This window comes from Plectropomus leopardus, chromosome 5, assembly GCF_008729295.1.
Source record: "Plectropomus leopardus isolate mb chromosome 5, YSFRI_Pleo_2.0, whole genome shotgun sequence".
NCBI lineage: Eukaryota > Metazoa > Chordata > Actinopteri > Perciformes > Serranidae > Plectropomus > Plectropomus leopardus.
Window position 1 is genome coordinate 11,836,601 of NC_056467.1, and position 72,089 is coordinate 11,908,689.

General features: G+C 39.0%; 1 protein-coding gene across 1 annotated transcript; it reads right to left on the minus strand.

Annotated features, from left to right (window-relative positions):
- Positions 1 to 32,877: 32,877 nt before the first annotated feature.
- LOC121943269 (acetylcholinesterase-like) lies at positions 32,878 to 46,209 on the minus strand. The gene is made up of 10 exons (XM_042486762.1): positions 46,155 to 46,209; positions 44,727 to 45,026; positions 42,123 to 42,357; positions 40,945 to 41,077; positions 40,699 to 40,850; positions 40,130 to 40,313; positions 39,463 to 39,773; positions 39,155 to 39,364; positions 38,901 to 39,058; positions 32,878 to 35,017 (listed from the first exon to the last, which is right to left on the minus strand). The coding sequence occupies exons 2-10, from the start codon at positions 45,016 to 45,018 to the stop codon at positions 34,923 to 34,925; spliced, it is 1,770 nt and encodes a 589-aa protein (XP_042342696.1). The 5' UTR covers positions 45,019 to 45,026; positions 46,155 to 46,209; the 3' UTR covers positions 32,878 to 34,922.
- Positions 46,210 to 72,089: the final 25,880 nt, after the last annotated feature.

The window sequence follows — 72,089 nt, forward strand, 5'->3', positions numbered from 1 at the left end:
GGTTGAATTTTAATTGAAAGAGGATTAATTGGCACTAATTGGAACTAATACAAAGATACTCACTGTCAAAGCAACAGATACAGATACATATAACATTGTCAGTACTTTAAATAAAAATAACACCCAAAACAAGATCTCAGATGATTAATCAGGTAGCTGCCGTTGGACTACTAACAAGTCTAAATAAGGTAGAAAAATATAATTTATGCAATCATGCAAAACCTTCATACCAGGCCTTTCAGTATCAGCATGTTTTATTTTCTCTACAGTGCACAGGGTTTTAAATTGGTCTAAAAACTGTGTCTTTTAAGCTTTCATGCCCCTAATCGTTAGTGGGTGGATGCAAAGTACAGTGTGCATGTAAGCATTATGCATGAAGGCTCATGGGATATGCTTGAGTGGAGTCGTCATATGGGTGTCAGTGCTTACTCAGGAATATACATTTAGTATCTACGTTAGTTCCCTTATTTACCCAGAGAACTGCTGACAGTAGGAAGTGTGTGGCCCTGAATGAGTCACATGCAAGGACATTACATGTGCCAGAGAGAAAGGGAAGAGGAAAAGGAGTATGGAGAGCGGGAGAAGTTGATTGAGGTAAACAGAGTGAAGAAGATGAAGGAAAAGGGAGAAAATTATAGAAGAGGGGGGAGGATAGAGGTGTAAGGTTTTATGTGGCAAAATGTGATAACTCGACTTGATGTGAGAACTTGTAGAACAAAAATCTGAACTTATATGTTTAGATTTTCACACACGAGCTGAGTTCAAAGTCAGATAAAAATAAAACCCATGAGAGCTTGTAGAAAAAAAATGTGAATTTAAAAGATCTTCTCCTATAGAAAATATCTGTTCACCCGTGTTTTGAATGTGAAGTCAGAGAAAAAAAGTATCCAGAAGAGCGTTGAAGTGGTGAAAATCAACTGAATCAGGTGAGAGCAGCCAGGGGAATCCCAAAGACTGAAATCCAGACGGTGTGGAAACATTATTTCAAATGCAGTGTGCATACATGTGCATCTTTCTCCACATCACTGAGGGCCTGACCTGGAAGCTGCATATTAACTCACTTGAAAAAGGTGAGTCAGAGACTGTTTTACCTCAGACCCTTGAGAAAATTAGATATCCCCTCAAATACAGAGGAATTTCTACTTGTGCACCATGAGAGTAACTTGACAGGGAACATCACTGTCTGGTATGGAAACTGCACCAAACAGGACCATAAGGCCCTTTAAAGATCTGTTTGTGATGCTGAACATACAATAGATGCATTACCCTGCCGAAAGGGTGATTACACCAGGTGCTGCTAGAATAAGGCCAGGAAAATCAGCAAGGAGCCTTTGGTCCCTGTTAAAGTCAGGAGGAAGATACCGGATACAGCACAACAGACCTGAGAGGGGTGTGCCACACCATATTGTTAACAATAATACCAGTATAATATTTTATATGATTGAAAGTATTTCAACTTTTTGACATAATGAGTTTGATGGTCAGTGCTGAATGAACACACAGCAGCAGGAAAAGGAGAGTTTACAGAACCTGCAGGTCCAGGAAGACCTTAATAACTCAATCTTTAATGATTTTTCCAAAAGAGAATGAAATTGTCTTTTGATTAATTTTATATGTACGTATATTTGTTACAGATTCAAGAGTGCTTTTTTTCAGTTGGCAGCTGTTTAGATTTTTTTTCTGGACTATTTGCATATCATACAGAATCTTATTCTCACTCTGAGTTACTGTTGCTGTTTGAAAGAAATGAGAGATCATTTTTGTTCCGTTTTTACTGAACATTTGAAAGCAGTTTATGCTGACGTGTAAGACTATAACACTTATAACACAATATTTTTTCAGTATTTTGTCATATCATTAAAAATATCATTATTACAAATCTGCCTTGAAATATTGTGATAATATTTTAGAGTCATATTGTCCACCCATAGCAATGAGATTTATGTATCCAGTCAGGGAGGGTTCTGGCACTGATCATATTCTAATATGAGTGATTATGAGGGAGATTTTGACCTCTTGAACTGTTTCCAGACATGATCAACACCCACCTTACTTTTAACAGGAGGCTTCAGTTTTAAAGGTCAGTTGTAGTGAAAAGGCTGGTTGGAATGTGGCCTTGAACACTTTTTGACAATGCAAATAAAAGTTGGGCAGGATTTGGTTAGAGAGTTTGTGTGGACTTGTAAGGGAGAGGAAGAAAAAGAGAGGGTGCTGTTTGTCATTTTTGATGAAAAGATTTGTTGGAGCAGAAACAGTCAATTGTTGAATGATTTTATGCTGTCTTTCTCTCAGTCTCTTTTAGATTTTCTATTGATATAACCATTAATCTACCGTATGTGTCTGCCTGTTATCTCTTTACCTTTAGTTACCATCAGAAATGCTGCTCTGCCTGTACCCTGTAACACATTATACCCCCTCATCTTCAGCCCCCTTCTTCTGGGAAGAAGCAAAGTGGTGCTCACAACGCATACCATTACTTAACAATTACCCTTTCAGATGGAACTGCATGACTATTTATGGTCTTCCTCATTTATTTCAGCCAGGCAGCAAAATGCTGATCGCTTCTAAAAATTTCCATTTGTGCCTTGAAAGTGGATTTATTGGAAGTGCTGGACTGGAGTGTGACTCTGACTGCATCGCTGCGACTTTGGGTGTGGCTGATGTGCATCTCTGTGTTTGTGTGTGTGTGTGTGTGTGTTTGTGTGTGTGTGTGTGTGTGCTTGTTTATTTGTGTACACACACACAAGATAAAAGATAACACTCCTGAAACTTGTATATATTTAATGAATTCAGTACATGCACACAAGCAAATCCACCCCCCATGGAGTTCCTTGAGAACCTTATACAGCAGTGAGATTTGACCAGGGTGTGTCAGTGGACATAAAATGAAATATACTGTACATCAGTGTTACAATTAAAAGCAACTGCACCAGAGTTAGGAAGCAGCTAATTTGCATATGTTGTTTCTGGACAGGTAAACGAAAAACAAATACACAGAACAGGAAGTAGCCTATAGTGCCTAAAAGTCCATAAATAAGTACCTAAGTCCATAAATATAAACATTTCACTACATAAAGCAATACATAGAAGACCACTGATGTGAACATTACACATAAAACAACACAATATATAAAAGTCCAGAAGTATAAAATCAGTATAACAGACAATAAAACTTGAGCCTGGTTTTGAATACAGCAAAACTGTCATGATATAGTATAAAACGTCCAGTATAAAACTAAAATATAGTTGTTAGTTATGTTAGATACAGGTATAATTAATAACCCATGTTATTTTACCCCTGAAATTTTACAGAAAAAACAAAATAAAAAGAATGCTTTTCATTCAAAAAACTGATGAAGGTTGCGATTTAGTAATTTGGGAGCCCTCTAGACTACCTCCAAATTTCCACTGTTTTGTTTTGGTGCTCCAATGCTGCCTGAATTACTCTGTGACTAAAGTGTCTTAAAGTTAGGACCCATTAGGAGTTTGTTTAGTTTCGATTAGTATTGATTTGTTTAATTTTTTTCATAACTTGGTCATTTAGTAGCTACATTGAGCCTGTAGCCTAGTGAGGTAAACTTAAGCTTCTCTTCAAATGAAACAGTCTAGCTTCAGAGACACCAAAACTGATGATATGTTTGTGCGGTACAGTTCAATTTCCCCTGTATTTACCTCTGAGAAATTGGAAGTAAATATTTGATTCAATCAATAACAGAGACAACATAAAAGTGTGTTTCTCTGTGCCTTGGCACAATATGCATTCACACAGTATTTACTCAAACTATATGTTCAATTAAAGTTAGATACAGTATGTACATTCTTGCATACACTGCTCCAAAACAGAAACTCTCACGCACAGACACAGGTACAAGGACATAGCAGGAGGGAGAAACAGGGGTTGCTGTGTCACATGATAATCAGCATCTCTCATGTTCTTCAAAAGAACCATATGTTTCCCTCGGGGGGTTGAGGATGCACAGCAATACTTCAGAGGGTTCAAGGACGTACTGGCTTATTAGGGAAATCCTACTGTAGATTCTCTGTTTCAGTAACGCTCTCTGTCGCATTAGCCTGCATCTCTTGACGTAAGCAGCGATGGGAATCCTCGGCCTGACCTCGCACAGCAGCTTTGTTAGTTATACCATTGCCTGGGTGAATACTAATTAAGTGGAGGGGATCCATTATTTTTTGCTAACTTTGCACCTATAATCTTGTCGTGAAAAGATTAAAAGATTCAGGTCTACATAAATGATAATGATACATAATTATAAGCCAGTATTCAGATCTTTGATTAGGAAGTAATATTTGTTCACAATTCTTCTGTGAGAAGTCAGTCAAAAATGTTGATTTTAATTTCCTTTGTCCTTCCTTGAGGCTATAAACTAAACTTTTCAATGTGATCTATTTCCCAGTGAACATTTTTATGCTCCCATGCCAGTAATAGCCGTGGCCAGAGGCTTTATGTTTTCAGGTTGTCTGTTGATCTGTATATCTGTCCATAGGTACATACATCTGTCCTTCTGTCCCATTCCCGAGGTCACTGTGACCTCTTAAAAAAGGTATTTGGCCATAACTTATTAATTCATATGCTAAAATTTCACACAAATATCTAATGGGATGTAATAACCGAATGCTGACATTTTATACTCAAGAGGTCAAAGGTCAGCAGTGACATAATATTATGTGAAAACACTCCTCTTAGGCACTCACCTTGAATCTGTGCTTATTGTGTAGATCTTTTGTGCTGCCTGGGAGCGCTCTATTTTCAGTGTGTGAAGCATATACACAGACATGGATGCAAACTGTGGGTGCAGCTTGACTGGTGCACAGAGGCATACACCTGCGTTATCCATATTTCCTCATTTTTGTTGTACATGATGACTAGAGTTAGTGTGCAAACTATTTTAACTTTAGAAAGGTTCTCACAAAACAAAGCAGTAAAATGTCACTAAAAGATTAAAATTGTAAAAAAAAAAATGTTGTGGCTTTTGTGATCAGTTCACCAACTGCTAAACCTGTGCTGAGGTTTCTCAGTCTGATTGTTTCACGGCCCGTTTACTTGACTGTTATGTCATTTCATGACTGTCTGTGTAATTTTGCCCGATTACCTGAATGACCACGTTGTAGTGCCAGCAATTATCACTATTATTGAGCTCAATAATTGGCTTGTTGGGCAGAAAGTCAACAAGGCGAGGCGTTTCATTTCACAAAAATGATGTCCTCCCACTTTCCTACCACTTTCGTTTGACCAGACACCTCGTCTTGTATTAGCCTAAATATCTCATCATTTGGTTCAATTAGGCTTTCGGTTTGACAGAAAAAAAGAGTTGCATTTCCTGTGTCTTTCTGTCAGAGTATCTGCCTATTAAAAAGATCCAGGATAACTTTCCCGGCCACTTTATTTGGCTCCTGTAATCATTTCACCCATCAGCCTGCCTGCTTGTTGAGCAGGATATTGAGAATGACGGCAGATTTTCATTGTGAATTTAATCCATTTCAAACAGGGAAGTGAGATGCACACCTTGATCAAGCCATTATCAGGAGAGACGGGGATGCAATTAATAATGCAAAGATTGAAAAATTGAAGATAGTGTCTGAAAATGTGAAATGAACACACAAGTAGTACACATACCTAAACACTTACACAGCTGGGAATGCATATCATGCATGTTGTGTGACCATGTCATTAAACTCAAGTTCAATGGCAATATTTCCTCTTACAGGAAAAGAAAAAACAAACTTTTCACAGTGAAGTGCTCTTGCATTGAGACACAAGACTTTTTTTTCCCCAAAGCCCATTTAAATAATTCATTAAGTAAAACATATTTTGTTGTTTGGGTATTTTATACATCTCCACAAATAATAACTTCAAGTCCAAAACAGTGATGCAAGACTGCAGCTTCAGAGTGAAATACTACAAAGTTATTGATCCAGCCACCCTGTAACTTAAGGCCTCATATTTGAAGAAGTACTTTATAGTACTTTATACTTTCACTCTGCTATTTAAACTAAAGAAAATTAATGTTGAACTGTATGCACCACAATCTTTTAAGATTCAGAGCCTTGCACAGGGTCCTATACGCACAATTACCCGGTGGGTTACCTGCAAAATATGTCTATATAGATTCAGGGTTAAGGGCACATAACTAAATGCAGGCATGTAGTAGATGATGACAAAAATGCGTTTGTGTTTTGTTTTTTGTTTGTTTGTTTGTTTGTTTTTCTGGAGAAATCCAAAGCCAAATCAGCTGCCAGAATATTTTCATTACAAAAGACTACAACACAACCTGTGTTTGCCATCTTGGCATCAAGCGTAGTCACTGAAAGAGACTTTCTGAGCATAATGAGTAGCACACAGGGCGGAAAAAGTAGAAATAAAGCACTTTAAAGTGAGTGACCGTGTACCCTTTGTGTTAAATCATGGGTATTCACAGATCAGCAAAGGTCTGGATTTGACTTGGGTATAATTGGGAACAGGTTGGTTCCCGTATGGATCTTTGTTAGTGTGGGTTTGCAAAACTGGATACGTGCAGGAATCTGATAGAATTACATCACAAGGGTTTTATTGCAGCTCTCACTGATGTCTCTTGCACTCAACTATAGCTCAAAATCACGTCCCTCTGATGCCTAATAAGTGGATCTGATTGGCTGATTCAACCATGAAGCATTGAAAAAGACCACATGTGGTGCTAAATTGTTGTTTTTTTGTTTTGTTTTACAAAGAATTAGCGAAGTTGCTTGTATTAAAGTCAGAAAATGTTGGAATACTTTAAAGAGGTTGTGTCCTTTGAAGCTTAAAACAAGAGAAAGGGAAAGTGGGGGTGCGGGATGATGTGACATAGAGCCCATGGAAGAAAAAAAAGGTCTTATTTTCTTTAAATCCTCAATTAGAAGTTCTCATGCATGCATTTGTCTTGCTGGGTGTGTTTTCAGTCATGTTTTTAGAAATGATGTGTGCACACCTTGTGATAAAAAAACAAAACATAAAAAAACAGCTCCAACAATGTGTTATTATTGCATCCATGGAGAGGAGAACAGGAGAAAGCAAGTGAAGCTAAGAAAATTGATTTAGAAGAAAAAACAAAATCTCTTTTTGGCTTACTGGCTTAAGTAAATTATGCTCATTCTGTCCTGTGTGACAGCATCCGTGCATAGTGCCTACCCTCTACCCCCGCAAAAAAACTTCAACTCCAAATTGTGTATTTTATGTCATGTAGTGGAGTTTCGTCGTTTCTAGGGCTGTTGCTTGAACTACAGGCCGTCTTCCACATTTTTCGCCACCCGTGCTTGTTTCCAGGAACATATCATCACTGTCACATGCAAATCTCGTATCTCCACTATTTTCTTTTTTTTTTTCATAGATGAATTCTCTTCTAAGCATCACTGATCAAATGTAAACCAAGACTGTGTTACTGAGTTGCATATTTTTCACCTAAAATGTTTTCAGAAACATGTTTTAACTTACTGTTTAACTATAATTGGAGATCTCCGGCCGCCATTGTTTAACTTAGACCAGTCCACACATTATGTTATCCACCAGCAAGAGCATCTGGGAAGGCGCGATGCAATTCGGTAGTTGTACGTTTTCTACCTTCTAAGCAAAAGTGTTGTTTTCCTCTGTTTTCTCTGGTCATGTAGGAATATTTTCTAAAGTATTTGCGTCTTTCTGCTAATGACATGGCCTAGTTTTATGTTAGGACCCTCTTTATATCAGTGAAATACAATGCACAAAGCATTTCAAGTCAGCTAAGGTGTAGCAACAGGACACATATAGCCACAGTGAAACGAGGTCTGAGTGGTCACAGAACCAATGTGTTACTGAAAAAATAAAACAGTCATGTCCTCAGGTAAGGTAGTCGTGCCAAAGCTCTCCACCACCTCCACTGCTTCTTGATCCCATCTGTTCTTTTGTTGTTCTTACTTCTGTCTCTCTCTCTCTCTTTCTCACATACACACACACACACACACACATGGCTGAGGGAGCAGTGACCCATATTACCCTGGCAACCAATTGTGATGAATAGTTTTTATGCATCTTATGCGTCTTCATAGAGGCTGTTTCTTATGTCTGCATTGTAAAGGTGATGTGCTTTATGGAGCTAACCCACTAAAATGTTCCACTTCTCAAAGGAAACTTCTTCTATCACCACAAAAGTTGTTACTTAACAGTGATTGTGGCACGACGTTCCTCACATCTTTTGTAATATCATTTGTGCAGAATGTTTCATGTGCATGTTTGACAGGTGCGAGCATACACAACATAGGGCTGCATAATTCTTGCTAAAATGTGAATCATGACTTTTCTCATAAAGAACTGAAATCACAATTCTCTTGTGCAATTCTAATTTATATATATAGTCTAATGCTCTATGCAGAGCCTACACTGTTGTGACTTGTGCAGTGGTTTGTCTGTGACACCTCCAAAACAGTAGTTAGCAGTGGAGTTTCTGTGAAGTGCTGTAAAGTTTGAGTGATTCTAAACACTCCTAAAACACACATTTAACTTGGTTTAATGGCAACCAATGCCATCACAAGTACACAAATCAGCTTGATTATATCTCACAAGATTTAGAGATTTGTTTTATTTTTATTTTTATTTGTATTTATTTTCTGATTAATGGTACAGCCCTACTGCATATGTTTTTACCAGCATTCAAAAATGTGTGTTTGAGTGTATACTCCTATTTACAGTTGTGTATGTGAGGCAAGTTGCATCAGTAATGTGAAAAATGGGCTGCTACAAAGGTCAGCCTGACTGTGGCCATTTCATTAACAATCAAACTGACAGTCTGTATGCACATCTGCAAATGCACACTTTTTTTTGTCCTTTTTGCATAGGTCATGGTTACAGTCCCCTGGTGAGAGATCTTGGGGTTATGGGCTTGTACATGTTGTGTCCATAGGAATGTGTTAATGCACATTAATGGTCTTCACCCTCTCAGCTGCCACCTCTCTTCATCCTTTGCATCTCATTTTCTTCCTCCCACTCAGCCACGGTAATAAATCCCTTTATATTGTTTCTTTTTTTTATCCCCAACCCTTCACGTACAATTCCCTTGTCTCGCTCTTCATAGCTATTTTTGTGACTGTAAATAGCTGACAAAGATCAGATACATACGTTCTTTTCCCCAGTGGCTTCAGAACGATGGCACTTTAACAGCTTTTAAACAATTTGTATGATTAACCCTGACAACTGCAGATAGATGACGTTTTGAAGATTTGTATCCTCTAAAAAGCAAAGTCTTTTCCCAGCTTTCATCCTATAATGTTTTGCATTTGTGAGTGGCAGATTTACTTGGGTACACTGGAGAAAAAGCAGGAAACCATTAGCCTATGATAAGATCACATAAAATGATGCTGTATGTCTTCAACGATGTCCTAAAATGAATATTATCAGAGCAGAGAGTCGACGTGTGGTCAGGGCTCTCCTCAGCCTCTGCATTAGACTATGTACTTTCAGGGGATGATATGGACTTCATCACATCTGTCAACTGAGGTGTTGTTGTCTGGCTGAGGCTAGTCTGTGTCATCTCAAAGACAGCAGGATGTGAGGACGTACGGGTGTTCCATGTTAAATTCACCAAACTGCACATTCGTATTAGTAGAACTTTAAGACCCTACGGTAGTGTTAGAAATGTGAAAACTTCCCTTACAATGACTTAAATGTATAAGACTCTGTGCAAAAACTAAGAAGTTCATTGGACACACTGAACAAAATATGATGTGCTAGTTATCCTGCTGTGTTTTGGACGTCCAGTTACGGTGTGTCAGATTACACTTGTTCCAAAAAATGTGGGTTAGGTTAAGAAAAAAGCATCATGATTCGGTTTAAAATTTGTATGGTTGTTACTAATGTCATATCATGTGACATGATGTGGGTTACTACTGTAGCATGCTACACATATTCACACACTATGGTGTTATTAAAATAGCTGCGTTTACTTTTGGTGTCGAACGGGAAATGAACAGCAGGAACTCAGGTGACAGTTCAGAGTTAGTTTGACCAATCCACCATATATATTGCATATTGCATATACCATTGCAAAGGGTGCCTTTCTTCATCTTTGATGTACAAGAGAAATTGATAAAAAAAATTGACAATTTTTTATGAGTTGGGAGTGAGAACAGGCTGGGGAAACATCTTATGTACTTGGCAATCCATGATGATAATGGCTTTTTTTTACCGTGTGGGGAAAGAGAGACTGTCCTTACTTGACGGTCTCCCACAGGTCTGGATCATTTACTTTAGAAAAAATCTGAAGTACAAGAACATTGGTAAATGCCACAAATCATCTTAAATTACACACAGGAACAAATCTGTGTCATGCATGTGTTTCTTTCATGAGGACCAATTTCTCTCCCACTGCTTTTGTTCCTACTCTGTAGCAGCATGTGGACTTGTTTGTAGATGGAGGCAAATCAATGCCAGCAAATAGGCAGTGGCCATTGCAACAATTGAACAGACTGGTGATGTGGCCGCTATTACATATGGTTTTCTTAGTAGGCTGCAGAGACTGGACAGGGAACTGATGGCAGGGCAGGCAGAGTAACACAAGGATATCCTCTTGTGTTGTCAGACTGTTAGTCTTACACAGACTGAGGTGAAGTCTGTGTAGTCTGAAGTCTGAATCTGGGAAGGGCTAACCCACCATGTGTGGTTGGTAGTCAGCAGCCCCAGCCATGTGTCAGCGACAGCGCCCTGCCCACATCTTCACAGATGGAGGCACTGGAGCAGCAGGATCTTTCTTTCTTTCTTTTCAGACAGCTAAATTCCTCTGGTGCAGCCTCTCTGTCCGTGTCTTGTGCCAGAGCTGTATTCATTTTTGTTACCACGAAGGCAAAGTAAATGATGATCCTGTGTTTGAGAACGATGCATGATATGAATATGAGAATTTCTCTGGTGCATGGCAAAATCATCCAGATCACCATGTCTGATTACAGCCCTCATGAGTTATTCATGTTTGTTTCATTTGTCCCATGTTTGTCGGCCCACATGTGCATTGCAACATATTAATGGATGTTACTTTCATTCATCACCTAAAATAGCATCAGGCTGTCAAGCTAGGAGTTACTTTACCTGTCAAAAAGAAATCGCCAACTGTTAAGCCATACTAGCAGCATGGCTGTCCACCACTTTGGTACAGACTGTATCAACAATCACTTGATAGATTTCCAAGAATTTTGGTGCCCATATTGTCTCACTCAAGATTTTTTTTTTTTTTTTTAAACTGTGGTTAGCATTTAACTTTTCATTGAGTGCCATCATCAGATTTCAACTTTTCAATTCTTTGTTTCATCACAATACCTGCAAAACATATGACATTTCCATCAGCCTTAGCTATACTTTGTGTTTACTGTTAATTTGCTTGTTAGCACGCTAACATGATAAACATATCTGCTAATCATCAGTACATTAGCATTGTCCTTGTGAACTTCCAAGCATGATGGCATTTCAATAATGTGCCTTGATAAAGCCTTACGGGGCTACCATGACTGCAGACTCTTAGATTTGTTATTACTTGGTTCTGTTATGGCAGAGAGTGCTTTTGTTTTATAATAAAAAAACAAACGCCCCTCATGGATTTCCCAAGAAAATGTAGATATGAGAGCCCTGAAGAGACACCTGGACTTAGAAATGAGAGGCCCACATGAGATGAGTGCAGTTAGATCTTTCTCATTAAATCCGCTCCAAGGCTTCTCCAAACAGCCAAGTGGCGCTGGGTCTTGCTGTTGCCAGCTGTTACTGTTTGGCTGAAATGCATCAGTCTTACAAATCTCATATTTGTTTTACAATGTGATACCTGAATGAAGCATTTTAGTGGACAATTTATTATCTGTAATTCATTTCATTTATGCAGGGATTTGTCTTTAATCAAAAATAAACTATCAATGAGACTGACAAGACTGTAGAAAGCCTGTCAAAATTGTCCTTTTTTAACTATCATATTTCTTTGTGTGTTTGACTGTGTTATAAGCAGCAGTCTAAAGGGGAAAGGGCCAGGTTCAATGTCAGCTCATGCACTCCATCGGCATGGCCGTAAGGTCACGCTCAGCAGCAAAGCACATAAGACACTGCTGGTGCTTGTTGACTACGATTTGTCAACCATGGGTTCGAAGATTATGGCTTGATAGAGTCCTCTAACCAATCCATGTTTTCGTCTGTTGTCAGGCAGTGTAGCGCATATCATTTTTTCAACTCAGTTTAGAATAAACCAAACCAACTTCCACATGATGAAAGATACCACATGTCAAGACCTGATGAGGGATAGTAAGGGATTTTACAAGTGGGGCTGTATGAGATGTATAATCGGTGTATTACATACAGGAGCTGGCGGTCGGCGAGCCCCCAGTTTGCAGAAACAGACAGGGCCTGCACCCCAAAGGGGTTGATATCAAAATGTAAAAAAGGCCTACCTTAATAATCAATATCAATTTAAGTGGATGCTATATTTAGAGTATTTTTAGTGCTTTACTTTGTGGTCACACAGCCTATTCCTTCTGCACTACATTTCTCATCTGCCGCTGGTCAGCTTTTTGGGTTAGAAAGTGCTAATAGCAGCTGTTATTTGATCTGACTGAAACAAACTTCTCATTGAAAACACTCTCAAAATATTGTTCAGTTAAAAGGATACTGTATTTTTTATAGTGGCTAGAACACATTTGATATCAACCCCTCTATAGAGCACGGTAATACTGAGCTGTGGGGTGCGCTATGTTTATGTTTCTGGCTGTTTCTGCAAACCGGGAGTGCACCAACTGCCAGCTACAGTATTAGATACACTGACTATACCTAAGTATCTCATACAGCCCCACTTCAAAAATCTCAAACTATCCCTTTAAACAGTAGCCTTTCCAAAGAAACACGAAGGAGTCCTATGCCCTCCCCTCATTTCTGTCTTCAGAGGCAGGAAGTTGGGTTTTGATGCCCCAGTGTCTTCTTTAGATGTTTATTATTTTTGCTAACAGGCACTGAATTGGTGTTGCTTCAGCTGTTTAAGGAAAGGTTGAAGCTTCTGCCTCATTTCCTGGTGGACACCCGCCAGACTTTTTCCCTGCGTTCCAATGCCATACTACCATACTACTCAGTATGCCAGAGAAAGATTTAGTCTGTCCCAATACAAAGTATGTGAAACGCAGTATGCCAAAAATACCAGGATATCCTACTATATCCGGCCATATTTTGCAGTATGCAAGCCAGCATGCCTTTCTGGCTATTCTGATGATACACCACATACGTCAGAGTGTGTTAGTGTGCGTGATATAAACAAAGCCGAGAGAGCACAAACTTGTGATAGCTCACTGACAGATGACAGCTGGCTAGATGGAATAACAGACACCACAATGACAAATAACAGTGCATTCAAGTGTAAGTACTAATAGTGTTTTGCGACTTGTGTGTACAATTAATATCTTAATATACTATCGCTGCACAAAGCTAAATGGATAAATGTGTCAAAAAATGTCAACCAATATTTGAACGAATGTTACCTTAGAATGGCTTAGTATGTCCCAATTGTATGCATATTGGATGCAACAGTATGTACTTTGTAAGGGCAGCTGCAGTACGTACTAAAAGTAAAAAGAAAAAGTATGTGATTCGGAAGGCAGCACCTGTTTCCCTTTAGCATCCCATATTACTATTTTCCAAGCTACTGTAGCTATCATATTTTGTGTAGACTGACCTTAAGATGCTGGACCGCCCCCCTACTTCCTGCCAGATCAACAAACTTTTGGAAAGTTTCTTTTAATGGCATTTCACTGAGTCTTGATGTCTTGCAGTCTGCTTTTTTCATGCAGGAATGGGCATGGTTTTATCCAAAATGGGTTGGAAAAACAATAGATGCGGTAGGGTAGAGTTAATGTAGTAGCTCCTCCTTTGTAGCAGGGCATAAAGCCTTTGTGAAGTGGTTCAGGCAATGAAAACAGATACAAACACAGTGAAGTATGGCAACATTTGCTTGGTTCAAGAGAAAATATCGCTACAGTTGTTTCTCTTAAGTGGTCAACAAGGCTCAATAATGCCACAGCAGCCCAAACATTTCTGTTAGGAGAAACATGCTGCAGCTTCAAACAAGATGCCAAGTACAACAACAGTAATGTGCTGCTAATAAAAAATAAAAATAGACATGCTGCAGAAAGCCAGAACAAATAAATCAACACCAGGCTATAAATACAGAAATGATGCAAAGTCACAAACACACAAAAACCCCAGAAACAAATGTGTAGAAAAACTCAGTATACTGTGTCACCACAACTTAAGTTCTTCAGACCTCTGTGGGGAGCACGTAGTGGAACAGCATGATTCTCAACCTGAGAGAAAAAGACCAGTTAAGAGAATGTGTTTGTTTTTGAAGTGGGATTAAAAGAGTAGAAAGAGGAACATTTGACCTTAGTTTTTTTTTTTTTTTTTACAATTTTATAAAAGAGCAAGAGCTGTTGTTCTTTTCTTTATTTGGCAGTGTGTTTGTTGTTAATGTATTTGTTTTGACTTTCTGCAACATTTTTTTTTTTTTTCATTTGCATCACATTATTTTTGAAACTGCAGCACGTTTCTCCTAATGGAAATGTTTTGGGCTATTGTAGCACATCTGCCTTTGTGGCCACCGTAGTTTGTCCTTGTTGCATGCACATTGGGATTGAGTATGTTATCTTTTGTTATGGTAAAGGACCACTTCTTTTCTTGATGTTCCTTGTTATTCTGTGGCCAAGGAGTGAGAGCAGAAGCTCTGCAAGCTCTAATTTCACACCGTGTTGTTTAGAAAATAAGTTTTGTGCACTTGTGTATGTGTTTGCGTTGGTTTTTAAGCGTGTCTAAGCATGTGTAAAATGGAGAAAGTGTGTGTGTGTGTGTGTGTGTGTGTGTGTGTGTGTGTGTGTGTGTGCAGCACTTACTTAGTATGTGTGGGCAGGCTCATTTAGAACTTGTGTGGTGGTGGGTGTCTGTGAGAGAGATTATGTGTGTGAGTTTGTGTGATGTGAAGAAGAGAGTCACACAGGTTTCTGTGTGTGAGGCTGTGTGTGTGTGTGTGTGTGTGTGTGTGTGTGTGTGTGTGTGTGTGTGTGTGTGTGTGTGTGTGTGTGTGTGTGTGTGTTTAATTCCTGTTCTGTACGGATGGTTAATTCCCTCAGACTTTGCTGTGATAGTCTGATTAATGACCCAGAGCCCAATTTAAAACAGCAGGCGACAGGATGAGGGCACCGACACCTTCTCTTCCTCCGATCCTCTGTGTCTCTCCCTCTCTCTCTCTCTCTTGCTCTCTGTCTTAGGATTTGTTTTCACTTTGGGTTTTTTCTCATTTCTCCCTCTTTTACTACTCCATCTCTGAATCTCAAACCATTCTCTCCCCCTCTTTGGCGTACTGAATCAAATTTTCTCTCCGTATTTTGCTTTCTCCATCACCTTCCTCTCTCTCTTCTGACTTGCTTTCTCCATTCTTCTCCCTTTTCATTTGTCCCTGTCAAAATGACTACCTCTGTCTTTTTGCTCTTTGTCCTTGGTCTTTCTCTGTCCCCCTTTTGTTTGTTTTTGACTGTCAGTTTGTGGATTTATTTTCAGTCACCAGGTCATTCTATTTGTGTTTTTACCCTTTGTAGCAAGTGGCATCAGCTCCGTCAAAACACCTGAGTCATACACCAGATGTGGAGACATTTAATACGGCCTGAGGGAATTTAACAGTGGGACCTTAGACTTCTCCAGCAGTCTTAGCTGGTACCATCCCTGGCAAACAGTGCAACAGGCCAGGTGTTCGTTTCATGGCACACGAATACTCCATGGCATCCAGCGTTGAATTTGAGCCTGTCTTCCCTCTGTGGTCTAGCCAATCTAAAGTGCACCTGCTTGGTCTGCCATCTCAGTTTATAAAGCTAAATTGATTATTTTTTTGTTGTGTGAAGAGAAGGGGCTTTACCCACCTCCCTCTTTGATCAATTCAATGCTGTACCTCCACGATTTGCATTCAACCATAAAAGTGCATTAGACACAGTTATAAAATGAGAGACAATTTTGGCAGAAAGTGACAGATGCCAACTGCTTGCCCCTTTTATCATGCAACAGAAGCTCCTGGTCCTCGGGTCCTTCTCGGAGCAATTTTAGCCCTTTAAGAAAATTACCATCAATCTGGTGTCTGCTAAGACAGCTTTGTCGCTGGCAGTGAGTTTAATGGAACAGGTTCATGTGCTAGTCCACCCAAGCTGCTCAGTCATCCAAGGGGATCGCAGTGGTGCCACATCTCAACAGACCCCATCTATTATGCCGAAGAAAATCAGCTGTCCAGTTCAGACCTTCTTTTCTATCCTTCAGTCTTAAGGAGATGAAACTGCATTGATTTTGTGATTCATTGTGTGGGGAATGCACATTGCACAGCTGTTTATTAGTTAATTTCTACTTCTGAGATGTTTCTTGGTTTATTCTCTTCAGTGTGGATCCAGACCGGAGGTGGTGAGGTGCATATGCACTGAAACAGATGTATAACTGTTGAGTAATATTACAGAATACTTTTTTAGTCTAACACAGCACACTGCTATCTAGCCTAACTGTATGACGGACATGCACATATTGCAGTCAGGGCTTGACTGGCACTTTCCTGGTGGGCAGATGTGCCTTTTGGGCCAACACAAAAGGCATCTTGGCCTGAGCCACCCATAAAACGCGTAGATCGGCCCATTTGTTATTTTTTCAATTGACACCGGGCTGGCCCAACCAAGTCTTTGAACCCCTCCCCTTTTAGGTTAAATACCTTAAACAGCACATTAGCAAAATTAGATTCCCAAAATGAGTAAGTTAATACAGAGAAATTGTGGGCCAGAATTAGACTTTGACCTGCACTTTTCACACCCTTTTAGAAACAGTGCTCAGTAAATTAGTAAATAGTTGCGCATTTGCTCAAATGTTCTTGTGTTTTTTATGTCCTTTGTTTTATCTATCTGTCTCTTTGCCAGCAATACTTTGTTGCCCTGTCTTTTTCTGCTTTGTGTCTTTAAATCTTCAGTCTCTGTGCTCTGCCTTCTTTCTATCTCTCTGTTTCACCCAATGTCTTCCACTGATAATTGCAGATGTTCCACATGGGGCTCATCAGTGCTGAAAGTGAAACTAGTAGTGAAGTGGAATGCCTGAAGAGGGAAGGTAAATAATTTCACCCGACAGTAGTTTACCTGTCGATGTCACTGGCAGATTGAAAATAAATGGGCCTGCTTTTCCATGTTCTTCTTTCAATAAAGCCTAATGTTTGTAGCTGAGGACTGAGTACAGGACGTGTACTTGTGGATAACCAAGTGTGTCTGCATGTGTGTGTAAGTGTGGGTTGTATGTACATATATACTTGTGTGAGTATGTAATTCTGTTGAGATGGCCCATGGATAAGTGCCTGTGGCAGTTTGTGATCACTGCTTGCTTCTTTCACTCTATTCTCTTTACCTCTCTGCTCCCTGCACTCAGTCATATATGCATGCACTCTTTCTCTTAAGCTGTACAGAGCTTCCCTCCCATGTGTTTACATTAATATGTGTATCTCATACAGTGTGTTTTTCGCTGTAGACTGTATTCAGACTGGGTTTTGCATTTTACTGCAACTTGGATACACATTCAAATAAACTTTTTTTTTTTTTAACCTCAGTGTCCACTGAACGTAGCAACATATTTTCCTAATTTCTCAGGCGGAAGCAATGGAAAGTGAAGAGTGAGTGATTGCATCACCTTATCATTGTTGGCCACGTCAGTGTTCCACTCCCTACATGAGTGATAGTAATGGTTCCCATAAACTCTCGCAAAGCTAAATTCAGCAAAAAAGTGTTGTGAAAAAGTTAGTGTAATGCTGAAAGCAAAATGTGAGAAAGTGCAAATGAAATTTGGCAAGTGAAACATGGCAAATCAATCATGGCACACATGAAGCAGGTAACTAAAACTTCCACCAAAGCTTTCAAAGAGACGGTAAATGGCAGCAGATGAAAACATCAGATTTGTGTGGAGAAATGAGGAGTTTGTATATTTTCTGAAATGAATACATTAAACAAATGAATAGAAGTGCTACATTAACACCATGTTTCCCCCATTTTTTCCAACTGTTTTGGGGTTTAACGTGCACTCTTTTAACTATGTCATCTCGTTACGCCCTCTTCTCCTGCAATGGCATAATGGCACCTGATTGAAGATACAGTGCCACCATCTGCTGATCTCAGCTGCACCAACTGCAAATATTTGCACAACAGTAGTATAAACATTTGCATTTTCTGTTTGCCTTTTGACAATTTTCTGTGAATCTGGTTAAAATTTGCACTGAAGTTAGATGCAAACCAGGCTCATGTGAATATACCACAATAACTTCCTTCACTTGTGCAAGCTAACCCACTGAATATGGCTATTTTTATGAAAATTATTAGATTTAGCTGCAGAATTTTACACATTCATACTGCTGGGTGATCAAGCTCTTCTTTCTGATACACTCAACCCTTTGCACCATTTCCGAAGACTAAACTGATAACTTTGTCTTCCACACGCTCAGTGGACTCAGTGGATCACTCATACTCTGTCAATCTCCTTATCTATGCAGCTACACCAACTCTCACCCACAACAATTATTTATGTACCCCAAACCTCCCTCCTTTTTTAAATTTCGTATTTTGTTTTTATAAATATGTTTTAAGTGTTTCAAACAGCACCAAAGAAAGCCAATAAAAAATATCAGATAATTTTAGAAGCAAACATCAGAAATCTGAAAGAAGAAATGAGACGGTTGCAATGACACAAGTGATGTAGAGAAATATGGAGACAGCATTTGAGAACAAATGAGATTTAGTTTCCATTCTTCTGGTTTGTGTAGCATTGTAATCTCTTTATACATCTCAGTCTGTTTCTTTCTCTTACTGCCTGCTTTGTATAAAAAGGCTGAGCATTATTCATATGGATGAGTTCAGTGTGAAAGCCTGCCCACTGGATGAGGCTTAAATTGTTGACTCTTTCTGGGCACCTTGATATTGAAAAAAAATGTAGAATCAAACTTTTTTCAACCTTTTTTCCATATATTCATTAATTCAGTGAAGATATGGAAACTGTCTTTAATTTAGTCTTGTTAAGTTCAGTCACAATTTAATGTTTTGTCAACATATCATTGAATCCATTTTGTTTTGTAATTAAATATGTCTTAACATTTAAACACCTAGCAACATAATGCAATTGATGACAAAATATTACTAATATTATGTATATTAGTAATATTTTGTCATCAATTGCATTATGTTGCTAGGTGTTTAAATGTTAAGACATATTTAATTACAAATTTATTGTAGCTGTGTGCAGTTTATTTGTTTCCAGTGTGTTAAAAAAGTATTGATTGTATTGGTTGTCATGGAAATCAAATGATGTGGACTTTTTGTTGGAATCATCCCCAGTCTTTTACATTGTGTGAGCTGTCTTAACGTACTTTAAAAGAGCCTGTAAGAGTGATAATCCTGAGTCTATTTCTAAAAGTTACATTGCATGCAAAGTCCAGCTGTCACAGCTTCTGTAGTCCATATCCAAATCCCACACAATAAACACAGCTTAAAAACAAAAAGAGGCCATAAATCCAGTAATTCTTTGTGTATTCTGTGTGATAGACAACATTTCAGCTTTTGTTTTGTTTGTTTTTGTTTGTATGTCACAAGTCATTATTTTCCACGTTTTGATAATCTTCCCTGCTTTAGGCAGAATCCCCTATTTGCTTTCACCCACATTCTTTCTATGATTTGTGTTCTTGAAGAGAACAAGTTATTCATTATGTGGACAATGCGGCATTTGTGGACAAAATGAAGTGAAACAAGGCAGAAATGACAGAGTCTGTGATGTCATGCCAATGTATAGCCCCAAGAAACCGGACTGAATGGGAGGCTGACTTTGTCGGCATGCAGATGCATTTTATAACAACAGTATGAACGTCATTTTTGTTATTGCCCAGGGGTTGTCTGTAGTACCAAGTCAAATTCAGGAAACAAAGCCTATGACACATGTCTAAATCTCATGCTTGCGGCAGGGTAACAGCTGGGAATTTAAAAAAGTTTGAACCTTAATCTGCATCACACCAATCAGAATGGATTCTGTCTTGTTTCTGGCTGCTGGTAAAATAATCTGACTGGTATGTCCTGTGTTACAAAGCTCCGATACAAACTTTTAACAAAAATATCCCAATCTGCTACCACCTAAAAGGCGCATTTGTTTGTAAAAGAATGTTGTTCCATCCATCCAACTTGGAGGCAAAGATCTGTGCTGAAATGGGTCAGATTATTTCCCAAATCATTCTCCATCAGAGACATCTGTCCTCTGCAGAGTGGAGTGGGCATCAGGGTGCATGCAGCTTCAGGGCAGAGCTTACTGATGCTTACTGTTATAGACCTCTTTAGCCAGAGGGGCCAGAGGTGTGTGACAGATTGTGAACAAAGCATGACAGTCTTTTAAAAAAGAGCCTCAAAGGACGGTTGTTACAAAACCAGGAAAGCGGCAAGTGTATGATCTGGCTGATGCTACTGATGTGCCATTATTGGCCCACCAAGAGCTTTAAAGATTCAGATTTAGGCTACGCGGATAAAGGACGTGTCAAGCCAGATGACTCAGATGGATGAGAGAGCCCCTGAGAGGGAGAGGAATGGATATTTGAAAGTGATGGACGTCACAGGAAGAACAAAAGATGTGACCAATGTGAGTCATATCTATGGTCACTTATCCCAAAAAAGGGCTCCTCACGCAGGTTCCCCCTTAGCAAACTGCCACCGCACACACAACAACACAATCTCTGCCACCTCTCCCTTCCTGAGAGGTTTACTTCTTAAAATTACACACTCCATATTCAGTCAAAGCGATTCGCACAGATACAGAAGTGCATGCTCCTGCAGTCACACACACTTTCAAAAATTAGACTCCCAATGCAATCTAGTGGCTTTGACTCTGTGTGTTCTATTATTTCTCACTTCTTTCCCACTTCTCTCCGGCACTCTTTGGAAACCTTTGCTCAGGGAAACTAAATCTGTAATCAGCTTAGTCGTGTTGATGCATCAGACATTTTTAATCAGCGGTATTGAAAAGAGAGCAGCTCAACGCTAAGGCGCTTGGCAAAAGCAATGCACCGAGAGGAGAGGAGAGGATGGAGGGATGAAGAGAGGACAGCACATGTTTGTTTGTTGTTTTTTTTTTAAATGATATATCCCTCCATTTATTGACAGGATCAAATGAGTAAAGTCTTCAGAAGATTTGAGCATTGAATCGCTGCTCTTTGTAATGAATTAAGTACTCTTTCCTGGAGAGACCAATGTAAAAAAATTTTTAAAAAAGGACAAAAACGTTTGTTTTCAAAAAGGACAAGTGATGTTGAAAGACACTGCATTCAAGTACACCTTGAATTAGAGCTGTTGATGAATGATTCAAGTGCTATGCATGGAGCTGTAGCTTGTCTATAGATGGTAAAACAAAAAAGCCTTCAGACTTTGGCTCTTTATTGCCTGCTTGTTTCCTGATTCCCTCTCTTGTTCTTCAGGTGAAATAAATGAGAGCACCTCTGTTTTGAAGGCAAAAGTGAACATGTGCTTGGTTCAGAATATGCTATGGTTGCATTTTCATCCTCTTTGGTTTGATTTTAAGATGCACTCCTCACTTGCAGAGTGAAAAAAAAATTATAATCATCCACTAATCCTTAGCACTGATTTTAAATTTTATCGCATATCCAAAAAATACTCCTTTGAAGCAAAGAAAGTCAACAGCGAGTCAAGCAAACGCCTGTTTGCATTGTAAATGCAGAAGGAGGTTAGGACCATTGCAGCAAAACAGCTTCGCTCCAGCTTCAAACAGCATCTCTGGGATCCAATTTTAGTCTTAGAGAAAATTATTCAGCACTGACGCTATACCATAAACTCTTGTTGACATTTCAGACTTTAAACTTTTTCTTTAAGTACGGACACAAAAAGTTGATAAGATGGCTCAATTTCACTTGAGAAGTTGAAATACTTTTGGGCATTTGCTTTTCCATAAGAAAATCCAGCAAGACACACTGTGCATGCAAAGTAATTCAGTTTCCAACAGAGGATATTATGTTAGGGCAATCACAGAACCCATCAGCTTTTCATTTGATGATAATAAAGCCCATGAGGATGAAGGCCAATATTTTGGAAGACTTCCTCTTCCTTATGTGCCAGTAATTCTGGCTGATCAATTTGAACAGGTATCTGCATAGGAATGCTGATGCATAAAATAATGATGACAATAATAATAATAATAATAATTAAGGAATAGATGAATACATAAATAAATAAATGGGTTCTGAGATTGCAGTTCAGCCGATGTGTTCTACTTTTTCAATTGAACTATTTAACAACCATTCAATCCTGATTGGTCAAAACTACAGGGACTACAAAGGGACCAAATCTATTGCAAACAGACACCAGAACACTTCGGACACCAAAATCGTGTCCCTTCACCTACAGATTCTGCAAACATATGCAGGATCTGTTTATAGAGAATAATGTTAGGGTTGCAAAGTGAGCCACTCACACAGCAAGATGGTCCTGGGTTCAAACCTGGCCAGCTGGCGTTTTTCCGGGTGAAATATGTACCACTTGGTCACCTGACCAGCATGTCATTCATCACATTTCCATGCAAAGTAGGTGCAAATTTCAAAGCATCTACAGGAACTCAAAGAGAAAATGCATATTATGATTGTACCCATCTGCTACGTGAATATTAGGAGTTGACTGTCACTAAACTATTGAAAATTAAGAGGGCACAAAGAAATGTTAAGTAAGTAAAAGAGCACCAAACCTCAAATGATGGAAAATTTTGAAATTATGAAAATAAAGCATTTATGTTTGTTTCATATATTAATACATTTTTAATTTGTCATTAAGTGTTGTCCTTTTTATGGAGCAGAATCTTGGGCACTTAAGTCACATGCTTCATGTAAGTTATTTTCAGAGTCTGTTTTATTGCATTTTGCTTTTATTAATGCATCAAAAATTCTACCTCAGCCAAGCTTAAAAAACTTGGCAATTAAGTTATTCTTTCTGTGTGTTATTGTTTAATTTGGATGGAAGGGCATCCATTAAAACTTTTAAGAGCAGAATTGCTTGTTTGTAAATGAGAAATGATCTTGGGATAGACTGATGACTCGTTCATATTGTAAAGGCAGGAAAAATATGGACAAAGTAGTCAGAAAAAAGGCAATTACAGAGTGGATGGATTACAATAATATTTCCTAGCTTATCCTCATCCTTTCACGGTTGAGGAGGCCTTGAGCCAAAACCAGTAAACATTCAGAGTCAGGTGGGCTACAGCCAGGACAGGTCTTGCTAGTCTGTAACAGTGCACACAAACATCAGTGAATTAAAATGATATCATGAATCTCCAGCAGTTTATTTAATGAATCTCTTGTCTGTTCTTTTTAGTCTTGCTTTTGTCTCTTTAAAGCTCTTTGAGACTCGTGTGATAAAAGGACACATTAATAAATTAGCTATTGAGAAAATGAAAAGCAATAAAGAACTAAGCGCAGCTGCAATAACTTTGATCAAGGTTACAGTAGATACTGTAATTTTTCTAAAATATCACAGAGCCAATATGAAGGCTTTGATGAGAAATAAGAAATGTTTGAAAAAAAAATTAAAGGAAATTATCGAATAATGAGAATTATTTTAAGTGCGAAGCTAAAAGAGAATGATGAATTTTGCATACTGCATCATCACGATTAGTACAGCAATATAAAGATACATGTGATTTAAACAAACCACTACACGTATAAGCATGGTCCTAACATTTTTAGTATGTATGTGAGGGAGGCAGGGGAGGTGCATCATCCTTGTTACTGTACTTTATGCTGTGGTTTGGGGATTAATGGATTAAATATGACAGCACACCATGAAAAAATATCTTACTGTGATCCATAATTCACTGATGTTGCAGCCGAAAGGGAGGCAATATTAATCAGATCATGCATTAACCTAACTTGGCTTAAAACCTATAAGCTCAGCTTTCGGCCACTAGAGGCTGCAGTGTACCTAAAAGACACATTGATGCTGTAATTTTAGATAGAAAAGAGACTATTGCTCATTTAATTTTCTCCACCCGAATGTTCAGAAACAGAGAGGGGGGAGAGTATTATCTGAGGCTTCCACAATAGAGCTCACTGATTATAGGTTGTAAGTGTGCAAAGCTGACCTCAAACATTTATCGCACTGCCACTTAATCATTTATTTTATTCACCGCTCCTATGTGTATTCAATGATAAATTCTCTCCTGACCTTCACCTGTCATTTAGTGTCAATAGATGAGGGCAGTCCATCCTTGGGTGTTTTTTACCATTGTACTAATACCTCCATACCTCTCAGTGACACACACATTCATCTGTTCTCATTAAGCCAAAGCAGCAAAGAGGAGAATGCAGGGAAATTACTAATTTTTTCAAATAGAAGTAACACAAAGCAAACCAATTGCACATCCATAATATGACACATGACTCCTAAATTCCAGATCTAATTCAGCTTATGGTGTAATCTTGCATCCTCCCCCCCTCCTCTATCGAACAAGGTCAAGCCTGCAGTTTGTCTTTTTTGTGGTAACGCCTGGTTTTGCTGGCAGCCACATGTTTGTTATACCCCCGATTCTCCTCCATTTGAAACCCTTGAGTGGTCATTAAAAACAATCGGCTTCTGTTTCACTCATTAACGCACAGTTCACATGGGATGAACTTGCACAGCCATTTGCACAGCAAACTACTAGGCTAAAACATGGAGGAGCCTCTTATCATGCCAGTATCATATCATCCTTTGTCATCTGGTTTGATGTGAGTCCTCCATGTATGCTCTGCAGTTCATTTCACCACAGCACACCCACACAGGCAACAAATGTTTGTGACAACTTTCTGGCTACAAACTAGAGGTGGCCAAGTCAGTTACAGTGGGTAAGAATTGTAAATCTGAGTATATTATTTGGATATGCACAGATAATTTCTGCACTACTATTCTCTGCAAGTCTATTCCCGGGGAGTCCAAATCTGAAATGAATCCCACTAAATGTGGTACTGTTCCATTATTATCCTCATCATTATCACCATAGCTGCAGCTGCTGAATTAAAAGATTAAATTAATAAGACTAGTGTTAAGTCACAGTGAATAATCATGAGCCAAATCTTTCTTTAATCCAGAAGCTTAAATATAATAGTGATAATGGCTACACATCCTAGGTGATTTAAAAAAAAAAAAAAAAAAAAGAAGCGTTATGGTGATGATTCAATCAGGATAGTTCTTGTGACTCCACATGATTACAATAAAGGCTGAAGAGACTTAACCTGGACCCTCTCTATCATTTACAATATTTTCTACCACCAGTAAGCTCTGCTGTGGAGTACCTTTTGTCTTTTATCTCACCACAAACAAAATAAATTAAAAAATATAATAAAATAGATAAATATTTTAACAAGTCTGTGCAAACCAATTTGATCTTTATCATCTGAAGTTTTCGTATCCTGTGTTTGTTATAGGATGCCTGTATTGGAATTGGACTTCCCTGGAAGGCAGTTTTCATTGGTCTGCAAACCAATCCCTTGTGTCTTCTTTCATAATCTGTCAGTGATTGCTGCGGCTTGAAATGCCTGATTTTGCAGCCCCTTTTCTTTTGCAAAATTGCAATGCAAGTTAAATTTTTTTGGGGTTTTTTTTAAGTTACAATTACAGAGGATGCACATCAAGATTTGATGCATTTGCAGAAACCAAAATTGACATAAAATCAAACGAATTAACAAAAAAAGCTGATAGCTAATAGCTGAAAGTTTTTTTTGTCATGTAAGTCAGAGCCACCAGAAAAATGGAAACAGAGAGGTTGACGAGCATGAAACAGGCCTACCTGATTGTAAAGACAGTGACTGACAGGAGAAATAGGTCACATTACAAATGAGGCAGACACAAATAATAGAGAGAGAGAGACCACCATATGCTTCACAGCTTCACCGTCAGGTGAGAGAGAGTCCAGGTCTCCGGCCCCCGACAGCATCAGTGTCAGGTGAGAGACAGACACTATGCGCCCTGCAGCTCCATTGTCAAGTTAGGGAGAGTACTGTGTTCTGAAGTTCCAACAGTTATACAACACAATAATCTGTGCTCAGTCTCTTAAACTTTGTTGTGCACCTGAAATGATAAGTGTCCTCACTATGGAAATTGTTAAAATTCCCCTGCTCCGTGATGCAGTAATGGCTCTACTCGGGGTCAGCTGTGGGGGTATTTCACATGTTTGCTGTGAGCAGCTGCATGAGGAAATATGTAGAATATGCAGTAACGTTGCATTGATTGGACAAAATTGCAAGGCTGTACAGAATTCATGGGGAGTGGCTGAATTTTCATGAGTTGTTGCAACATCCCAAAATCCTGAAGGGCCTGATCTAGTACTCTGCTGTCAATCCAGCACACGGGATCTGTGCATTTATACTTGAATTTTTATTTAAATAACTACATGTCATGATCCATTTAAAATTCCTTTCACCTCTCATACAATGTCCCTGAATTACAACACACTGAAAATAAGCTGGAAATACATTATTAAAATGATGCTATAGAGAGGAAAAGAGACAGGAAGAGAAAGGAAATAAAGACTGCTTATATGGTCAATTGTTAGACGTCATCTAGACATGACGTATCCACCTTGGCCTAGCTGCTTCATCCTGCAGACTGCAAAACAGGTTTAATAGCGCTATTATACTGTGCGAGGATGCAACACAGCGCAGCACTACAGAATGGTTCTGATTTTTAAATTGTACATGTTTGTCCTTGAGGGTGAAAGGATGTTGGAAGACTGCATATAATTGTAGTAACAGGTAGAAGTGAGGTAAGGAAAAAGTTGAAATCAGGTCATTAAATGCTTGATGTTTGCATTCTGACAAGGTTGTGTTTATATTTGCTTCTCCATGCCTAAAAATTATCCCAATGCCCTTTAATAAACCATACAGTGTGCATAAAAATGGTTAAAAAAATAAATAAAATCCGGCGACCATTTTCAATTTCCATGGAATGATGCTATTATATTTCTCTGCTTCCACTCATCAATAGCCCGAATGAATGAAAGCTGGCTGCCTCTCCTTGTATCGTTCAGTGTCACCAAATCCCTTCCCATTTTGAAAGTCCCTCCCTTTGTGTTACTTTATCATATTTTCCCTCTTTCTCTCTCTTCACAGTGTTTTTCTGTGTTTATATTTTTGCTCTGCTCATGTATACCCAATTCTCTTCCACCTCCCGCCATCATTTTTTTTGCTGTCACACATCACCATATTGCCTATTTCTTCCTGTACCTCCCCTCTTTCTTTCTCTGTTTCTCTTTAGCTGTCTGGATTTGTCCTTCCCCTAATCGCCTGTCTCATTTGAATGATGGGTGTCTCTGTCTCAACTGACAGCCGAGGTCAGACTCATTTTCACTTTGCCATAGTGTCAAATATCGTTTTCTAGTTAACTCCGGGGGATGTATGAAATCCTTCTTCCGACAGTTTTAACCAGTTGAGCACATGTCCCTAACAAAGAAACCTAGGCGGTGACTCAGATTTTTGCCAAAATATGCAGGAGATTTAACTGAATTGCTAGTGAAATTAAAATGTATGTTTCCATAGGTTTCCATCATCCATTGAAGCAGTTTGGAAAGGGACTGAGGAGAAAGCGTTCAAGTGGTACTCATAAGTTCAGCTACATAATCAGAACTTTAAACTATATATGTCTATCTTAAATTTAAAACGTGCATGAGTTCAGTTGTTTGGCAACTCTTATTGTTTCACATTTTTTGTTGAAAAAGTGGGAAAATCCCAAGCCCCTGTCCCGTTTGCTTGTGTTCATTTTGCATTTGAGTTTCACAGTTAAAGACAACATTTTATCATAATCAAGTCATACTTTTTCCCTGATTATATTATTAGGTCTTTAAATCATTGTTTTGGTAAACACAATCATACAAGTGAATATATGAGTGTGTATAGACGTGCAATAAAAGTTTCCTTACATAGAAGAAATGTGCCTCTGAGCCTCCCAAATTAAAATTCATATATTTCCATTGACCTGTATTTGACCCCAGATATCTGCCATGTCCCTCTTAAATCTTTTTATTGTTTTTCCATCTTTCACATCTTCATACCTATCCTCTGCTCTCATTATTTCATTTTGTTGGAACAGAAATCAACTCCTTTATACATGTATCAGCCAAAATATGCAAGAACACCACCCAACCTCCACCACCACCCTGTCTCTCTCATATCACTAGATACGTGCAGAAGAAGCCAAAAACACTAAGAATGACCTGGGGAACATGGAAATGTCAGACAGAAGTAATAGGAGTTCGTCAAAATATTATCTAAAATAACATGACCATCATGATCATTGTTGTCATTTTAACAACGAAGTTTTTAAAGTAACACTTTCAGCATTGTTCAGATGTTATGATGTTAGAGGACACATCATAAAGTAGACGCATTTGATAGCATAATGAAAAGGTCATGAAGTATTTATCAGTTATATAAAAAGGTAATACTGATTTTGCCACTCATGGATCCAGCTAAGGGGCGGGAAAAGCAATTTCTTAGTGACAATCGATATAATGCAAATTTTAGGAAAAACCTTGTGGGCCTTGTCACATCACAGTAGGGGTGTAATGGTACACAGAAGTCACGGTTTAGTATGTACCTCAGTTTTGGGGTCACGGTTCGATACGAGTTTCGTACAATGAATTAAAGCAACAGATGCTAGGCTTCTTTTCCTTTATTTTGCAGTCAGTAGTGCAAATCCCAGTTTGTTCCACCTAGCAGCATTTAGTCCCCCCTGAGATAGTTGGTACAGTACAGCTTCCTGTAGTGTAGGGCAGCAACCACGGACTGGCTTTTGTGCACACAGGATGGGATAGTGTAACATGGCTCGAGCACTTTTAATAAATATTTGAAGCCGGGGCTCATCAATGACTGCATATGGGCGCATAGCCGATGAAATGTTAATGCCAATTGCTTCCTGTCTGCTCTCACATCTAAACAGCATTGCATTACTGCACACGCCCTCTTCTGGATTGGTGTGAGTTGCCTGTGACTGACTCAGACTGTGAAGTCAGTGCTGTGATGATTTGGGACGAATACATGTACCATTACACCTCTATATGGCAGGTCACAATCACCCCACTGACTGAAAAACATTAGGCCTTAGAAATTCTCAAAAAGTATAAATAAAGTCATAAGATCATTCCATAGACTTGGACCAAGAGAGGCAGGGACAGGCTCCATCTGATCATTTGATCAGTCTCTCAACTGTAATTGCATGTCACTCTTTATTGCTTGTGCCTTTTAGTGTAAGGACAAAATTGCACAAAGTCAGTAACTGGAGCTGCAATTACTTGATATTTTCATCGCTGACTCTTTCCTGGCTGTTGGACCAGCTTTTTACCCTTGCAGGGCTGCTGGCGGAGTCATGGGGATTGGCTGATCCCTTCATGTGTTTTGTGTACTTCAAAAAAGGTTCTCACTATCACCATGACTGTGCCTTGTCACTGTTTCTCTTTATGATTGTTCATCAATAGGATCTAAAGGTGTACAGAGTAGGAAGGAATCTCTGTTCTCTGCATCTCTGTTCGTGACAGATGAAGTGGTTTTGTCTGCATCACCAGACCATGAATTCCCAGAAAAGTATGTTGCCCCAAGTGAAGGGGTTCAAGTATCTTGGCGTTCTGTGCACTAGTTAGGGTAAAATGGAGTATGAGATGGTTTGATGCAGTGTCAGCAGTGATTTAGGCATTGCACCGGACTGTAATGGTGAAGAGAGAACAGAGCCAAAAGACAAAGCTCTCAATTTACTGGTCCACCTAAGTTCTGGCCCTCAACTATGGTCTTGAGCTTTGGGTAGTAACCAAACGCATTAGATTGCGGATACAATAGCAATCTCATGGTTTAAAATAAGTGTACCCCGCAGGGTGGCTGGTCTCAGTCTTAGGGATGGGTTGAGGAGCTTAGACATCTAGAGGGAGCTTGAAACAGAGTTGCTGCTTTTGCCTATTGAAAAAGGCCAGATGAGGTGGCTCAAGGCATCAGATCAGGAAGCCTCCTGTGCACTTGGTCATTCAGACACATCCAATCTTAAGAAGGCCCCAGGGTAGACCCAAAACATGCTTAAGGGATGGCCCAGCCCCAGATAAGTAGATGAAAATGGATGGATGGATTAATCTGTTGATTAGCATCTCATTTTGTCTGAAAATTTGTAGAAATTGTAGAAAACAGGTGGAGTTAGAGTTACCCAGTGGCATGCCAAAAACCCATATGTTAAGAAGTATTAAATTCACACTGAAAATTGACTGAAACAATTCATTAACAAAAGGTTGTTGTTTTTTTGGCAGCTTTATCAGTATTGGCCACTGTCACAAAAGTGGTTGTACCTCAGAGTCAAAAAATGAGGAGTTAATTGCGTGGGACAAGACATCTTGCAAGAATGCCAAGTGGGTGCCTCCTTTGGACAGTGAACTAACAGCTGACAGATTGAGACACGAGGACGGACAGGAAGCAGGGCATCTCTCTGTTGGCCTGGATATACGTCAGGAAGAGACATGAAGGAAGTTTGTCAGAAAGGACATATTGACTCCATTGCTTGAACTTGTGACCTGACCCAGATAGGCAACAGAGATATTGATGGATAGACACAGATGGTGCCTGTGAATCCTAAGGCCATGAAATAGTATCAGTGAGCATTCATTGTGTCAGCTGATAATCATCAGTTTTATCAATTTATCACACTTTTTCAAGGTTTAAATGCATTATCAAGTACATTTATGAAGAAGAAAATATTCTTAAACACGTAAAAGTTAGCAAATCTTAGAACTTAATAGAATTTGTATTTTATGCAATGCCACAAATATAATTTCAAATGGGTATCTTTTTTTAGGTTTCTGCCTCATGTAAAACAGAATTGCTCTCTCACGTAAAGCATCGTCATTTTGACAATGTCTGTTCTGCCTTGATATGCCTCGGGGTTGGTAATAGTAATTTCACATGACACGCAGTAGGAGGTGTTGCCCTCTTAATTAATGAAGCTGTCACTGTCATGCGCATTAATCACAGCTCACCCCTGATATCTGTCAAAGTGTCATGTCTGAGAACTAAACTGTGTCACTGACATGTGTCAAAACAACTAACCTCCTGTGAAGCAGCTGTTCGTCCTTCAAAAAAAATAATTTGTATCATCTGGTGTTGAAACTCTAGTTTTCTCAAGGGTAATGATACAGGGGCGATTGAGCTGGAAAAAACACCACTTACGTAAGTAAATACAGTTTGGGAGTTTTTACTGTTTTTTTTAAACCCATATTCACACAACATAAAATATTTTTTGGTGGTTTCAGAGAGATTTCAAAGACAAAACCCACTGACTGCCACTCCACCTGTTGCACCCTTCTGCCTATACTGCGGCACATGCAGTAACAGATAGACAAAAAGGACAAAAACCCTACTGTTCCACAATATCATTCCCACTTGAGCAGCAATGCAATAAGTTTTCTACTTTTCTGTTAATTTTTAGCTTTTCTTGATCCCTGTGGTGATGACAAGTGAGGGGCATCACCTTGACTTAACATAGTGAAGATGCTCAGCAGGGGCTGAAAGCACTTCTGTGCCGTACCTTAAAAGGCTTCCTTAGTCGTTTACAAAGTCCCCCGTTTGTCTTCTTTTCTTTGTAGTTCTCCTTCTCTCTCTCTTTCGCTCTCTCTCTCGCTCAGTCCCACACCCTCCCCCTTGCCCCACCTTACTGTCTTTGTCGTCATCCATTATGGATGAGGCACAATGAAGATGATGTGATTCTCTCTGGTGGTCATGTCTCAAAAGAACACCTCTGCCAAATAAACCCCCTCGCAACTTTCCTGCTCTCAGTGCGTAGCTTACTTTCCACCCTTGTCTTTAAGTGTGTCAAACACAGGCACATACACCGCATCATGTAAGCAGTGATCAGGAGTCCTCCCACATCAGTCGCTTTTAAAAAGGTCAAATAGAAAAGAGCAGTCTTAACTTATTGTGTAGGAGTTTGTAAACTTGTGTGTGTTTGTGTGTGTGTGTGTGTTTGTGCGTGTGCGTGTGTATACGTGTTCAGAAGGAAAGAGTAAGGATTCAACCAGATTATGACAACAATGAATTCCTTGGAATTCAACAACAACAGGTTCATTTTGGCAGAAAAATCCAAATTGTTACTTATACAACATCAGATCCACAATAATGTGTTAGCTATATAAAAAGTCTTTGCATCTTAAAAAAAAGTTTAGAGAAAAAAAATCTCTGCTCACACAAACACTCAGACCATGTAATTTCTTTTGCACCAGAGTATTTTCAATCGCAAGGTCATTAAACCAAAGTGGTTCGTGTCTCTTCAACATCTCATTAGCTTTTTGTATCAACACTTTGACCTTTGCTTGGTGACACTGTTTATGATCACATTACTGTCTTCAGTGACAGAACGAGGAACAATAACACAGTGTGATACACTGAGAAACACTTGACAAGAATATCACTCAGCAAGTAGAAATGGCAGATACAAGATTGTTTGGCACTGAGATTACAAACAACCTGTGAATAATGTTTTCTGTTGTTTATTATATCATGTAAACTACAGTATTTCAGCTGGGATTGAGTTTTCTTTTGGACTTTGCTATGACTTTTATTTATTTTAGTTTCCACATTATTTGATACTCAGAATGAATACAGAAATATACATTTCTTTTGTCCTTCCTTCATAAAAAATTGGAATAATAAGATGAAGTATGCAACATAGAGGAAATAAGTGTGTGTTTTGCGTTTATGTGTTTGAGGAAGCGTGTGTGTGTGTCTATTAGAAAATGTAAAAGTAGTCAACATAAATTACATAAAAATAGTTTTGATTTTAAGAATTCCACACTGTTGATTAAATGATCATTATGATCTTTATTGATCAACACAATAGTCAATACACCAAGCAAATCCAGAGCATCCCTCATTGTCTTTATTAAGAAGTGTAAGTAGACACGAAAGTCGTGATAGTCATTTGGAAGTTCTCAGATTTCCTTTATATATGAAATAATGCATTTCAGTTTGAAGTCAAGCTTCAAAATCTGATTGTTTGGAGTCAACTGCATATATTCACAAACTGATCTCAGATTGTTTTAATGTGATTTCACTCAAACATTTCAGTCAGTCTGCATTTACTCCAAGCACCATTAATATGCACAATTATGAAAGAAAGACAAACAAATTAAAAAAAATGGTAGCTGAACATTAACTAGTTATCAGAAATAACATTTCCATGTCATAAAATAAGCCACTATTTGGTTGTGCATTGTGCAGTGCCTGCAAAAGAAAGTAGTGCTTGCTCCATCATGACAGTTTTAATTTTAGCATCTTAAAATATAGTCCCTGCAGACATAGGGCCTCATTACAGAAACTTCCTAAGTCTGAAATCTTTTCTCATTTTAGAATGACATTTAGGATTCTTGGAAATACAGTTGCATTAGTTGCATTCAGAAAAAGAAATCCTATTAGGAATTCTTTGTAAGGCATAGACCCTGTCCTAAATTCAAAATAGCTGACAAAGAAGACAGAGAACAACATAAACACCAAAACTGCACCTTGTGCACCTTTGTATATTTGGTTATGACTCATTGATCATGAAGCAAAGTACAACCTTCAACCTCTTTCCTTTTTTTTTTTTTTTTGTTGGTGTCATCAAAATACAATTGACAGGTTACTTAAATCTCATGGTAACTAACTACATTTCCCAGACCACGTTTAATAGGTATATGTCAAAATATTTTATCACTAATTTTTTAATTTCATTGAAATTTTCCACCACACAGTTACTATAGTGCCATCGACTTTTTGATAGCCAGAATTTAATGCCAGTTGCCAATTTTAAGCCAATGACTCATGAGATATTATGACTTGTCCTTTTCCAGTACCCTAAAGCCAAAACATTCTAATGGAAGACCCTGTTTAAACCCACTATTTACATATGTCTTGGGCGATCTGATCACAAGTGGACATCACTAAATACGAGCTCCCACCAAGATGTTTTGTAATTTGTATTGTAAACACTTATGCTTCCCTTGCAAGGATTACATCATCCATGCAGGGCTTAGTGGTTGTTTTGGTGACAGCGTGCTAACGCTTTGTAAAATGCCCATTTTATGACAAGTTAGGCAAAATCTTGCTTGACGTGCATAGTTTTGCCCTATGGAAGGAGATGTATTGAATTTTACTAACGATATCTTTATCGTTATCCACACAACCACTGACATGACTAGGAAGCATGCCAGCTAGCAGCAGAGATGTAATACCCATGTGTGGGGCCCTTTGACCTTCCAGTGTGAGAGACATAGGCAGAAACAAAATCTAAATTCAAGTGGTCACCTGGAGACACATGATGAACGCAAGTGTGAACAATGATGTGGCTGTGCACTTGTGTTCAGATTAATGAAACAATTGTTAATACAAAGTGTGAATGTCCGCCTTGTGTGAATTCTAAACATAGATACAGGCATGACAGAATGACGACTGATAGAAGAATCAAATTTACCATTATATTTAGGATTTCTTTAGTTAAAATAATATCTGAGGTCGGAGATGGGATAGGACATAGCTATGAGTTTGGGAATTGCTTCTGTAATAGGAGGATAGGATTTTTCCCATCTTTGAAACTAAATATAGGGCACGCATTTAGGATTTTTCTCTGTAATGAGGCCCCTGGTGAGCATGTGGCCACCATGACATATTGGCAACTGAATCTCTTATTGAAGCATTAGTGCGAATGTTGTTATTGCAGTAACAGTCTAAATCTTACACTCAGTTGCTTTGAAAATACAAATTCTCATTAATCTCATAATATGAAATAATTTTGTTTAGTCCGTTTGTCCACTATATTTTATGTTAACTGTTGTATGTTGCTTTGAAGAACACAGGTCTCCTCCCTCTTTTTTAATAGGTTAAAGTTATCACCAAAAGGAGAAGGAGGAGGGTGTAATTACAGTTGAGTATAATCCCGTTTGCTTGAACACAAGCCAGCAGATCATCTGTGAAGAAAGAGGCAGACATAGAGACTTAATTGCAATATTCTACATTAGAATTGTGTAATGCAAGTTGATTTCATGATTTTTCATCTTAAACAGTCATTTTCAGTTTGGCTAAAAACAAAAAGAGAAGCTGGTGCCACAGATAGAGACATCTTCTTGTATGCAGCAGAATCGTCAGAATCCCCTTATTATAATGAAAATTGTTTCTGCATTCTTGAAGACGAGATCAGTCACTACCAGGCCCAAGGAAACGTACTGACCTGTGGGGACCTTAATGCCACGACTGCTATAGAAGCAGATTCTTTTAACCCACAGGGAGACAAACATATAACTGACCAGATCAGCTTCCCTCTGCCTTTACATCCCCACAGGAACAACTTTGACAAAACTGTCAACAAAAGTGGGCACCAACTATTGCAGCCATGTCGAATGCTGGGTCTGTACATAGTTAACGGTCAGCTTTGAGGGGACTCTTTTGGTGATTATACACACAGCTCTACTCTTGGCAATAGCACAGTAGATTATAGCATTGCAGACCTAGACCCCTTCTATCTGAAAGCATTCACAGTCAGCCCCCTAACACCCCTGTCTGATCATAGTAAAATTACACTCTACATTACAAAAAGACAATAACAAACCCTTATGTAACAAAGCCGAGTAAACTGAACGACACAAAACAATGTTACAGACGGACAAATCACAGCGCGGACAACTACCAGAACGTAGTCACACATCAAACAATGCAATCGCAATTAGACTATTTTCTTTCCACATCATATCCCTAAAGTAACAACGGTCTGAATCAGGCTGTATGGGATATTATTAACAACATATTTGACAATGCTGCATATTTATCCCATCTGAAAAAGTCTCAGCATCACAAATCCAAAAAGTCAACCAGTGAAAAGTGGTTTGACACAGACTGCAGGCATCTGAGAAAAACACTCAGAAATGTCTCAAATGAAAAACACAGACAACTGGACAATTCTGAGCTCCACCTCCAATATTGGGAAACACTGAAATTATACAGAAGAACACTCAGAACTAAAAGGGAGCAACATCAACATCAACAAATAATTTCTGGAAAAAAATGCACTCTTTCAACAAACCACATGAAGGAGAATTGGCTATTCAAAATGGTGAAATATGGAAAAAACTTTTGAAAATCTGTATAGAACTATAACACTGGATTCGACCCAAAATAATCTCCTCAACAAATTACAAATTTTAGAATCAGATGTTAAAGACAACCAGAACCCTTTAGACTACCAAATTACTGAAGATGAGCTACTGTCTAAAATCCACGCACTACAGCCAAAGAAGGCCAGTGGTCCTGATGGTATCTTAAATGAAACGCTGAAATTTAGCAACCATAAACTCAAAACTGCCATATTAAAACTATTCAACCTTGTTCTGAGTATTGGACATTTTCCTGATGGGGAAAGGAATTATAACACCAATCATAAAAAATGGAAACAAATTTGACCCAAACAATTACTGAGGCATATGTGTGAGCAGCAACCTGGGGAAGTTATTCTGCAGCATCCTCAACAGCTGACTGCAATACTTCCTCGGAGATTATAAAGTCCTAAACAGGAGTCAAATTGGATTTACACCACAACATAGAACTACAGACCATATCTACATCCTCCACACCATTGTTAATAAACATGTCCACCAAAACAAGGAAAACCTTCTCTTGTTTTGTCCATTTCAAAAAAGCGTTTGACTCAATTTGGCATAATGGTCTATTCCTGAAATTAATTAAAAAAGGTGTAAGTAAATCTATGTTACAGTTAACATTATATACACATTGTATCAAATAATAGATGTGAAAATGTGAAAATCGGTAATACGGAAACAGATTTCTTTCCCCAAAGTAGAGGGGTCAAACAGGGCTACAGTCTCAGCCCCACCCTTGTTTAAAATTTATATTGGTGATCTGGCAAAATCACTAGAACAATCAGATATTCCCGGCCTCACCCTTTCTGACTCAGAGATTCTTTGCAGATGATCTCATATTGGTGGCTCCATCTAAAGAGGCCTTACAACAGCAACTGGATCATCCGCAAAACTTCTGTCAGTCCTGGGCCCTGACAGTTCATCTGGAAAAGACTAAGGTTATGGTCTTCCAGAAATGACCCAGATGTCAGGTAAACCCAAATAGATTTTTGCTGGGCTCAACCGACATTGAACACACAAATAACTACACATATGTTGGACTAAACATTACCTCTACAGAACATATCAATCTGGCCCTGAATGATCTCAGAGACAAGGGGAGAGGGGCCTTCTATGCTATAAAAGAGTCTTCAAACATTAATATACCCATCAGAATCTGTCTCAAAATATTCCAGTCCATAATCGAACCAATAATACTGTATGGTAGTGAAGTATGGGGTCCTCTTGTAAATCGAGGCTTTGAAAAATGGGACAAACACCCATTTGAAACCCTACACACTGAGTTCTCTTAGAGCATCCTCAAAGTCAACAGGAACACGGCCAACAATGGCTGCAGGGATGAACTAGGACAATTTCCCCTTTTAATTAAGATTCAAAAAAGAGCCATCAGATTCTACAAATGTCTAAAAGCAAGTGACCCCAATTCCTACCACTACAAAGCTCTTCATTGCCAAGAGGAGAACATAGAAAAGAGTCTCCTCAGCCAGCTGGTGCTGAGGCTCACCTCTTCTAATAGCACATGGCCTCAGGACAGCCCTCACACAATCTGGCCCAACCAAATTATAGCTAAAGAAAAAGAACATTACATTAACTATTGGACATCCATCACAAATACTCAAAGCAAACTTCAGTGCTATTTGGCTCTAAACAGACAATGCACGGTGGCTGACTATCTGAGTAGCGTGACTGATCAGATACTGGGAGAGACATTGACTAGTACAGACTCAGACATTGACTAGTACAGACTCAGTGGTCACAGCTTGGCTATAGAGAGCAGCAGACACAGGCAGACGTGGCTGCCTCGTGAAGACAGGCTGTGTCAGCTCTGTCCACAGAGAGAGGTGGAGACAGAGACACATTTCCTGCTACACTACATATGATGGTATTAGAACAAAGTTCTTCACATAAATTAAATGTAAACGCCAAGATTTTGATGCTCTCATTAACCAGACAAAAATACAGTATCCAGAAAAGTCTGGGTCATAGAAGCAGTGAGGTATATTGATGACGTTTATACTTCATTTCCCCTGCACGTCTCACTTTTTGTTTAATTTTTTTTTGTTACATCTATATACAGTAGATATACCACACAAACACACACATGCACACATGCACACACACACACACACACACACACACACATACACACACACACACAAAAGAAAATGTTCTTGTTCTTTTTTATCTATGCATCTATTTTTTATCCAATGCATTGCTGTTGATTTGAATATCATTTTTGTTTTGTTTTTTTCTTTCTTGTTTTTATTTATATCATCATTTAATTGTATCTGAGGCTTTGGCAATATTGTTTTTTAAAAACATGTGTGCCAATAAAGCAAATAAGCAAAAGAGAGAGAGAGAGAGAGAGAGAGAGAGAGAGAGAGAGAATAATGACCTCAGTGGAGAGGTGTATGAGTATTATTCACCCTGTGTGTGATCAGTGTTCAGTGAAGTGATGACTGAGCCATCTCTCCTCCCACTCAGACCTCCAGAGCTGTGGTGAAATGGAGGGGAGCAAGCCAGGATACAAATCTCCTCCACAGGCTAAACAAGGCAAAACACCTCCCTGGCAGAGCCTGACACAATGCCTCCTACTACAGATAACTATATAGAGTTCAGTGTGCATGCGTGAGTGTGTATGCGTGTCATGGATGGATGGATGGATAGATGGAGTGTGTAGTTGCATGTTTGTGTGTCTAACCTGAGACTTTCTGTACTTTTGGTGTCAGTGTGTTCCAGAAGTGGCACTCTTTAGCCTTCATCATCCTCTTTTGTTCTGGGTGGTTGTGGTTCAGAGTGACGTACTCCTGCCGTTCGGGTGTGAACAAGGGCCAGTTAACTCCATCAGTGCCTGGATTCCTGACAAAAAATGAAAAGCCATTTAAGACAAGTCCGCAGTGCCATGGGGGTCCAAACACAGCTTGAGTGAGTTTTTGTCTGTCTGATTATGCGTACCCTGTCCGAGCAAAATTGGCCCAGTGTTTCATAAACTTCTTGGACATGTTTACTTCGTTCTTTGTGTATTCCAGGGACACATTCAGAGGCATGCCAAAGACAAATTCTATTTCGTAGCCGTGCATAACGCCCATCCATTCTGGCCAAGGATTCACAGATGACCGATGGTCAAATAAAAAAAGGAAAGCCTTACCACCGCGTTGTGAGTACCTTGGGGAAAAAAATGACAAAGGTATGACAAAGGCATAAAACATTAACATTATAGATTGAACCATTTTAAATGTGTTTAAAAGATCAGAGATCTTTACCTGTGAGCAAACTCTAGCATAGGACAAGCTATCATATGGTCTCCGACCAGATTACCCAGCGAGTCACGATTTTTCATTGCGTTATCCTCATCTGCCCAATCAGTGTACTGGAAAATGGCTGCATCTCTTGTGACATCACTTGCATTTGCCAGTTGAATTGCTACTCCTTGCAGAAACTCATTCCTGGAGATGAGACTCTGACCTGTGACGCTAAATCCAGGAAATCCATACGGTAGGAAGTAGGTCCCTTCATCCTTGTTTATGCCAAACATCACCTCTTTCTGTAGGAGGGTACCAGTACTAAGCAATATCTGCAGGGAAAACAATAAAGGTGGTTGGCTTGATTTTTTGCCTAATCATATGCAGTAATCATCCCATTTACTTTTAGCCAAGTTACATCATGTAAATATTATGTCAACTGAATTTCAGTGTATACATCCATGTGTCAAATGTTTCAAAGAATGGCAAGATGAAAACATGTAATTAAAATAGTAAATCTTGAAACAACAGCTTTGGGTGACTGACATTTGCTACACCAGCTAATCAAATTAAATATGCTAAACTGTGTGTATAAAACACATTAACATCTATTGAAGTGTTCACATACATAGACGCACACACACACACACACACACACACACACACACACACACACACACACACCTACTTCAGCTTTATCTGGTAGGAAGTCTCCATCAACATGAGGGACAAAGATGGTGACTGAACTTGCAGAAGGGGCAGCTTCATACTGCTTCATTGCGATTTTAAGAGGATCAGCCCCCTGCAAACAAGCTTCCATATCAGCTGAAGGAGATGTGGGACACCCCAGTAACGTCACCAGCTTCATGGAACTGGATATTGATGTAGATAGAGATCAAGGCAATGAGTTACAGAAGGAATGAGGAGAAATGCAAGTGACACAGAGACACAATTTACAATAATTTTGAGAAAGAGAAACAATTTACTGAGAATCTTTGACCAAGTGCATATGTCCACAATCTTGGTCAATTTTTCCAGGACACAAATTTTATGTGACACTCCTCTTGCAAGGAAAGAAAGTGAACACTAATGGATCATGAGCATAAGCATGTATTCTATTCATTTGTTTTCACTTCAGTGTACAAGGTAGCGTTTCAAACAAATCATGTGACATGGTTAGTAACTGTCATAATACATTGCATGAGTGACGGAGGGAATTAAAATATGTAAGCGGGTTACTGAACTAATAAACCCTACCGATTCCAGTTCTCAGCCTTGCTGACTGAGGCCCATTGTGCGTTAGGAGAGCCACTCTGCATCACAGCCCTTTGAAAAAGCCTCTGGCTGCCTGGGGAGACCAGGTGGAAGCCCACAGATGCTGACCCTGCGCTCTCCCCAAACAGAGTCACCTGGAAACAAAAGTCAACCACTTATTTCACTGTTTGTTTAAATAATTTAAACAAAGCTTGTTATCCCACTCTAGAGTAGACAGATATATTTTACCTTCATGGGATCACCTCCAAAGGCAGCTATATTGTCGGCTACCCAGTTGAGGGCCAAGCGCTGGTCCAGCAGGCCTGCATTGCCCTTTATGTTCTTGTTGTCAGGAAGAGACAGGAAACCAAAAGCCCCGATTCTGTGTTAGATTAGATCAAAAATTGAGGAAAAGCATTAAACTGAACATAAATCCACCTACTTTAGAGAATCCACATTCCATCTAAATCCAGTACCACAACAGAAAGGAAAGGAGAAAACCTAATTGCCAAGGAGTTAACAGTTACATATCAGTGTTTTCCACAGAATAAGAATCTATGTGCAGCAGTAGCTTGTGTGTGTGTGTGTGTGTGAGAGAGAGAGTGAGAGCGAGAGAGAGGGAGAGAGATGGAGGAACAGCTGCTGCAGATGTGAGTAAAAGCAAAATTTAGACCCAGTGCAATAGTTAAGTTTCATTTTCACGGCACCTGATGTTCTACTGCTCCATCTGTGCCCATAGTACACTCTGCATTCCGAGAGTATAGTGGAATGAATAACCGAACCATAAACATAATTCAAAAGCGCTCCTAATTAGGCTGGGCGGTATCACGGTATAACATTATACCAGGGCATCCAGAAATCCAGAAGGTATGTTTTTTTTCCTACCATCATAAATATGGGCACTTCTTTTTCTACTAAACTCATTGCATGTACTGCATAACATGTACCACAGGATTTCAGTCTCCAGCCTCTACAGGTGGAACGAGCAGCTGAGCACTTAGTGGTGGAGGGATAAGTTAATAAGTTACATGAATTACATGAGTGTAAACAGCTGGCGGTGGACAGTGGAATTTCTCTGTTTAATAAGGAAAATAGGTGTGAGATAATATTACTTTTCTTAACATGTTGTGGGTTTCTATTGTGTATTTATTAGTTTGAAAAGCTGAAAGTAAGTAGCGCAATTAAATGGTCACATATTGTATACCCTGGTGAAATTTCAAAAAGGTATAAAGGTATAAAATTTTACATACCGCCCAAGCCTACTCCTAGTGAATGGTCCCGCTCCAAAAAAAGAAAATCAAAATGTGGCAGCTGATGTTTTCATAGGGGTAGGCCACCACAAAACATGAACATGTGAGAAACCTTGTATACAGTAACTATGCTATACTAAATGTTTCATATTTTTTTCAGTTTACTTTAATTCTTACCTGTAATTCATTGATACCACAACAACATCTTCAGATTTACACAGGAAGCGGCCATCATACATGTCCAGAGAGGATGTTCCTGACATGAACGCGCCGCCATAGATCCAGACAAGGACAGGAGCCAATGGCATGGGCTTAGGTTGGGTTTTGTTGGCACGTGGGGACCAGACATTTAGGTATAGACAGTCCTCACTCAAAGGAGTGTTTGGGTTCCACATCTCTGCACCTTTGAACCCTGGACAAAATGACAATATCTATCAGTGGTACTTAGGACTGATTGACAGTGTAGTCTAGCAATTGATAAACTCTTATCTTGACTTTGCATGTTTTAGAGATAAACATACTTGTGAGATAAGTCATGCAGTGGGTTAAAGGTTAACTCGATTATAACAATTTATTGCAAGCAGTATTATTGAGATTAGATAGAAGCTGATCTTCTGCTTCAGTATAATTCACTTTTTCAGTGTATATGACAAACAGCTCTCAAACCGTTACAGCGTCAGAAAATAAATAAATAGTTTCCTTGTTTGTTTTCCTCTTGATGAGCCAAAACAGAAACAGCAGTCCGACATCAATGCCTTCTGTCCATATCTGTCTGTGCTATCATATCTATATTTAGAGTATATTCGGGCATTTTCTCTGTATGTATGCCTGGCACTTGTAGCTGGCTTCTAAACAACCCCCGACAGGTGGCTGTGTCTATAAATAGCTATGTATCCGTGACCCAGCCTTAACCCTGCTCTTGGGTATAGGACTAGACCTCTATCAAATTCTATCAAATCTTTATGTGTTTGTGTATGTGTAGACACGTTCTTCTTAGCTAAAGTGGCTCCAAACTTCTTCTTACTCTTCACATTTAAGGTAAATAAATCACTCAATCACTCTGTGCGTGTGTGTGGGGTGTGTTTATATTTGTGGCATGGTGTTATATAACTGCCACCCACCGCTGACACACCTACCTTAGGTTAGTTCAATGGTCTTTTAAGGTCATCTTTCATTCAAACATGTACTTAGATGGACTCCTTTGGTGCCTTGTCACAATGTGGTCATCCAAGTGTGACAAAGCACCGCTAAATCAGATTAATCCTGCCTCAGTCTGATTTAATTATGCAAAGTTTCAACTTTAAGTGGCACTCCATTGACTTTGCACCTGCAAATTAATGTACTAGTAATGTTCAGCACTACTCAGCCAGATGAAGCTCTTCTTCTTCAGGTGTTTTTAAAGTAAATATGCAATACACCGTGTGTATTTCACTTACCTGTGTTACTATCAATCATGTACATACAGTATCTGTATATGTGAAAGGTGTATATAGTGTATATAGATTTGATATTATTTTTATTTTATTTTATCTAACTTCTATTTTTTGTCATTTTTTTCATCCTCTTTTAGCACTTAATCACTTGCCATAGTGATGTTACTAGGTTTATTTTGTGGTTGAGCTTCGAGATTTAAAAATTTAAACAAAAAACCCACGCTTCAAAATAGGGAATAAATAGTTTAAAAATGAGAGCATTTACTAAGCAGGCACAGCATAACAAAGATACACTATCGAGTTGCATTTTGGGGGAGTGTAGATTTCAGTGTTTATAGAGCTTGAAATATCCTTAAAAGGTCTAAAGGCCGGGATATTTTGGCCTCCCCAGTAGCAATTTTTATTTCTATTTTCTTTTTTGCTATTGTGAACAGCCCTATTTTATGTAAGAAAATCTGCCTAGAGGGACAAATTCATTTTTGTGATTATTGTGCTTACCTTGAGGGGCCATTAAAACTCCTTTACATACAAAAATAGATACATTTGTTTCAAATTTTTAAAAATTTCTGCTTTCAGAGTATTATTTTTTGAATACTGATTTGTGCCGTTCCACCATTTTTTGATTGTCTTTATCTCTTACAGTCTTATTTTACTTGTGCTACACTACACCCCCCCCCCCCCCCCCGTACCAAGTGTTATTGCTCCGTTTTGTCAGTTTCCCTAAGCTTTCAGAAAATGTGTGTAAATACAGGTGAAACAAATGCAGAGTACGGATGGACGTATCTATAGATGAGCTTAAATGAGACATAACACTCATCACATTTAATTAGCTTGTGCTGAGAGTTCAACACATGAAAAGAGTCCAGTAAAATCTCAGTGATCTGCTGCGTAGTGTATGGCTCAAACCTGAGCATTCGGACATTTTCTCACCAACCAATTGCATGCACTTTATGCCTTCACTAATAATTTTGTTTTGCAAGACATCCCGTCCAGCTGACACTAAATGTAAAACTTGATAGCCGGCATTCAGTGAATAAATTGTATAGAATGTTTTATATGGATTTTGTTTGCACATAATAATAACTGGTGTAGCTACACAAAATGAATTTGGTTCGCTCAACAAAAAAGCAAGAGAAAAAAAAACTATTCTGGGATGTCATGGGGTCTCTATAGTCCTGGTGATTCAACTAGTATTGGCTGACATTTCAGGCATGTGTTTTTAATGTTTGGACCTCTTTTGGAAGGGCTTTGACTCACACCACCCACTTGAATGATCCACAGTACACGTACACAGCACAGTATACATAACATGCATACCCTGTGTCATCCATGTAAACATGTATCCTACCTGGAAAGGTTGTATCTGGCAACTGGTAGCAGGTGTTTGGGTATTTGGTGGCATCCTTCACACCCTGCCATCTCTCTACAGGCTCTGGAGCTCTGAATCTCAGTTTCCCCTGAGGTGGTTTTCCATAAGGAATTCCCAAGAATGCTCTGACATCACCCCCAGGCACTGAAAGCAACTTCCCTTGAACTTTCCCATGCATAGTGTCGATTACAAGGTCATCTTGAGTTGCAAGTGTAGTCAGGAAATGAAGCAACAGAAGAAGCGCAAGGCGTGTGCAAGGAATTGTCGCCATAGAAAATCCTGTGCGGGGCAAAAGAACGCACACACAAACACAAAATTATTCATCTTTATATGTTAAAATGTAGCATATTAGAATGTTATAATAATATTACATAAGATATATCAATAAAACAACTGATTTCAGCAGCATACTATATTAGGCCTTAACTATATTTTATCACAGAAAAGTTGCACATTCATGCACCATTTTACAAATTTCAGGCTTGACTGATGCAGCAATGTGAGTCATGAAACTCTCAGTTTCCCTTAGCAACTGTAACTCGAGTAAATATTGTTGGTGCTCTCATTAAGTATTTTGACCCAAGTCAGTGTACAGTGTGAGGTGCTAAAAATAACATTTATGTTAGATTTCAGACAGGGATCTGGCCCTTTGTTTAGTTTTCATGGAGATGGGTTCAAGGATCAGGGACCAGGATTAGTTAGTTTGATTAATTACTTTCACTGTATAAGGCATAGTCCAAGTTTAGATGCTGTATAATTAGACTGTGGAGCATTCAGGCTGTTGTGGAAAATACCAGCATGCATCCGTCACTATATGTCTGAATGACAGGCACAGGCATCAGCAAATAATAACTACTGTAAAGCATGTTGAGCATGTTGAACATGCTGTGTAGCACTTCCACTAGGGGCATGCAGGTAAAGCAACTGGCAGATTTGTTAATTGCATTCAATCCACACAGGCTATGTGTAAATCAAAGATCCAGTTCCTCAAAGAACTGGCCTACAATGGAAGACAACAAAACGGCAGGTGTGGGCGCGCGCGCGCGTGTGTGTGTGTGTGTGTGTGTGTGTGTGTGTGAGAGAGAGAGAGAGAGAGAGAGATGAGGAGAGAAGGGGTCATTCCCGCAGCAAGTGTGTCACCCTAGAAGCGTCTTATTTTTATCCTCAAATATTTGGAAACAATGAGGCCATTAGCGAAAATAAAGATGCACGTGAGTGCGCGCTACTCGTGGAGCCGCTTTTTGAGCACACTGCAAGCTTACAGAGGAAAAGCCGCGCTCAGCTGGATTTACGCACGCACACATCGAGGAGAGACGCGCTCAGCGTTGCAGATTTCTACAAACTACTTTTTAAAAGAAAAAAAAAGCAATTTCCGGATTTTAGATTTATTAAAAGCCTTAGTCTTACCTTATCAGTTTGCAGTTTGTGTCTAGCTGGAGTGAGTGAGGACACACCATTGATGGGTTGAAGAAGGCGTGGACACAATCTTTCTGTCCAGTATTTGCTGGGCTGGCCCTGTGCGTCACCCAAAACTACAGTACAAATGCTACTACTACTAGTACTACTGCTGCTACTACTACTACTACTACTACAGTAATAATAATAGCAACAACAACAGCAACAATAATGAAGAGATACAAAACTAAAAGTAGAGAAATTACATTCATAAAACTATGGACAAAATTTTACACTTGCCCTAACTAATAAAAACCCTGTACAGCATAAAATGTTAAAATAATAATATATATCTATATATATATTCATATATAAATAAATATATAATAATAATAAAAGTAGTAGTAGTAATAATAGTAATAATAATAATGTCTTCAAACACAATATCTAAACTGTGTTTAACTATCCAACACTTATTGGAAAACACTTCAGACAGGTCACCTGTCAGATGCACTGTCTGTCTGGCTCAGTAAGAAGGACCTTTAGTTGGAAACCAGTGCACCAATGTCAAAATACTTCATTACAAATAAATTTCTATTCAGCAAAAGTACGTAAGCATCATCAGTAAAAATTGTGAAAAAATTTCAAAAAAGTAAAAGCTGTTGTAGTACTATTGCGTCTGTGTGTAAGCTGCAGGTTGCAGGTCCCCTCCAATGTGCGATGAGATACATTTTAGGGGTCATGAGATGGTAGAGGAAAGAAATAAACAAAACAAAGTATTACAAATATTTATTCATTTTATGGACTTTTTGTGATGCAAATGAAACATGAGTAGTGGACACAACTATACTGCTTTTTTTATTTTTTTTATTTTTTTTCCTAAACATCTGGTTTAATCTTGAATAGTGACTGTAATTGCATTCTGTGTTTTGTTTTCTTTTTTAAAATTTCATATGAAATCTAATTTGAAAAGTAACTAGTATCTGTATCTGTGACATTAATGTAGTGGAGTAAAGAACAACAACAACAAAAGAAAAAATATTTTCCTCGGAAACATAGTATAAGTAAATAATGAGTTTAAGTGTAAATATCTCAAAATGTTACCTAACTACAGAACTTAAGTTTATTCCACAAGTACCAGTACCCGCTTCCCTCCAGGTCACCTTAACAGGACACACAGATGACTGGCTCTCAGCCAAAGACACTCATTCTGATTATATTCTGCTCATCAGTTCAGCAACAATAAACAATGACAAGACTGTTTTGCAAGGCTGAAAACAGTTTGCATTAAGCACAGTGATGGGTTGATATAACAAAAAACTATACTTTAATTTGCATGTCCCACATTCTAGCTTTTGCCCCTAGAAATTCAGTTTATATACCAGAAAATATGGAAAGAAAACAAAATGTAAACTGTATTTTTATAATGAAGATATTTGCTAAGTTTCAAAATGTTCACGCAGAACAACATGATTTATTTATTTATTTTCCTGACATTATTTTATCTATCTTTCTCTTGGTTCTTGCTCTTGTTTGTGTTGTGCACTTGATGAAAAACTATTTCTGGCAGCAAGACTCATGTTTGGCAGTGATTTACAAATGTTATCTAGATTGCTATACAGCTCATTCTGGTTTCACTGAATAGAACTTACTGATAACAAACTAAAATAACTTTACATCATGATTGAATTCCATCGCTTTTTGACTATGCAAATATATCTGTGATAGTTAACCTGAGCTATGTGTTGTACTAAACATTCAGGTTTAGCCATGGGTGAGCTGTCAGGGCCCTCTCTGCTGGCCCTGTCAAAATCAAAATCCTAATTTGTTTTACAGAATTAAATAGAAATGCGCCTGAAATGTGTCTGTATGTAATTACTTTTTCAGTGTGCTACCTATCCAAAAACAAATTTGTTTTTTTTTCTCTCTTATGGGCGTGTGCTAGGATTTCCTATGTCACTTAAATGCATCACAACTCCCGAGACCTTGAGGTAGTGCTGACCTTCTGCTGGAGCCCAGACCTGCAAATTGATTACAACTTTGAGCGACAGTATTATCAACCAATCAGATTTGGATATGTAGTGACAGAATGTCCCGGGGCAACGTATCTCCGCGCTAGCCTTTGGCGTTCCCAACAGTTTTGAGCTTGACTTGGCGGCTTTTGACGTTAGCAAACAAGCTACGTACTTATTGATGGGGACATACAATGGCCGCTGCATTAACAGCTATGGCCGCTATGAGTGGCTAACAGCTAGCACTGAGCGGAACAAGCTATTTTGCTGGCCATGTTTACAGTTTAACACCAACGAGGGGACGCGAATAGCTCTGGCTTTAGCAGCCTGAGCAGCTTCACTAAGGCAGCTATCAAACACCAAGCCTCTGAGCTTTATCTCATGGCTGTGGTACATCTGAAGACTTTAGGTGAGTCCAGAGCGGATTTACAGCCGGATGAGCAGCGGAGACGCGAGACAAGCCTGCACGAGGAGAGAGTTTAAAAAAAAAGGTGACATTTTTAAAACGGTTTATTGGTTGTGTAGTTTTTTTGGGACAGCAAGAATTAGCTTTCAGGGACATTAGAGAGGGGAAGAGTCGCTGAATCGAGGTAATTACTTGGATTACTAAGTGAGGCCGTGGGACAGCCAATGGCAGCCAAAGGAAGACCAGACCCTCACGCACTACAGAGAGCTGCACACAGCTGTGGTCGACAGCATCCTTGCACAAATTAAGAATCGTTTTGAAGATCACAAGAGGCTGCGGTCTGTTGCATTGCTTGATTCACAACTGTCTCCACAAGTCAAGCAGATATTTACCGAGTCAGAGCTCAGGAGCCTGAATGAGAGCTACGGAGCACAGTTTGACCTTCATAGACACGGAGCTGAACTGAAAGTGATGTATAACATGAGGAACTTTCTGGGGAAGAGCCCAAGTGATCTGACATTTCTGAGGAGCACGGGGCTTTCAGACAGTATGTCACAACTTTATGCCTTCACGTGTTTGATAGTAACGACCCCAGTGTCCACAGCCTCATTTGAGCGGTCTTTCTCGGCTCTCAAACGCATCATCATAACATATACAAGAAATACAACTGGACGAAGAGGACTGTCGGCACTGGCTTTTATTTCTACAGAGAAGGAGATGTTCATTCATCTAAAGCAGGAGGCACAACTGCATGAGGAGGTCATAAAACGTTTCATCAGAAAGGATGGAAGGACGGATTTTCTTTACAACTGATGGGTGAGTGCTACTTTTTTTCTCAGATGAAGTTATTGTGTTGTTGGTTTTATACACCATTGTGCATTGTTAAGGTTGTATGCAATAAGTATTATTGGGTGTAACTTGACCATTTAATTTTTTTATTGAACTGAAGGCCATGCAGTGATAATATTATGGTGATATTTATTTTATGGAGCCTTTTTTATGCCATGCTGTGTTGGTGTGCAATCTGGTTGCTTGGAGACATGTAGGATGATCTGATCGTGCTGCAATTGCAGCTAGTGGTGTTGCTGTTGTTTAGGATCAGTTTTCGTATTGGTGTTGATCCAGTGGTGCAAATAGCGTGATGATGTGTTTTGGATGTGCTGCTTGGATTACTTCTGGCCCTGACTGAAACCCCAAGGTACGCTACTGGGTTTAGCAATTGTTATTTTGGACATAATATTCTCTTTCATGACCTCCATGCAAACAGAAGCTCGTTTAGCATGATGACATGGAGTCTTTTTCCTCCTCATTATACCACTTCCTGTTTCTGTTCCTTGTTTCTCTCTCATACCACGGCCTGCTTATTCTGTCTGTGGCTTTTTTTGTCATCAGGCTTTCCTTTTCCACTTATCTGCAGGCCAAAGCTGGAGTGAAAAGTAAACTTTTCTTTGGAATTATTAGTGCTGTGTGAGTGAGTTTGCTGGTTCTGAGTGTGTAAGAGACTTTGTAGCTGCCCATGTGTATGTGCTTGTGGATGCATAAATGTTTGAGACTGTCTGTTAGAGAAGTGTGCATATGTGCATTTTTCTACTTGTGCATGTATACAAATATTTATAGTATGTTGATGTGCAATTGGATTAACTTTGCACAAAGGTTTACTGGACATTTGATGCAGTGCCTTGGCACAACACACACAGGCCTAAGTTAACCTGAGTAATATTAAGCACACTATCATGGTGCATACTGTACTGAGACAAAATGTAATTTGCTTGGCATTGCGTTTCTCTCAAATGCATCTGCTGTTTTAAATTAGTGATACATAAACATCATTTCTAGGACAGAGCTACAGTGCTATATTTTTAGTTTGTGTGTGCTTGCGTGTCTTTGTTCAGTTGTGTGTATGCAGGCTGATGGCTGTTGTATCTAAAGCCGCCTTTTCCAAAATAGCTTAAAGGTTCAATTATTATAGCTATGTACTAAGGTGCAACCTCGAAATGCAATTAGAGTAGTCAAAACCGGACAGACCGTTAATTCTGCAGCTTCTCCAATTACATTTCATGCATCAATGACAGTTAAATGATCGTATGCAGTAAAATATTGTTAGAATGTCAATAAAATACTAGACTAATACACTGTACTAAAGTGGTATCCAGGATGTCAATTTATTGATACAAATTGATTTTGAATACTTGAAAGTGTTGCAATAATACTCATTTACCTCAGTATGATCTCATTGATACTAGTACTATAGATACTACTTACTTGTTTTCTCTTGTCTCAAGTAGTGAGTTAACACACACGTAATGCCGCCATAACCTGTCTCCTCTCACTCACTCACAAGGCTGTCTTCTCATCTCTCGTTGCATATAGGTGTTGCAGCACCTTTTAGTTTGTTTTTTACTTGCACTTTATTGCCTTTTAAATGTGTGACAATGTCAGAGGCTTTTGTGTGTGTGCACTACAGCAAAAAGAATATTGTCTTCATTACTGTGAAAAAAATAAAATAAATAACAATTGTTAATGTTTGCTAAAGTCCAGAAGTAAATATAGTCCTCACCAAAACAAGAAAAGCTGTAGTCATGTTGGAGCATTGCTATGTTTGTAGTTTTAATGAAAAAATGACCCTCAATTTAAAATTTTACCCTTGGTATCAAAAAAATGTCATTAAATATTGATATTTTTCAAGAAGCTGTATCACAGTGAGAAACTGCAGTATTGCACCAGCGCTGATGCAAAATATAGAGCACTGGCAGTCAACAGGTGGGGCATGGGATACATGGTCACAAAGGATGGACTGTCCTTCCACAATTCACCTTAGCTCAGTCTTTTAAACTGATGCTGTTGCACTCTGAACAAGAAAAAAATATATACTGTATATCCACAGTAGAACTGGTAAACTGGCATCCTTAGAATAAGTATGGTTGAAATTTTACCAATGCATATTTTTCCTCAAAGACAAGGTCGTTTTTAGGGAAAATGTTGGAGTGATCAATTTTTTTGTTCTTGATATTTTAAAGTAGAATCATAAAGTCTAACCAAGATTCATGATTAACAAAAATGAGATACACGCCATTTTTATTTTAATTTTTTTCACAGATGTTTGCTCACTTATTGAGAGAAATCCCTGCTCCCTACAGAACGATTAATACATTTCCTTTAAGTATTAACTTCAAACCACGGGAAAACGTTTTAACCCTTTTCCCTACACAATGACTTGTTTTCTCAGCCTCTCTGTCTGCCAGTCTCTCTCTCTCTCCATCTTTCAACACACCAGCCAGCTGTAACAGTGGACATCAACTAAAGAGAAAGGGAGCCAAGGGACGTTTGGCTATTTAGAGACATGCACAGCTCAGCAGGAGGGCTGGATACATCCACAGACGGAGGTAAAAAGAGAGACAGAAAGATAGAGAGAGAGGCAGCAAACAGTTTGTTTGAGAGGCGAGACGGCACCATAACCACACACCACCAGGGATTAGGTGGTTAAAGGGAGAAATGACAGGCATTTGATTGGAGCCTTTGAGAAAATGTTTTCTCTCTCTCATTCCAACATCATCAAAATAGACTTGAGACTGGAATGCAACCCCCCAAACACACACACAGACACTCAGACAAGTTAATTTCACCCATGCCCTTTTAATGTCAATCTGCTGTTATGAAGGAAGGGATAAGCAGTGAGAAAGAAAAAAAAAAAAAGGAAAGAAAAAAAAGCTATTTAATTCATTTCTTGTATGTAAGCTTGGAGCAATGAGATAGTAAATATCCAATCATGGTGTCACAGAGAGGGATATTGGTTTATGTCATGCTCTTCCTGCGGGTCCCTATTTTATTCGAGTGTGAATGTGAGTGTGAGCGTTAGTGTGCATGTCTTTGTGTGTGTGTGTGTGTGTGCGTGCGTGTGTGTGTGTTTTATCTGCTTGTTTGTGTGTGCAACTATTTTAAACTGGAAACTCTGAGGTACTTAAATCTCTAAAAATATAGATATATCTATATTCACAAAAAATACTATCGATTAAAAAATGTGCTGAATAACAATGGAGGTATAAGGCTGAGTTGTTCAATTATTTTTGTAAAATGTTGCACATAAGCGCAAATGACAACTCTGTCTCCTAGAGTAATGTTTGTATATGATTAAAATGTTTTCATAATTAGATTGCGGTGCTGACGTAGTCACCAACTGTCTCCTTTGTGGTCAGAAATGAGATTTCTTTGAGTTAATGAAAACACTACATTTATATGAATTTGCATGGAAATAGTCAGGGTGGACATACAAAGTACAGGACTGTGACACAAGAATCTCAGGTTTGCATCCAGACTCCGGTTTGTGGTTTGGTTTAAGCAACGAAAGCACTTTGATTAAGGTTTGCTTTTTTAGTTAAATATTATTAAAAAAAACAGGATACAGTGCTGTATTGTGGGGGCTATTTGATGAAGTGATCTCAGGAGCCTGATTCAGCTGCTCATCCAACAGTCGAATCAACGCAGTTGTAGAAAAATTTGGTTCAGGGATATGTGGGGGTGCTGCCTGCCTGATATTTCATAGAATAGCTTGGTTTCTACCAATAAATCATAGCCTATCAACAAGTTTTAAAAAACAAAAAAACCATTAAAAAAACACTATTCAACTATCAGTCAATGATAAGCAACATTTAACAAATCAGATTTGACTATGTAAATTCTCAGTCACAACATGTGAATAGTGTATTGCAAGATTGCCTGTTATGGTGGAAAACAAATGAAATACGTTGTCATACGCCCAGTATCCGCTCAGTAATTTGTTTCCCTTTAAAATGTATTGTTTCAAATGAGTTGTATTTAAAAGTAATTGACTGCATATGAAGTGATCAAACCAGATAGCTAAAGAAACAATGAAATATAAAAAAATGGATCTAGCTTGATGTTTAAAGATATACGATACATGATCGATCATATAGAAGTAATCCCTCTCAATCATCACAGAAGACACACTAGAAGTATGTGGTGGTGTATTTTTCTGCAGGTACTCTGCCTGTATTTTCTTATTGTTTTCTGTGTTTGGGACAATTATAGGCATGCATCCCCACAGTGTTTAGGTGAGGTCGTGTGGCTTCAAACAAGACTGAATTTTGGCTTTTACATTCACATTCACTGGCGAACATCTTTGCAAACAGTAACCGGCCATCCTGTATAGTGTACCTTTAACAATTACATTTCCAAGTTAACCGGCATTTATCAAGACAGACGTTGTTGATTAGCAATGATAGCAATAATAGAGGGAAACAGGAAGGTTGTTTTATAATGTCTCAACTGTAGGACTGGAAGTCCTTGACTTCCTTAATCAGCACCACGGCATCCTTCCTCTGATTTCCAACAACTTACCATGCGGCGCATATCAGACATGACACATATGCAGTTACATGTGGATGCACACTTGCACATACACTAACATGCGCAGACACAGACATCATATTAACCAGTGAAGGGTCTCATTTCCTTTAACCTTCAGAGGTAATAAAGCACTTGTCCTTCACTGACATACGCCTCCCTAATTGGTAGAACAGAGATAGATAGATCAGAGACAGAGCTCAGAGACAGAGCTGGTGGGGTTGGGCCGGGGGGCCGGGGGGGGGGGGGGTTACTTAAATGCTGCTGAACTGAGAAGCAGAGGGAGGGTTAATGGATGTGAGACAGCTGGTTAACAGGTTTCACAACACACCACTCTAACCAGATAACTCAGTAAATGGAGCGCAGAATTAAAACTGACAAGGTCAAGTTGGAAAGTGTGATCTATATTCGTAGTTTGGTTTTGTTTTTATTCCTGGTAGCCAAGTCGGAATAACCATGTGATATAGTGGCAGGGCCAAGGGTACTAAACGTGCAGACATTTGCAGTATCTAAACTGGATTCGTTGTTGAAGGACATGACTTAACATAGAGGGACAAGTGAGAGATATAAAGTAAGGTACTCAAAGTATTTAACAGTTACTGACTTGACTTTAAATTTATGAAACATGCCATTCTGTAACAGGCAGGGCTATGACTACCTATTCATATCATCACAGTCCAAAAGTCTACTGAAATAAATGATTTTATATTCAGCTGCAAACAGTACAAGTCATAGCAGCAGAACTTTGCAATTCAAAGCTGTGCTCTGTGTATGTTAAGTGTGTTAAGTTATTTGTAAAGCTGTGTTAGGAAGAAATAGATTTAAATATATATATATATTTAAACATTGAACTTGGACTGGGAGACTAGTCAAATAGAAAACTGTTATGGTGCATCCTTGTCTACAACAGCTGACTCTTTCAGGTGCAGTTTGAACCATTTTTTGACAGCAAATGCTTGCATATACAGTATAACAAGATGACTCTCTTTTCTTCTCACAAGGACTATACCTAATTCTAACTACGCTAAGCATGCATCAAAAATTTGCAACATTTTTACTGACACTGAATATGAAAACAAAAGCCAGAGACTGTATAATATAATGTTTCTGTGAGCTGTAAATTCACCGCTTTTAAGTAGAAAGTAGATAACATTTTCTCAGAGCCTGACAGGGCAAAGCCTCATTTCATTCAGGAAGCTTCCTCTGCCTCAGTCAGACTCACTCTGGGTCTGGGTCCGCAGCTGCCTGTACTGAAGAGCAAGGAGCACTTACTCTGCAGCTAAATCTGTGGTCGAAAACATTCCCAGAAGTTGGCTCAACTGCACACTGACAGACCAGAGGAAAATGTCGGAGGAGTTTCCCAATGATGATTCAAATCTTTTACTTTCAGAGGGTTGCTCTATTTCTCACCATCATTTACCCAACTTTGCTCTCATGACTGACTTACAGACTGCAGATTATTTTTTCAGTTAACTTTTTTCCAGTACAGGACTTGAAGAAATAGGAATGAAGTAATATAAAGTATATTGGTAGATTGAATGTTTAAAAGGGGCCTCCCACACAAACACACTAAATCTGTTGTTTTATATCACTGAGAGAAGCAGACAAAGCCTTTGTTGTTGATATAGACTGATAGATAATTGACTAACAACTTAGCTTACTTATTTTAAAATGGTCACTCAAATGCTTCTTGTCATGTAATGAAAACTTAAGATCACAATATTATTTCCCTGTCCTATAACAGTGGAGAGCGGGTGCACTGTCCTGTAAGCTGGATTTGTCAACCATGGTTGAACCTGCTGTATTTAAAAAAAAATCCCACCAGCCACTTTATAGCTGGATATTTGGGTCAGATGAGTGTCCACTTTACTGATGCGACTGTGAATAAATCTGGGTAATTAAGTCTTTAAGACCTGAAAACAGGAAATGCAGACATCTCCCACTGCCACTTGAGACTGCCACGTCCATTTGTTTAGCCCAAAATACTATGTTCATTTCATTTCATCTCCATGCAATCATGCATGACATCATATTACTAAATAATAGGTCACATTCTTGGCTCATGCCCATATCCATATTTGGGTCAGGCTTCACTCTTCGGAGTAAGTCAACATGGTCCTCATGTATGTCACAGACAGATTACCAGGGATTTAGCGTGTTTATGCTACAGTGTGCTGGTGGCTAAAAGGTTAGAGAAATGTTAGTGCAGCGTGACTGCAGGATAGCAAGTGGACAAGAGTTTTCTGTGTGTGTGTGTGTGTGTGTGTGTGTGTGTGTGTGTGTGTGTGTGTGTGTGTGTGTGTGTGTGTGGGGGGGGGCATGAGAGAGAAAGAAAGAGGAAGAAGCCGTATCATTACAGATTATACAACCATTTCAGCGGTGTAAAATTTTATTTGAAATCCTACTTCTGATTCAATCTTAATAAAACACTCAACTGTCTTGCGACCAATTTAGTGTCCCACTGCTCACATACTCAACTCACTCTGTCTTTTTTCACTTGCTTGTGCTTCCAGAAACACACACACACACACACACACACACACACACACACACACACACACACGCGCGCTCACACATGTGCGCTCACATGCACACATCACACTCAAAGGGGTCTTATCAGGCTGCTGTGTGTCTGAAGTGTTGTTTTTATATTGCAGCCATATTTCATTTTGGCCTACTTTCTTTAAATTGCCTATGGGGTTTTGTATGGGAAGAGGAACCATCACATTTATATATGAGATTGAAGGAAAAGAAAGAGAGGTGGGAGACTTGTTTATGTTCTTATTCATTTTCCGTGCCTCCTCCTTACTCTCTGCATGCTGCCCCTTTTTCCTATTGTATTTCCTTTTCTCCACTTTCTCCACCCCTATTCCTCTCTTTCATGACAGCTTGTGCTGCTGTGCGAGGTGGACTTAATTGCTGTTGGGGCTCACAGGTGAGGAGGGATATGATGCTTGGAAAACAGAGGAACAACGGGGTGGAAAAGAAAGGAAAACACAAGATGGGGTACATTCCCAGGATATTAGTGTATTGTAGAAAAAGGTAAAGTTGAGGACCAAATCAAATTTGAAACAAAAACAAGTGTTGGGATTGAATTTTAAGTTTATCTTTGAAAAAACAAAAAACAGGACAGGATAGACAAATAATGAAGTGGTAGACAATGCCCCCTATTTCTATTTCTTTTTATAAAAATAATAATAAACAAACAAACAAACAAAAAAAAAAAAATCAGGACAGGATGGATAACTAATGCAGTGGTAGACAGTGCTCCCCATTTCTATTTCTTTGTCTCCAAAAAAAGACAGGATAGGATAGATAAATAATGGAGTGGTAGACAATGCCCCCTATTTCTATTTCAACATGTATAGTATTTTTCTTCGCCTCTCTTCATCACATTACTTGAGTTGGGTTGTGCAGAGAGTAAGAAGTTGTTCTCCCTCAACAATTTATTTGCTTTCCTGCCGTTGCATCACAAATTTCAAAATGTTTAATGTGGCTTTGTGCTGTAACAAATGGTAACTCACTGGAAACATAGATCATGTCCAACACAATGTGCACGTGAGAGGGAGAAAGACGGAAAGACAGATTATATTCATTTTTAGTCATTTTAAAGTTGACACGTTGACTTTTGATTAATTTACTGGGAAATGAAAAAAAAGTTTTCACACAAACAATAAGGTGCACACATTGTTACACAAAAGTACACAGTCCGTCCCCAACACCCACACGTGTTCAAACATTCATGAACATAATGCCTCTTGCTGGTGACTTTCAATTTGTTGCAGTAAAAAACTCATTTTGAAATCACTTTGGCCTTTAACACAGTAGATGCTTATTTGCATACAGACTGTATGTTTCTGCATGATATGCTTGAGTCTGTGTTTGTATGTGAGTGTGTATAATGCAGTGTTTCCCATGCATGTCTATTCGAATCATAAAACCAATTTAAAACAACATACATCCCTGGCTCGACCTAGACATCGGAGAGAACAGATAGCAGGTGAATGAAAATCAAAGTACAGTTGTGTGGTGGTGAAATTAAAATGAAGCTGTATTCATTTCCAATCTTATCAATTTCTGATGGAAACCAATGAAGCCACAAATTGTCACATGCTCCTGACATGCCAAGCATAGTTAGTTCTGTGTGTGTGTGTGTGTGTGTGTGTGTGTGTGTGTGTGTGTGTGTGTGTGTGTGTGTGTGTGTGTGTGTGTGTGTGTGTGTGTGTGTTTATGCAAGCTAGGCAATTTTTGCACCTATTAGTTGTTAGATTTGTATTAATAAGATTGTGCTTAGCTGCTCAGAAACTCACCAGTGAAAACAAGTGGGACTGCAGCGGCACTAATGACTATGATTAAATAGACATTATATTGCATCATTATTGTAGTTGTTTTGTTTTTGTCATCAGTGATGAATTTAAATAGTTTATCTTCCCCTTTGCACTTTTCGAAAGTCCCAAGACCTTCAACAGCGAAAAAAAATAAATAAATAAATTGAGTAAATTATCAAAATAGGATATAAAAAACATATGATGACAATTTTGAATTGTTGACAATTTCAGAAGTTGACTTGAACACAAGTTCTACACACTGTTTATTGAGGTAACAGTGCAAGAGAGGACAGTGAGGCCAACATCTCTTTTGTTCCTGTTGACACGGTTGTCATTAGTCTCATTGATTAGTTCCCCAAATGTCAAGAAGGCAGGTCTTATCTAGTGTGAGCCTGTCAGATGATAGGCATCAAAAAAAGGATGAAGACAAAAAATAGTGGCATGCTGCTGATAGCTGCTAACTGTTTTGCAGGGACCATAGTGGATGCTGGATGATCCCAACATATTTTGGTTTAGTTCCTCTCTGTTTTCTACTACTTGTTGACCTTGATGGACTGAGGCAGACACAGAACTCAGTGCATGGTTGGCAAAACAAGAAGAAGACCAGACACCCAACCACAGTTTGAGTGGGAGCAATATTGTTCGAGACTCATACTTGGGCTTGCCAGGGTTCAGGTTGGCTCATCATTAGTATACGTTGTAGTCTGTTGGTGGCTCATTTAGCCATAAGACTTGGAGGTAATTAGATCCCCTGGGACCCAAGAGCAGATCATTTTACCAATATTATATGTGACGCGACACACTGCAAATAGTCCTATGCATAACACTGAAGTCAAGTCAGTTTTATTTGAATAGGTTAATATCACAAAATAAATATCCCTCAGGGAGCTTGTATAGTATCCAATTCCTTCTGCCCTTGGACCTTTGCTTCAGAAAAGGAAAAACTCCCCAGAAACACCCTCTAATTTAAAAAAAAAAAAAAGAGAGGAAACTCTTGTGTTGTTCTATTGCATGTCTAAAATAGCAGGGGTGTGATGCTATGCTTAACTCTGTGTTTCAATAGTCATCGTTTAATAAACTTGTTTCTGCAAGAGTCCACACTGTGCCTGTGTCGAAGTTTTTTGATCATGAAAAAAAATTGACACGAGTACAAGTTTTTCCACATCAGTGCCTCTCCAGAGGAACAACACCTGGTGGCTGTGAAGGAAAAAAGTGAAGGTGACACTGTATCAGAAATAAATCAGGAAAAAAAACTAAACCAGCAATGTGTACATGATCATCAGTCACAAACTGTAGAAAATGCTGTTTCTGATGGAATCAGTGATGCCACAGCAGGTATTCACAATCGGCTGACAAGGGCAAAACACCTGCTCTGATGTTACTGACAGGCCAGAGACCAGAGGTAGGACCTGAATATTTCAGTACAAAGAAGGTTGCAATGGAGTAAGTGTTATTTTGCCCTTTGGTCTGGAGTATGTTCAAAAAGAGCTAGTTAAGACAATTTGTTATTTTAACAACAGAAGTTTATATCTGTTGCTATTTCAAACTGGTGTGATTGTTAGCCCCAGGATAACATATGATGTACAGTCTATAGACCCCTCCTAAACATATTTCTGATCATCTTGTATTCAACATCTTTGGCTACATCAATAAAACTGCAAGTTATTAAAGGTAACCTATTACACTCTGATTCCACTGAATAAACAGCATTAGGCAGGCAGTGTCACTTAACACAATAGAAGGAATGCTAAGATAATGAACAAATTTGCAAATGTTTGATCCAGCACTGTCTGGAATACTATTTTAGGGGCTTCAAAGCTTCAATAATGGTTACCCCTTAATATTCAAAGCAGGCTTTGACTGGACATGGCAGGACCTAGAGGGTGAAAATAGTAATCAGTCATATTAAGTTATGCTAATCAATCACCCAATTTAAGTAGAACTTAGCGCTGCTGCGTGTGTGAGAGAAGGAGAGTGATAGTGAGAGGAAAGAGAAGGTGAAAGGTGGACTATTGCAAGCAATGTCTCTGTAACTTATTAGTTCCTCAGAAAGGCTCAGGTGGGCCTCATCACTAGATGCAAAGCCAGTGCTTCAGCACAGTTGACAGCTGCAGATAAACATATTTCAATTCATCTCACCTACACCATTTCCTTGTGTGACTGCCAATTTAATGCTTTCTGCAGAGGTTGATGACTGCGCTAAGAACACTGGTCTCACACGTCTGACACTTGCCATCTCTTGTCAGTTTCCTCCACAGTTTGTTTGTGAAAATCAAAACAAAAATCAAATCATTTGAATACTTATTTGAATATTGATTAGCATGGTAACAATTTAGACTTCGAAGCATTCAGGTCAGCCTTAGTTTGAGCACTGCAGACCATTGAAAGAAAAGTCCAAATTAATCCACAACAACAAAAGTGGTCTTCCTTCAGATGAATGAATAATTCTTGATTGACATAATACCTTTTCTTCCATTTGCCTGGCTTGTCCTCTTGGTTAATTTCTAATCAATGAAATCCATTTCTTCCAGACATTTGTTTTGAACACTTCGTACGTTTTAATCTCTACAATGTGGTACTAATCTACTGATGCTAATGACTTATCAGCTTTGCAGTGCTGACGGTAGATAATAATGTTAGAGATGAATGTGTTGTGTGTGCGTCTATGTGCATACTGTATGTGTGTACGTCTTTGTATTCACCTTGTAAAAGGATGTGTGTGTGTGTGTGGTGTGTGCACGTGTGTGCGCAAAAGGACTGACCTGCTGGCACAGTAGTGGGGCTGGTTAAAGCTGGTCACTCAGCAGGACTCTATTAATTAGACACCAGAGAAGGATCAGGGCTCACCAGTAGCAGCTAAAGGGTCAGTGATATAGTGGTAAGCAAGGAGAATAGGGAAGAAAGACGTGGGAAAAGGGACTGAGAAAAGAAAATAAAAGGTAGAGAGAGGGAGAGAGAGAGAGGGAGTGAGGTAAGGAGTGTGTTGTGGTCGAGCATGAGATGGTGGGAGATACAGAGATGGAAAGGGTCTCATGATGGAAGTGACAGAGATATTAAGTTAAATGGAGCTGAGGCAGTGAAGGACAGACCGTTTGAAAAATGTCACAGGGAAAGCTGCAAGTTTTGAAAAGTGACAGAAAAGAAGGGGTGCAACCAGTAGAAAGATAAAATACTGAAATGCTGGGTTGCTAATAGAAGGCACTCAGAGAGGGCAATGGAAAGAGGCGTAAAAGAAATAATAATAATAGAAATAAGTAAATACATTTTTTAGAAAAGGAGCAAGAAGAAAAAGAGATGAAAGGCGTGGGAAGGTAAAGGAGAAGGGAAAAGGGAGGATGTTGTGTGTTTCGGGGAGCTACTGATTCTCAGGTAGTAACAGTGTGTAGAGAAAAGCCAGTGGAAACAACATAAAAGACATACGTACATGAAAAGAAAGCAGCATCAAAGTATTGGCAAAGTATTGTACCAGAAAGTGCATACCTAAGTATTAAAACAATGTAAGCTGGGGTAAAATAATTTGGAAATTCATTTTTAGGACCTGGCAAGTATACGTGCATAGATGATGGGATATGATACCAGGCTCAGATAGATTTATAAGACTTTTAGAATTTATTATTCATTTTTTTCTTTTATATTATTCAGCTTGTAAAACAACATACTGCATAATGGAGAAATATAATTCTGACCAATGAAAGGCTTGTAAAATATCAAGTGAGTCCTGAGTCATACATTAAAATATAACTCTATTAAGCAGAGCAGACATTCATTATGAAGTTGAGACAATCTATAAAAGTTAACTAGTAGAAATACTATTCATTTTCTCTCTTTCACTGAATAGCCTCTCAGAAGCACAGTGATCTGTCTTTTGTGGTGAATTTGATATTAGGACTCTTTAGAGAGAAGTATTATACATGCCAGACATTTGACCATTGACTATATCGGACAACATGATGAGTTCTGGCCTGCTTGTTTGAAATCATTTTTTAGAGGGATTGAAAGTAAAACCGAAGTAAACTATGGTGAGAAAAAGATTGTAGTGATTAATGAATTCATAGTAAGATTACCCCTTGGAGGATTTAAGACTTCAATGTTTACAGAGACGGGATGTGAATACCCAAAGGTCCATCCCAACCACTTCCCTAAAAGGTTCTATCAACATCTAGATAAGAATGTTGTAATGAACAATTTTGTAAAACCCTAGATTACAGTCAATGATGTTCTGTTGGTGTGTTTTATTACTGTGGTCAGTTAAATATTTTAACAACTATTGGGATTTCCTTCCTGTTTTTCCTGTTGTTTCTCATTTTTTTGTTTCTCTACATAAGTTTTTGACTTAAGTTTGAATATACAGAGCAACCAGTCATCTCTGTCTTTTCCTCAACTATCTGATGGATTGCCATGAGCTTTTGTACTAAAACTCATGATCCTCAGAGGAAGGGACCTACTGACTTTAATGTTGTCATGTGGTAGACAATGACTTGACTGAAATGTCACCTTAACTAAATTATTTAAAATATTGTCACAAAATTTGGTCCAGACACCCATGTACCCCTCTCCCTTCACTTATCATCTCCCACCATCATCAGCACAAACATTTCTCAGCTGTACTTCATGTTTTGTTATTAAGCAAATATTAGCATGCAAAAGTGCTTAAACTAAAACTGTGAACATGTGCATTTTATGATAGTTCTTTTTAGCATGTAAGCATGCATTTGGCTCTTATGACTGCTGTAGGAACAGCCTCACATAGTCTGTAGCATTGCTGTACACTATTGAAATTGGTGTGCATTTATATCGCATGATATACCTCTCAGTCACACATGCAGATGGCATGCAAGGCACTGGCTCAAATGTCATAAAGAATTTGGAGTTGAATATCTTGCCCAAGGACTTGGGGGTTGAACCATCAACTCTATGCTTAGTTAATGACTTCTTTCTATGATATCAGCACAAGGCAAGTACAGTTTGGTTATCTCTCATATGACTTTACTGGACCAGGTTCTGCAGTGGTAAAACAATATCAAACCACTTATGCTTTTACTGCTCAGACACGTTGTCATTATTTGCATGACCACAGAAAGTCACTCTTCAGGAAAATGTAAACCTGCATTGCTTGACTATATATATGAATGTGTGATATATATATATATATATATATATATATATATATATATATATATATATATATATATATATATATATATATATATATATATATATATATATATATATATATATATATATATATATATAGTCAGGACAGTCTGTGCAAAGAATGGCTGGAATGGGAAGGTGGAATTGAGGGGCATGTTCTGCCACAGACAGAGGAAATGCATTGTACACACAAGATAAGATATTTTAAAAAGATACACACACACACACACACACACACACACACACACACACACATTCATAAACATTTTCTTTGAGTGTGTATTCGTAAAGTCATTTGTAAGTCCCCCAGTATTCGCGAGGACATGTGGAGTGAGAATCACAAGGGGAAAGCCTGTCTTGCAGTGACAGCACTTTCTCAACACAATAAAAGCTCTGTGCAAGATGCCAAAATGCATGGCTGCATAATGTGTCTTCATTTTAAACTTGGGGAGAAATGTATATGAAGAATGGAAATATGGGAGGAGAACATCTTTCTGGTGCAAATGAGGATTTTATTTTTTCTCCTTTTGGAAGAAGGACTGCTCTGTGCAATTCTGGCGCTAATTAAATTCACTGGCTGGCTCCCTCCTCCTATTACATCTCTTATTTTCTAACCTTGAAATTATTGCTCTTCGTTGCCTTCCTGGGACACAAATAGGTGAAAAATTAAGTACCACACATACACACATGCAAAAAAAATCACAAAGGTCTTACAAGATCACCCAAGAACTGAATCTATATTTTAAAATTGAATGCTTGTGCTTTCTTGTAATGTGTGTATTGCTAGTGTTAAAACATTAACACACACAAGACACACACACCACTCACACACATCAGCACACAGTTGATTCATTCATTTTGAATTCATGATTGATTAAGTTTAGGCTGAAACTTTATTCTCTAATTGCCTGAGCAAACTCTGAAAGTCATTTCATTTTTTTAGACCAATATTGAATTGACTCCATTGTCATAATTATGTTGGATTTTTACAAAGGCTTACCCTGTTGCAAATAAAACTATCAATACGGTAACCTTGCTGTGCTCACTCGCTCCAAATATGAACCCTGCTGAAATCAATGAGAATATTTCAAAAAAGTGCTCCTTTTGATATATTCGAAAGAATTATACATTGCCAGATAATAGGCATTATTGAAGGTGTCTGTCTCAGAGACAGAAAATGAGCTGTTTGCACTCGAATTAATTTACGTTTTCTGTAAGTAGCTTTGCCAGTGTGTGAATCATCGCGTCGTTGTGATGTAGGGGTTTGTATGTTCTTGTGAAACTGTTTGGTTTGTTGTTGTCAGGGCAATTATTCCTGGAAGAGTCTCCAAAGGGAAATTTGGCAGGTGACAGCAATTCATGAGTGGCCTAATCTGGATCAGGGAAACTAAAGGCCATTCTTTGAGCCAGGCCTTGGAGGGGAGCTAGTAAGTGAGTGCCTGGTGGCTGGGTGCACACTCATAGGGCCCAGTCAGAGCCAACTGAAAGTAACAACATGACGCCATCAGGACACCTCAAACTTGAATAGACAGGTGTAAGGATGTAGACATAGACTGTGGCCTTGGTAAAATGACCCCTGGATTTCTAGGATGGCTCTTGTGAGGCGGAATGTCACATAATTTGGTAGAGAAAGAGCCGGATCTTGATTGTTTGCTATTTTCTTAATTTAGTTTGTCCTGCTGTGTTTACATGCAGCCCTAGATAGCCATAGATGGGCAAAATAAGCATTCAGTTGAGTATCCATGTCCACAAGGTAATGTTTGTGAGTCCAGTGTTATGCTTATGTTATGTCAAGCTAAACTCGGAGAGGTAACACACTGCTCGTCTGACCTTTTGTGGTCCCTCTACAGTTGCATATTTCAAAATGAAAGTAAATGCCTTTGTGTTTACTGTATGCGATGTCCTCTACATTTAACTCCCACCATGTGTCAAATTAGCTCCAAACTGATGTAAGTGGGGATATTCAAACCTATACTCTATGCATCAGTATTATAAAACAATATTTATTCAACTCAGGACTATCATTTAAAATTGTGTGGCTGCTGCTGTGCATGTTTTGTGTACTTCTGCACCCACCTATGTGTGTTTAAGTGTGTGTTTGACAGTACGTGTATATAGGTCCCCTTGGTCGCATTGGTACCCTGACTATGAGCTAATAGACCTATCAAGCAGTCCCCCCAGGTCATACAAGGCTGTGTAATTGAACCATTGAGGGTTTTCACTAACTTGTAACTACCATTCCTCACACACACACACACACACACACACACACACACACACACAGCCCTGTGGCCCCAAACACACAGGCTGGTTAGCTAGCCTTTCACAGGCACTCCAGCTGCTTTGTGGGTACAAGCTTCTCTTGATCCTTCCTATCATACCAATTGCCAATTCTCTCTCCATCCACAAGCCCCTTTCCTGTATTCTTTGAAATCCCTGACCATCTCTTCTCCTTTCCCCTGACCTCCAATTTTGCTGACAGCACTTTGAGCTGTGTCCCCACATTGTCTTAATAGACATCTTCTTTCATTGTTCCATAGCCATCTTTTGTAACCACAATCATTCCTTGTTATACTTACAGTTAAACCCTCCCTGAGGAGACAGTCTTTTTTGTCTTTATTATTTCTATTGTACCAAAACTGGGGAGTGAATCACTATTAAAGTATGCAATAAAAGACAACAATGATTCAAAAAACATGAGACTACAGCTTCTGCAGTTTCCATTTGCAGCTAGATTGTCTAGCACACTTTTAAACCATTTGAGAGCCAAGACATTGTCGCTGTTAGGAAAGGAGTTCTGAGGTAGCACAGGCTTTCAGGTCATTTCTGCAAATATACAGTGTGTTTGAAGCAGAGTTAAGATTCCAGGGGCAGTCTAGACTCCAGCAACAATCAATAATCAAGCGGGTACTTCTACTGTCATTATTTCATTACAAACACAGTGTGACTGTGGCCACTAAACAGGCCAGGTGACACAACACTAGGATAGTTAAGCTTTGGACTTTTTTGAGCAAACATATTATATATCATATCACTCAATACTTTTAAGTGAAAGTTTATCTAATATTGGCTCTTCTACCTTATTCATCTACATCATATGATGACATAATAGATAAAGAGATTTAAAACAGACTGATAAGCTTTAAAATATCTATCCAAATGTACAATAATGTCTTTGGCATAGACTTGAGCCTGATCAGTACATGTTCATGTCAGCACTAAAGAGGTTGTCCCAACACAACTCAGCATCTCTATGACTGGTCTACACATTATTAGACCATTTTCATCCGTTCAGAATCAGTGAACGTCTATGGTTAAAATCATTACTTTTTTTTTTTTTTTTTTTTTTTACTGTTTTTTAGGGCTTTTTATGTCTTTAATTGATACAACAGACTAAGCATGAAAGGGGCAGAGAGGGAGGGGGCGACATGCAGCAAAGGACCTAGAATGGGAATCGAACCTGCGGTTGCTGTGGTGAGGACACAGCCTCCATATATGGGACGCCTGCTCTATCCACTGAGCCTCTGGGCGCCCCCCAAAAATTCATTAAATTTTGAGTATGTAAAAACATAAATTTGCTAAAGCTCTTTTTTGGACCGACAAGGTGAAAAGGCGTGAGTACAATACAGCAGCAATATATACTTATACAGCTCTCTGTACGATATCTTACAAAAAGGTATGCACAACATGTACTCCAAGCACTTCCTAAATTTGTGCCTGACAGGTTAGGTTTGGCTTAAGAAGCAATTATCAGGTAACACAAGTGATGTGATGTTACATACATACATAACCCTGTATCATAGGGGACACAAACAGTGGTCTCCTGAGTCAAAGTCCTGTGCTTGTTTTGACTCATCTGTCTATCCTGACTTCCTTTATATATATATTTACTTTTTATACTTTTATTCTTCTTTTGCTCCTGTCATATAAGGGAGAATAGCCTGCGGCATATTGATCAAACCCTTCTGGCCCACAGGTATGTGTACTATTTACAAATTACAGCCACTCCTTTTTACCAGTTGGTAATGGAGGTTTATGATGACTAGTTTAATTCCACACTGTGCAGGCACCCTGACCAACCAATAGAAGATTTTAACATCTGCACACCCCAAATTTTCTACTTTTTAAACACCAGCTAGGTGCAAGATTAAATATTAAATGTCAATGCATGTTGGGGTGTTTAGATTAGGTGTAATTACCCCCCCCCCCCCCCCCTCACTTCACTCATTTTTTTAAAACCATGATGAGAAATTATGTCTTGTTTAGCTAATAAATGACCACTTAAAATTTGCTCATAACCAGTCATTAACAGCAGGCATGCAATTCTCATTGTTCATTTGTTTGTGTGTGTGCATGTGAAGAAGACACACTCTGCGGCCAGACAGCACACAAATACACAGTGACAGACACAGGGACACAGCCACAGGAGTATTTTGCATGCCATTGTTATTCCACTTAGCTGCACAGACAGCAGCATCCATTGCCCACTATTAATACATAACAAAGCAATTAGCAGATAATATCTTTTGGAATGTTACCAGTGAGCATGATATGATCCCTCTGGACCTAAGTCACGGTTTTTCAATGATTTGTGAAATAAAACAATATTTTTTTTTCTTAATTTTATGGACAAAGACTCTATGGGGGTTTCTTAACATGAGCCATTACAAATTTATACAAACCTAACATGGAGTGAAATATAATTTTACACATCAGTGTTCTCTGATAAGTGTTTGACTTACAGAGCATCACAAATATCCTTTCTTAGCTAAACCTTGGAGAAGGTCTTTATTTTTCCATTTGAGACACAGGAGTAGGGTCAGAATGCATTTGTTTTCACATGGATTATTGTCAGGGTACTGGAATGACTTCATGCTGCTTTGGCGTCAACAGTGCCATTGTATATTTCTGCAAAGAACATCTCACCCCTTTTTTGGTGAGGCAGAACCCCCCCCCAAGTGATGAAGTCCACTGCTGCGACCACTGGTGTTCAGCTTACCCCTCCTGGCTCTCACCACCTGAACTGTCTGTTAGAGGGTTTCTACAAGCTTTGAGCCAGTGTTCTCTGCCCGAAACTTAACGAGCTCTGGGAGTGTGTTGAGGCAGAGCGGCAAGGGTGTCACAGCCCGTATAAGGGGTTTGCAAACTTCACTAGAGTTGAGGGAAGACTGTTGTCCAGTGACAGGGTACTGCTCAACTCATTGACGTGCTGACAGTCTGTTACCTGGTTCTGTTAAGTGGTTGGGGAATAAGGGACATAGTCCACGTGAAGGACAAGGAGTTTCTCACACTTCACCGTACCACACATCTTTGTGGATGGTGGTTGCCAACAGTCTGGTGCTGCTGGATGCTCCTCCATCAACAGCAATGATAAGACCTCCTTGTTAGCTGAATAGTGTCTCTGAGTGTCTCATTCAGATAATTATCAAACCTTATGGCTGTGTTTGGCTATTCATCACCACTAGGGTCTGTCAGTTTCGATTAATTTCACGTTTGACAGCCTGAGACTCATTAACAGGTAACTCAATGGCTGATTTTTAAGAGGGGGGAAAATGCTAAATTAGGTGAAATATAAGACACTCTTCCTTTTAGTCAGGTGCTTCATTAACTCTTTGACATTAGCACTGCAATTCAAAGCGCTAGCACTATCCGTTTAGATGTGATAAAATTAAAAATGGTTTGTGATGTAAATGTCTCACCTTTTATTTTACTTTGTTGTCTATGCTGACAGACAGCCCGTTAGCAGGGTTAAGACATGGAAACACGATGCCTACTGCCCACCTTCTTGTCTCCACTGGTTAGCTAGCCTTGGCCACTCTGCACCAGATGGGTTTCATGGGAGCTACCTATTGTTGCAACTCATTTAGTAAAGAGGCTTCCTTTTGAGCCCTAAAACCCTCTAGCACTGTTAAGTATGTTAGCAACACTAGCCCTGCAGACACTGCAAATGGTTCCATAAGAGCTAACAATGATAAAATAGTCTGCGATGGTAAAACGGGTTTGCAGCTCAAACCTAAGGAGAGAACAGATGAGGTTGGCACAATATTTCCTCAGCAATGAAGTTTAGTCAGGATGGCATTAGCTAGCAGTGATCTCAGAATGAGCATTGTCACTATTAAGCTCCCAACAGATCCAGGTAGTGTCCAGTTTAGTAAACTGTAAAGTAGCAAAATTAACCCACAGACCGTCATGCATAACTGGTCAAAAATTTTGGCAGTTGACCTATTAAAGGTCAACAAAGTAAAGTAGGTAAAGTTGAATAAATCTCCCTAAATTAGCTGTGAGAGTAGTCCCTATGATTGATCACCTAAGGATCCCGTTTTAGAGGGTTTAGCCTTTTTGATATCAAAGGTTGTATCCTATCCTGTGAAGACATGCTTTAATTTTGCAGACAGTATAATAAGTGAGTCTGATCTGGTTTCTCAACCCTCTTCCTTACTTGGGTGGACCACAAGATGAATGTCGGGAGAACAGGCATTTAGATTGAGGATAATAAATCTGTTTATTTATGTTAAAACATTCAACATTTTTGTGTGAAAGGGGTACATCTCTACCTCCAGCTAATAACACCCAATCGAAAAGTGCAGCCCACATGGGGTTGAATATGCTCATTGACTGAATACTAAATGGATAATTTATTGATGAATGGCTGAAGCCTGTTAGGGCTGTGATTATAGAACAATAAACAACAATATATAAAACAATACAGTTATGATGTGTAACTGTGACTTCATGTGGTCAACAAATGGTGTGATTGCACAGTAATATGTAAATATGTAAAAAGTCTATATGATTAAAACATTTCTTGAACTAGAAATCCAATTTAGTTTTATTTTAATATATGGAGAGTCCCTACTCCCTGAGCTGTAAACTCAATGCAACCAAATTAGTCAACGCATTTCTTCCTGTTTAAATTACTTGCTCTCTGTCTTTGTCTGTCGATGCAGCAGTGTTGACTGATGTGTCCTCAGACTGACCTGTGACGTCAATATCCCTCCTGTGCCTTTACCTCTCTCTGCCCTTTGACATCTAGTTAGGCTCGACCTCATCGTGACCCCATGACATGGCACAGGCACTTCCGCCAGCAGCATACAACTCACTTCATTACTAATAGATGTAACCCAAAATAAAAAACTCATTTGGAGAGTCTAATTCTTTTTGGAGCGCTCTATGGCACTATTGTTTTATGGGGTCAGCTAATCTGGCACATTTAGAAATGAGCAATTATCCCATGCTCAGCTTGTGTCTAACATAGCGAAGAGAGAGAATAAAGAGAGGGTCAGAAAAGGCCAAGTTATTTCTCATGAGGTCACCAGGTCACTTGTTGACATTAAATGTGGATCAGTGAATATCTGATGTGTAAGGTGCGCGTTGCACTTGCAGTAAATGCCCCAGACCACTTGTAAGAATATTATTTCAATATGGCACAGCTTATGTTTCTGCATGTCGTTCTTTCAGTTTCTGATTCATTTGCTGTCTTTATATTTCTGTCCAAGACATCAATTCAATCATACACATACAGCGAATGTTCCCCTTCCTCACACATAGTGGTCTCCAGTGAGAGAACAGTGTGTGTTGCGTCACGGTTTGTGTGTGTGGTGACCAGGAGACAGACAGGCCAATTACCCTGCAGTGGCACTTTAAGCCTGATCCCCCAGCAGATGGGTCACAGGGTGGTGGGCTAACCCAGGCTTGGCGCACACCAAGGGGGACATAGGGGTGCTCTTTGCACTCTTGTTCTGTCACTGAAGCCCAGTCTGGAACAACAAGGTCAGACACCCTGTCCTCCTAATCTGCTTTAGAGGCAACCAAGGGCACATCAACACATCACATGCACACACCTACATATATGGATTTATTTAAGATTATGTTCATAAAGAAATATGGGTAAGGATTTCCAAGCTAGGTCTTTATGCACACCTAGAAGGTATAGCTTGTATGTTAAAATTAACCAAACATAAATGCATGGACATAAAATGATGCATGTGCAATAGCATGTGCATACAAAGAAAAAAGATTTAAAGAATAAAATAAAAAATACATACCAAAACAAGCACAGAAATCGAATCCATGCTGGCAAGTCTGCACTATATGCCCACACACACATTCACGCTTAGCTGTCTGTGAGCATCATATTAAATCAGTCTTTTTACTTTACTATTGCCTTATGTCCTTTTGCTTTGTCCTCAACAATGCCCTCTCCTCCACTCTCTGCTTGTCCTCATTCCCTCATGCATGTTTCTCATTTCTCCCACTCATGTCCTCTGCCACTCCATCTTTCTCCCTCATCCTCCTGTGCACTTTCTCCTCCTCTATTTCTTCATTTCTCCCATTTCCCTGTTTCTCATCTCTGTTTTCTCTGGAAACACAAGAAACAGAGAAGAGGGAAAAAGGAATAACAGACATAAAAGATGGAGGAGAGGATCTGGTCGCTGGGATTTGTGCATATGCCAGCCTGCTTATCTTTTGGTCTGTGCTGTATGTGTGAGTGTTCCTACTTCTCACTCTTTCTGTGGGTGTGTTTTGCTTTTGTTTGTTCCTGTCTGCCTTTACTGTTGGACGTCACTTTGGGCAGACCAGCAGGCCTAAAGCGGCAGCCTGCTGAGGCCTGGAGGCACTTTGAGCCAAACATAGAAACATGCAGAGCAACAAGGCAATCACACGCCATTTGTCCCTCACTTCCCAA

Excerpts from the sequence above, each read along its gene's own strand:
- LOC121943269 (XM_042486762.1), bottom strand. The coding sequence starts at position 45,018 with ATGGCGACAATTCCTTGCACACGCCTTGCGCTTCTTCTGTTGCTTCAT. Across the intron at positions 40,851-40,944 it reads TTGGAGGTGATCCCATGAAG|GTGACTCTGTTTGGGGAGAG; the intron begins GTAAAATATATC and ends TTTTGTTTCCAG. Across the intron at positions 35,018-38,900 it reads AAAAGTACAGAAAGTCTCAG|ATGATCTGCTGGCTTGTGTT; the intron begins GTTAGACACACA and ends CTTTCTTCACAG.